This window comes from Maniola hyperantus, chromosome 10 (assembly GCF_902806685.2).
Source record: "Maniola hyperantus chromosome 10, iAphHyp1.2, whole genome shotgun sequence".
NCBI lineage: Eukaryota > Metazoa > Arthropoda > Insecta > Lepidoptera > Nymphalidae > Maniola > Maniola hyperantus.
The window spans coordinates 12,900,381-12,972,469 of NC_048545.1; the positions used below are offsets into that span (position 1 = coordinate 12,900,381).

The 72,089-nt window shown below is 37.5% G+C and overlaps 5 protein-coding genes across 8 annotated transcripts in view; 3 read left to right on the plus strand and 2 right to left on the minus strand.

Annotated features, from left to right (window-relative positions):
* The first annotated feature begins 862 nt into the window (after positions 1 to 862).
* LOC117985969 (soluble guanylate cyclase 89Db-like) lies at positions 863 to 14,247 on the plus strand. Its single transcript, XM_034972770.2, has 15 exons — positions 863 to 974; positions 1,244 to 1,330; positions 3,364 to 3,441; positions 4,573 to 5,315; positions 5,616 to 5,809; positions 6,550 to 6,674; positions 7,957 to 8,088; positions 8,940 to 9,041; positions 9,391 to 9,557; positions 9,764 to 10,046; positions 10,650 to 10,793; positions 11,874 to 11,997; positions 12,354 to 12,463; positions 12,772 to 12,861; positions 13,387 to 14,247. Exons 2-15 carry the CDS (start codon positions 1,289 to 1,291, stop codon positions 13,486 to 13,488), a joined length of 2,436 nt encoding a protein of 811 aa, XP_034828661.1. The 5' UTR covers positions 863 to 974; positions 1,244 to 1,288; the 3' UTR covers positions 13,489 to 14,247.
* A 562-nt stretch (positions 14,248 to 14,809) lies between these two features.
* Positions 14,810 to 43,554, minus strand: LOC117985971 (glucose transporter type 1-like). 4 transcript variants are annotated; one of them, XM_034972773.2, is made up of 2 exons: positions 43,266 to 43,554; positions 14,810 to 17,348 (listed from the first exon to the last, which is right to left on the minus strand). In XM_034972773.2, the coding sequence occupies exon 2, from the start codon at positions 17,326 to 17,328 to the stop codon at positions 15,946 to 15,948; it is 1,383 nt and encodes a 460-aa protein (XP_034828664.1). In that variant the 5' UTR covers positions 17,329 to 17,348; positions 43,266 to 43,554; the 3' UTR covers positions 14,810 to 15,945. The 4 variants fall into 4 exon arrangements, with proteins under 4 accessions (XP_034828664.1, XP_034828662.1, XP_034828663.1 ...); XM_034972771.2 differs by lacking the exon at positions 43,266 to 43,554 and adding an exon at positions 41,306 to 41,382; XM_034972772.2 differs by lacking the exon at positions 43,266 to 43,554 and adding an exon at positions 24,379 to 24,526.
* A 410-nt stretch (positions 43,555 to 43,964) lies between these two features.
* On the plus strand, positions 43,965 to 46,617 carry LOC117985976 (HCLS1-associated protein X-1-like). Its single transcript, XM_034972781.2, has 2 exons — positions 43,965 to 44,283; positions 44,821 to 46,617. The coding sequence occupies exons 1-2, from the start codon at positions 44,092 to 44,094 to the stop codon at positions 45,331 to 45,333; spliced, it is 705 nt and encodes a 234-aa protein (XP_034828672.1). The 5' UTR covers positions 43,965 to 44,091; the 3' UTR covers positions 45,334 to 46,617.
* A 580-nt stretch (positions 46,618 to 47,197) lies between these two features.
* Positions 47,198 to 56,174, minus strand: LOC117985974 (trypsin-1-like). The gene is made up of 7 exons (XM_034972779.2): positions 55,909 to 56,174; positions 52,026 to 52,209; positions 51,178 to 51,340; positions 50,188 to 50,350; positions 49,542 to 49,721; positions 48,497 to 48,671; positions 47,198 to 47,699 (listed from the first exon to the last, which is right to left on the minus strand). Exons 2-7 carry the CDS (start codon positions 52,201 to 52,203, stop codon positions 47,581 to 47,583), a joined length of 978 nt encoding a protein of 325 aa, XP_034828670.1. The 5' UTR covers positions 52,204 to 52,209; positions 55,909 to 56,174; the 3' UTR covers positions 47,198 to 47,580.
* Positions 56,175 to 65,394: 9,220 nt separating this feature from the next.
* The window catches only part of LOC117985975 (trypsin-1-like), a 19,430-nt gene continuing 12,735 nt past the window's right edge, over positions 65,395 to 72,089 (plus strand). The window contains exon 1 of the mRNA XM_034972780.2: positions 65,395 to 65,585. Coding sequence (XP_034828671.1) covers positions 65,522 to 65,585 — 64 coding nt within the window. The 5' untranslated portion in view covers positions 65,395 to 65,521. The remainder of the gene's footprint in view (positions 65,586 to 72,089) is intronic.

Sequence of the window (72,089 nt, forward strand, 5' to 3'; positions counted from 1 at the left end):
AAAATTGAAATTTGATCGTGGATGACATTAACCCAAATATAAAGTGGCCTGTCCTTCGAAGGGCATCAATTGCCTCGGATGCCAGTGAACTAATTCAGCTACTTGCAGCGACCAGGCGATTGATATGTGCATGACATCATTGTGCGGTCATCTGATTTGAACTGTCTCCTGAAATTGTGATGATATTGATACAGTTACTGATAATGCTTACAAAATAGCACGGTGTAGCCTGTAGCTGTATATAATGGCTCTCTCATTACGTTGTATTGCTCATGAATGTTAAAATGCCTACAAGAGACCAGTGTTATCAGGAGTAACATTTTTGTTCTGTTTGCCATGGAGACACTTGGTACCACGGAGTTTTACAGCTAAAATAACTTTTTTTTATTGAATCACAGTGTGGTCTGGAGTCTGGGCAGGAAAAAATCCAAGCAATTGAATATCGATAGGGTTTCAGGACGATGCAACGTAAAAAAACATTAAGATTGGTTGCAATTCGCAATCAAGACGAGCGGACAATCGCTCGCATGAGCATTTCTTCCCGATGCCCGATGCAGCTGAATCGTGCTGCCGATTTAACATGCATACTAGCGGCTCAACGCGTGTTTAAGATCACCTAAGTTATAAAAAATTCGATCAAATGTTTACTTCTTGCGAAGCGACGCGACGTTTAATAGCGCCTAGAAACTTTTCCATAAGGATCTCTAAAAATGGTTGACTTATTCATACACACTTGTATGTTGCAAATCACCTGCTATTACACGTTCTAAAAGGAATACAATAGGCTTCGCTTGTGGAATATAAAGAAGCTACGTACAGAACATCCCTTGTCCGCTCAGGGCTCAGTATCACACATCAGTACTAGCGCGAAAGCCTTTCGGGAAAGTTGTTCTCAAGAGCTTTAAGAAAAACCTCGTTACTTTTCATATAAAAAGATACAGTCTAATAGATGAAAGGTCATCAGCAAAGCTTAGGTATATTGTTTAATAAATTACATCTATCCTACATCACGAATAGAATTTATTGTATTGTAAATTATATATATGCATACGACTGAGTATATAAATTCACTTAAAATCCTAAGTAGGATTATTAATTATTGTCCGTTAATTCTTATATCAAACCAAATTAAATTATTGAGACCTTTTATTGTATTAAAAAAATGATAATTTTATTATTAGCGGGTAGTATAATTAACAAGGTAGGTATGCTATTTTTATTCATGGATTAATTTTTATTTTAGTTGACGTTGTTTTCGTTTTACGGTGAACTAAATTAAGAAGCCAAAATGTATGGGATGTTATTAGAGAGTGTTCAGCATTTCATAATGGTAAGATTTTTAAAATATTTTAGCTTCATATTCGTGCCTTTTGGATTTGAGACCTTGGGGCTGTGGGGCCCGGGGCTTGAGCTCTTTTTGAGTAAACTTGGAAAAGGGTTATCGAGTCAACCGGGGACCCGAGAGCTCGCAGCTACCTTGGTCAAAGAATTAGTTTGGCCATCCAAAGGGGTAATGCTGCCAGCATCTTGGGTACAATGCCTCGCTGCGGTGGTCTTAGGTTTTAGATTTAATTTAATTCATATTAGTTTTAATTGAATGTTTTTTTTTTTATTTGTTTTTTTTTTTTTTTAATACAATAAAACTTAAAGCTAGCCTTATCTAATTACTATATAAATCATGACCGCGTGGAATGGTGCCAAGAATACTGGCTGCATTTCCGCGCTGGACAGCCAGGCTGATCCGCTGCGCAAAAAATGAGCCAGCCCTTCTGTCACCAGTTGAGGCTATTAATCGCGGTGAAATGTCTCGTAAAAATTTTTTAGCACTAAGACTCCATGGCCCCAGGGTCTCCACGGCAAACGGCACAAAAATGTAACTCTCTATAAGAGAGGCATACTTGCGCCGCTTGCCGATTTCAGCTGTTTCTGCTGCGGCTCCCTGTCTCTCAAAGATTGAATGTTGTTTTAATTTTACTTTTAATTTAGTTTTAGCTAGGTACTAAGTATATTCATATTTTCTTCTCTAATTTAGATTGACTGACCTGTTATCTCGATAAATACTTACCTACCACAATACGCAACGGGCATTCGAACTTACAACAGTTTGAGTTTTAAACTGCTTTAATTGAGACTAGCAACCCGCTCCGACTTCACACGGGTAGCTTATTACAATTTCGCAGGGACCTCTAATTTTTTTTAAATAAGATATAGGCTATGTTACTCAGAAATAATATAGCTTTCTACAGGTGAAAGAATTTTCAAAATCGATTCAGTAGTTCCAGAGATCACTTCCTAGTCCTACAAACAAACTTAAATCTTTATAATATTAGTATAGGTTTGAGAGATTGATAAGCAACATAGTTACCTACACGTGTCTAAGGAACTGCTGAGTTTCTTTGCCGGCTCTTTTCAGAAAAATCTATTCTTCGAAGCAGTGGTAAGTAGTACAGCCTTTATAAGAAAAAGCCTTTATGATATAAAAATACCTGCTTATTTTGATTTTGAATAATCAGCCCTCTAAATAGAAAATAACAAACTTTTAAATTAAAAGTTTGAAGTAATTACTATTCCGCGAAGAAGCAAACTAATCGTTTTTGCGTGGTGTTAACTAATTAAACAGACGTGACGTTGAATAATTAAAATAATGCTGAATTATTCTATTTACTAAGCTTTATCTTTCAGTAAACTGAGCCGCATCTTTTCCTACCTACCCTTAACTTTTCATACCTACTTCTAAATGAACTTTTTCTAAATTTCTTTTTATTTTTTTCTTATAATATGAATCTTATTAAATATATGAATGTTAGTAGCTAGGTAGTTAGGTACCTACTTAATATTTTCGTTGAGTTTCCATATTCATCTACCTATAAGCTGTCCTTATAGGCGTGATAGCCTAGTGGTTACGACGTCAGCCTACAATTCGGGAGGTCGGGGGTTCAATCCCGGACACGAATCTCTAACTTTTTGGAGTTATGTTCGTTTTAAGAAATTAAAATATCACTCGGTTAGAACATCATGGGAAACCTGCATGACAGAGTTCTCTATAATGTTCTCAAAAGTATGTGAAGTCTGCCAATCCACACTTGGCCAACGTGATGGACCGGACTATGGCCAAACCCTTCTCATACTGAGAGGAGACACGTGCGTCGTGCGTGCTCTGTAGTGAGCCGGCAGAGAGTTGATCATGATGATAATGAATCTGTCGTTAAGTTAGAGTAACGTTGTCATTTGTCAAATAAAATATACCATAATAATATTATGTATCGTTGCCATACAATTTCTAACAAACACCGACACATTTGAAACAGCAGTAAACACACTGACCATTTATTCTGTTCCTTCGATGATGATATAATATTTCAGATGGAATGCGGGGAAGAAATTTGGGAGACGATCGAGCGAGAAGCGGGTGCCAGAAACACCGTATTTATGACCAGACAGGTGAATCAATCTTCAAAGTTCCTTAGAACTTTTATTACCTAAGGTGTTTATCTCACGAGATGTCAAATCACAACGTTTTTCCGTCGTTGCACGTCCATACGATTTTTACGCGTCCACGCACACGTACAGTTTATTTTTATTTATTTATTTCGAAAAAGGTAGCCCATGACAAATGCTACCCACCGGAACGTACCCGAGACCGTCCACTTACAAGATCACAGCGCTTATCACTGTGCCTGGGAGGTCAGAGAGGAGTTGAAGACTCAAAAGTCTCGGGTCAATTCGATTGTAATTTCAGTCGGAATCTTATGACGTTTACTTCAGTTTATCGCAAAATATGGCGTAGAAAGTTCGCTAAATAATAAATCTGCACAAATTTTAAATTAAGTACAAGTACTCAAGTATAATAGAGACATAAATATTCGGGTTGAAGCTATTTATTTTATCTGATTGTGATCGTTCTTTTGTTTGGCTGATGTTTACAACATAATTAAGTAGAATTGTCTATTTTCTACGATGAATCCAAAGGGGTAATGCTGCCAGCATCTTGGGTACAATGCCTCGCTGCGGTGGTCTCGATGAGGTTTTAGATTTAATTTAATTTATTTTAGTTTTAATTTAATGTTGTTTTTTTTTAGATTTAAGTTTATTAATAGTTTATTTAAATAATTTAAATACAAATAATTTTATAATTCAAAAAAATACAAAGAATTACTTAATCAAAAAACTTATTATTTTACGAGAAGTTCTCTTACAGTAAGAAGTAGGTATATTATTATTATTTTTTTCCGACATGTTATAGTTTCATATTTGTGCCTTTTGGGGTGGAGACCATGGGTTCGTGGGGCGAGGATGCTAGATCCTTTTTTAAGGACCTTTCATCCCGTCTCGCGGAATCCACGGGGGACCGGAGGGCTGGCAGTTACCTCGGTCAGCATATTAGTCTGGCCATTCAACGTGGTAACGCTGCCAGCGTTCTGGGCACCCTGCCTCGTTGCGGTGGTTTAGATGATATTTTCGATCTGTAATTTTTATGTTCTAGAATAAGTTTGGTATTTTTGTTTATTATAATTTCTTATTAAATCTATAACATGGTATATTATATTGAGTTATATTGTTATTATTTACTAGCAATATCCAGATACGCTGATGTTCCGACTGGCATCCGCATTGACCCGTTTGCTCGCGATGGATTCAACAAATGCAACTGTCTCCATACCAAGCAGCCCCGTCCCAAGGAAACCTTCTATAAAGTCCAAACCAACATGGCGGAGCTCTTCAGTCCACGGCGACAACAGAAGTCAGAACTTCAAGTGTCCCTTTACAGCCACTAACGCTTTAACAGCAGTTACGAAGAAGGAGATTGATGCCTACACCTCCTCAGAAGAAATACGATCACCAACGCTTAGTACTGTTTCCATTGAAAAAATTAAAGAAGATGAATTGACTGCAACATGCCCTAGAGATAGAAGAAGTTTGGGGATACATATGGAGCGTATAAAAGATAGGAAAATGTCTGCGGATGATATTATACCAGAAACAGATAACGTGGAAAGTATTGATAAATCTGACAGTGCTAACGAAGCTAAATGTGCTAAAGAACCTGAATGTCCGATTACATCACTACTTTCAGAAACTTCAACTCAAAGAAGGAGTTCTTTAAAGCCTGCTCTACGAAAAACGAGCTGCACAGTTGCCTTGGAAGTGTACCAGCGTCGAGGATCTGGTAATATCCGGCCGAGGTTAAACAGTCTTAATACGCTTAACACGGTGAATGCAGAGAAGCTAAGTGCGTTGAGAGAAAAATTCAGCACGCCTGAAAAGGTCATGCATTTTTTTGGAAGATGTTTTGTCAAGTTTTTTTCTAATTACGGGTAAGATTAACCTTAAAACTTAAGTTATAAAAGCAAATTGCGAATTTCAGAAAATGACTTTGCAAATAATTTTGCATTTTACATGACATTAAATATGACTTTGAAACAGTGATAGGCAATAGAATAGAATACTGACATACTTAATATACTTAAGTATAACTTTTTTTAATCAAAAACTTTAATTTGCAAATTGTAAATGCCAGATCACATGGACTTTTTCCCCCGTGGATTAGTTTTCTTTAGTTCTTTTTTCTCTCCATTTCTTCTAGAGTTTTTGATCTGATTGTATTTCTTTATCAGCTATGACACAATGATCCGTGCAACAGGCAGATATTTCTGCACGTTCCTGCAATCAGTTGACAGCATACACCAGCGTATGCGTTTTACATTCCCACGTATGCGCTCGCCCAGCATGCAGTTGACTCGCGCGCACATTCATGGCGCAGAGCTAGTGTATAGCAGTGGAAGGACAGGCTTCACTCATTATCTGATGGGTAAGATTTGTACGTGAAGATCGCGGGGCTATGGAGTTAGTGCAAAAAAAGTCACAAGATTTAGATAGGAACCGTGCATGGAACCACTTTTGCTTGCATCTTCTGGTGACAAAAAGGTTGATTTTGCGCACAGAAGGCTGTGTGCAGTTTTGTTGGTATAAATCCCGCAAATTGCTATCGCGCTGGAACCATGTCTCATTAACATCGAAATGACGTAAATTTGACATCAGCCGAAATAAAAATATACCTACCATCAGCTCGAAACTTCAGTCTAGTGCTGACGTCACTAAAATGGCGGCCACGCGCATTAGCAATGTGCGGGACTTATACCATTCCACACGGGCATGCCTTGTTGCTTATTTTGCATGCATTTTAATATCTGTTGCATGCCTTATTTCTATACAGTTTTTAGTATAATGGTATACCTACTGTCCTCCTGGAATAAAGTAACTTCATGGAGTTTTCATTGAAATAAGTCGAAATGGGAAAAATGAATGAAAACTTAAGTGAGCTAAGGATAGGACTCTATGTTAGAGATAACGATTTCACGCGATTAGAAGATGAATATTTAAACATGGATATTCACTAAGTATGTACATAGGATCAACAAAAAATAACGGATGTGACGCTAAAAATGCATAAGTACCTAAATCAAATGACACGGAAGCAAAAAAATTTTCAGGGAACTCTTTGGCAATAAACTGTAAGATATTTAAGATATTTTTCTGATCTTTCTACAGGTCAGTTGTACGAGATAGCGGAAGACATCTTCTCATTAAAACTAAAAGTGACCATAGTCAAGGAAAGCATGGAGGGTGCCTACTATGTCGCCGTATTGAGACTGGAATTTGATAATGGCGATTATGTAAGTAGAATACTGAAACATCATTAAAGCTCTCAACCCTTACCTTTGTAGACCCTTCTAAACCTATGTTTTTAAACATAAGACGTACAAAAATATAAAACCTTTTTATATTGTAATGTTAAAATAAAGATATTTTCCTTTGCGGAGGTAAATTCTGTACATGTAAATATACACAAAGTACAACTTGATTTTTTTTAATTCTGTATCCAACGACCTCTGTAGTAAGTAGGTACAACGCACTTTGTTATAGTTAAAGGATTTTAATTAATCAAATGCAATAAAAGTATTTTGAATCCAGGTCATAATTATTTTATTGTAGCCTTCATCATACCCCTAGGAAATGGGAGCGTGGGCGTTCGGGTTGTTTGATATCAATTTTAATCGCCCCTTTGCCCATATTTTGTTCCAGCGTAATGGCTTAGCTTTTCCTATCATCCCCTCTTTTGAATGACTTTCATTGCTAAAACTTTCCGAGATGTTATCTTTATTTCATACTAGACCATGGCCGCGACTTCACCCGCGTGGATTTAGGTTTTTAAAAACCCGTGGAAATGCTCTCTTTTCTGATGCGCAGAGAAACTTTCAGCTTTTATAAAATAACGAAGGTCTAGCTCTCACGGGCTCTTAGTCCACAGGTATGCAAGTTTCCTCGCGATGTTTTCTTTCATTGCTAAGCAAGTAAAACTTTGCCGCACATAACTCCGAATAGTTAGAGAAACATTTAACTCCACTTAAGTCTCTTAAGTGACTTAAGTCTTAAGGACTCCATTTAAGTCAAATATAATTTCAGAATAAATAAATATGCATTTCATTCATTCATTCATAATATACCTACTTACATACTTTTAACTACTAAGTACAGTAAACCTCAGTACCTAAGATTTCTTTATGGATTGAAATAACCCATTTTCCTCGTCGTTCCACCGAGATGAAATATTGTTATTCTTATAAGGCGTAACCATAAAAACTGTAACCTTGCGCCGACAGTATTGTTTGAATTTATCGATGTCACCGAGAAGGGTTTAGAGTCGTTACGATCAATAATATTGAAAGACCACACAGCAAACTAACCTAAGTCAAATTTAAAAAAACTTTAAAAGTCTAAGATTTGTTTAATATTGTACCTACTTACTTACAAGATTGAAATTTACTCATGAAAGCAAAGTCTCAGGTAACCGCTCCTAATATCAATGGTAGATGCATCTGACGAAATACTTGTAAAAGTTTAATTGAATAAAAAACCTTTTTATTTTATTTTATTTATTTTACTGAATGTCTCCAGGTGCAATCCCTGATGGCTCGCAAGTCACTGCCCTGCCTTTTGCCCGCAGTGCCAGCTTCACTTCTCTTACAACTATTCCCGTTTGGTGTTCTACTTGACAGAAAAATGAGAGTTCTGATGGCTGGCGATAAGGTAACACAACTCGCTCCTACTACGGCTTCACTAGTGGACGAGAAACCACACGATGCGTTGCATTGGTGGTGCGGCGCCTGAGCGGTGCCGCTGCGTCATCCTAAGTACATAGAAAGCACTGTACCATGTTGCACGATGCGTTACGATGTCAGACGGCACCATACCGCACGCGCAACGGACTTTGGACCAGAGAGACGAGGCGGGGAAGGATGGTGTGTTGCAACACCATACTTTTTGCCGGACCGTAGTGGTGTGGCACCCACACTAATTCACAGCATTGCAGGCTGCAGCGCCGCAATGCACCGGAAACGCATCGCGTGGTCTCAGTCTAAGGGTCCGTTCAGATAGACTGGCGCGGAGAGCAGGGCAACTCCAAACGTGTTCAAGATGTTGACCGGCCCTGTTTGTATGGTCTTCAGAGCGAATAAAATGCTCTCCGATGCCCTCCGAGCTGGCATAATATTTAAACGGACTCTTATACTGCCTGGTTGTTCTAGTGGTTGGTTTATTTGGTTGCAGTTCGTAAGGTCTCGGGTTCGAGTCCCGTATCAGGAGATAAAAGATATTGGGTTTATCCTGTTAATAAATACTGTGTAGTGTACCTATCAGAGTTGGAAAGTTGGCGGTATTACCTGAGTGTCTCGAAGAGCTCGTAAAGTTATTGGTATTGCACCTGAACTTTTCTGTCGGATTACCGTCCTAACAGACTATGAGCTTGAGGGAAAAGAAAGTTCACCTGCGTATTTGACAAGTTTCAGCGTTCATTAAGATTGGCTTCTTCGACTGAAATTCTACGTTTAATTGTTTGTTCAGAAATACTTCTAACATAACTTACTTTATGCTCTTTCCAGCTGATGGAAGCATGGGGTGGACCTTACAACCGGATCGTAAAATCATCGATCACTGATATTCTCCGATTGAGGAAACCCAAAGTATCTTTAACTTGGGATAAGGTAACACCCAGAGATGCTCTAGCTCGACATATTTTGTACTAATTCTCTTTGACTCGATACTTAGGACTACTGTGTACATTTTTATTTGGTTTTACGATAACTTTTGGTAGGACTAAGATAATAATTATCTGAAGGAGGTGATGATAACTACTATTTTTTTTTCGTCAGCTTAAAACTAAAGATACGAGGATTTTAAACAGCCTAGTTAGAGAAGACGCCTTCAATAAATTCTGCCGAGCGCAGAGCTCGGTATCATATTATTATCGCATTCGTTAGAAAAGTTATTGTGTTGCGCAAACCTTGTGATTTCTTAAGCTTTAAACATTACTGCTCATCGTTTGGTTTCTAGGTGGTATGCATGCAGACAGTGGCGTTTGAGTTGGAGCTGATGCGGTGGCGCGCGCGCGTTGTGGGCGAGTCGCGGCGAGGCTCCCAAGGAGCCAGGGCTATCCTACTTAAAGGACCTATCTACTTCCTCGAGGAGATTGATGCTCTCGCCTTTTTGTGTAGCCCTATGTAAGTATTAATTTGTGATGATATGAGATTGAGCAGCCACGGGCAGCTTACGAATTTGATCGTTAACAACGAATATATGGACCGCCTAAGCATCAGTCGATGTCAATTACTGAACTGATCGAGAAATGTCGTAGTACAGCGGTCCTCTAAAGAAGCCTTTATCTTGACTATGAATTCCGGTGTTAGTATGCTCCACCTCTTTGCAGCTTTAACGACCTCGATGAACTTCGTCAAGCTGGCTTGTACTTAGCTGATATGAACGGGCATGGTCTTTCCAAGGAGATGCTGCTGCAAGGCTGGCAGCATCTCTCACGTTTGGAACTGCTGTTCGACAAAGCAGAAACTAGGAGTCTTTCACTGGAAAAATCGTGCAGACTCTTGGATGAGTGGAAGAAGAAGGGCGATCAGCTCTTATACTCCATGATACCAAGAGAAATTGCTACCCAGTTGCGTGCAGGAAAAAGCACGACGGCAGAATGTTGGCAACAGGTAGGTAACGCGACAGGTCGAGCTGGAAATCGGGTTATGAGGCGGGGGGACGCCCCGCACACGCGCACGTCACCCGCGCTATCCCGCATCGGGGGCTCTGTGCGGGTATGCGGGGCATCCCCACCCTGATTGTCATCTCGACCCGTCGCGTACTATAACTATAAATATTTTGTCTAGGCATTGATTAAACTTTGAGTATGCTCCTAGGACATGAAAAATTGATAGACGAAGCTTTCACCATCATCGTCGTCGTCGTCAACAGATAGATGTCCACTGCTGGGCATAGGTCTCTCATAGAGTTCCACACACCACGGTCTTGCGCCGCCTGAATCCAGCAGCTACCTGCGACTCGTTTGAGTTGTCTGTCCACCTAGTGGCGGGTCTACCAGTAGTGCGCCTTCCGAGATCGCCATTCCAGAACCTTAGGACCCCAATGTGTACCTATCGGTTCGAACTTTCTGCCCTTCCCATTCCGTAGCCAAACGAAGCATTGACCAAAGCAAAATAGAGAGATGGCGAAGAAAGTTGGTAGGTACTTGGTTGGTGTTGGATGGACCTTTCGATAATAGAACTGCTTAGTACCAACTTTTTCAATACTTTCAGAAATTCGACTGCGTGACCATCATGTTCTGTGGCATCCCACTGATGGAGACAGCGACCCGCGCCGACGTGATGCAGACTGTGAGCTACATGAACGACGTGTACTCCAGGATCGACCGACTGCTCGACAGCCATCGCGTTTATAAGGTCGACTACATAATGGACGGATGGACATACGTTGCTATGGATATTATCCTTTCCTATACCCAACCAAATTTCTGTTAGGTTGCTTAGGTTTCAACTCCCTGGAGGTCAGACGCATTTGCGACCAACTCAAAATTATGTGTCAAATTTTGCGAGGAGATGTTAATGCTCCAGAACTTCATAACCAACTGTGTCGCATACGTGTCCCTGAATCCAACAGTAATCTTCGTCCACGAAAAAATAAACTTTTCGTGGTCCCACATCATCGCACTATTGCTAGATCTATGTCACCTATACCCCGTTCATTAGCATCATTCAACGCGCTTTTGGACAATAATGCTCAATGGGACCCATTTAATGATGGGTCTATAATACTGGTTCGGGAGTTACTGAAGTACGCTGAGAGCATTGCATGAATATGTCATTCAATGTTCTCAGCGTACATATTCAAAATTCTTTGATCTTTTATCGTTTTGTATTTTATGTCTTTTTTCTTGTACCTTTATTTGTATTTAAATTTATTATTAATCATCTAGTTAGTGTAAGTGGCACTGCCGTTCTAATTAGATATAAAATAAATAAAATAAATAAAATAAATAAATAATACTGTCAGAACATGTCTATCAGACAAAATTCTGAAGTGCGCCTGAAGGCATAATATTATTGAACATACATTTTGTACTAAATAGATCTTGCAGCCTATCAGAATTTTGCCAGATCAGGCAACTTAATATGCTTCTTATTATGTTCGCAGTGTGAATGCAACAGACAGACAGTATTATTTAGATAATATCCGGCCAGCCTAAGGGGGCTTTACGATATCTGACTATTATAGGTCCCTATATCTAATCTAGTCCTAGGTAGAGCTTAGATAGTAAAATACCAGGCTACCTATTAGTATAACTACTTATTATCAGGTAGGATAGCTGTAAAACGTAAACCTGGATTCTTTCATCTTACTTCTTAAAAATAATAAAGTCACTAGGAAATATAGTCACCTACTTAAAAAGTAATAGCAATTAAAGTATACTTATTAGTTATTTATAGTTTTTAAGAAATTCTTTGATTCTCTTATGGTTACAGGTGGAGACAGTAGGCACAGTGTACATGGTGGTGTCTGGTGCTCCAGAGAAGACGCGCGCTCACGGCAGGGAGGTGGCCAGCGCGGCGCTCGCGGTGTCGTGCGCTCTCCCCATGCTTACCATCGGTATGACCACAACGGCAATACATACACTGAAATATGGCAATCGGGGAGGGAATGCTCCGCACACCCGCACAGACCCTACGCTAACCCGGTGCGGGCGAGCGCGGACCCAGTCATATCACAGCTTTTAAAGAGCCATCTCTTTAAAAGCTGTGATATGACTAAGGGTGTTTCATTATAAGTAGGTACTTAAGTAGCCAATTCGCATTGAGCCAACGTGGCAGGCTGGTCTAAACTCTTCTCACACTGAGAGGATCCCGCGTGCTCAGCAGTGGGCCGATAATGGGTTGATCATGATGATTATGACTTAATTTATACCTACTTATGTGCCAAATCATTATTCAAATTTTTTTCTTTAGGAGTCCACTCGGGCCCCTGCCAAGCCGCCGTGCTGGGTTTCCGACAACCCCGCTACTGCCTAGTTGGGGACACCGTCAACACAGCAAGCAGAATGCAGACTACGAGCGAGGTATATAGTCCGTTTTTCCTTATCTTGAAGAAAAGGTAAATAAGTAGCTTCTCGCAGAAATGCGCAAGAGATGCACTCGGCAGTATATGCGGCCCATACAACTTTGTCCGCGACAAAGACGTGACTGAAACACCTAGATCTAGAAGGTCTAAAGCACCGGGCAAAACGCGTCGCTTACATGTTTCTCCGACAACGTTTCTGCGATTTATTTATCTTGGAAAAAGCAACTAGTTAATATCATTCGCCGCATCTTCGGAGCGCACTAGAAGTTTGGTACCACTTATAGTAACTTCATCTTAAATTTTCAGCCTGGCCGTATCCAGATCTCAGCTCAGACGAAATCTGAACTACCACAAGGAAAATTCAGGCTCAGACGAAGAGGTCTCATCAAAGTTAAGGTAAGTTTAATCTCACCTGCCCGACGATGAGTCCCTATTTATGCACAATGCACCCCCTGAAATTTTATAGACAGCGCAAAACGTAAATCGAGCAGGGCAAGGATGCTTTGTACCTACTCACTACCTACTCTACCGTTTTTAACTAAAAAGCCGTTGACTGCAAAAAAAGAATTTGAGTGATCGCCAAAAACGTTGGAATTTTCAAAAACGAATGTTTCTAAAAGAAAATTTCTAGGTTTTTGGGCGAAATTTTAGGTAATTAAGGAGCGCAAAAGTATTAGGCGTAATTATCTTCCTATACCCTTAGGCTGCGGGCGCGGGAAAGGGAGTGTTGCTTCTTTACAATTTATTATTAGTCGGTACCTTTTCTTTGTCGCAAATTTGATTCCCCGCAGAGGCAGTTTGAGAAGTTATAATTTTTAAATTACACTGGTCTAGGGAAAGGCTCCGTCGGGGCTAGTTTCCACCGAATCAATTGCCGCTAAGCGTTTCATTAAACGAAATTAGTTTCTTCTTTGGTTTCAGGGCAAAGGCATGATGGAGACGTTTTGGCTGGAAGGTGAAATTGAAGAGGACGATCCTGAGGAAGCCTTGCAGTTGTTCTCTACGCTGTGTGGTGATAATTAGGAAATTACTTCGGCGATGAATTTTTTGATTTTTACATCAACTGTCACCCTTCCGCTATCGGTGCCATACCTACCTCACGAGCCGTCTTAGTGAAACGGTATACCTACATAATATACATACACAGCTTTAGCAAAAATACCCTGTTATAGTCAATTCCTCAAATAAGACTGTCGCATTGTGATAATGCTGCCGTGCTAGCCCTGCAGTAAGATTTGAACATGAGGCGAGTATCGTCGAGAAATTCAAAATAATTTGACTTTTTAAAAGCACCTACCTATGTAATGTCTGCAAATAATTTTATTTACACCTAACACTACTGTTGATTCTTTGAACCTGCGTCAAATTTTGATTTTAATTACTTACAGAACGCGGCCGAAAATAATGTACATCGACCTTTACAAGGAGATAGAGACAACGCTCTACTAAGGAGATTTGGAGAGCCTTGTCTCTGCCGTTGTGACCGACAAAACGTCACATAGGTATGAGTGACAGAGACAACGCTCTACAAAGCCGAAATGTCATTCTGAAGGCCGATGTACATTACTTTCTGCCGCATACTTATTTATTTCGTAAAGTGAGAAGTTTTATGCCTACCTATACCCTATCCGCAGACTGAAGTATAGCGCGCTCTCTACCTAATCCCATACAAAAACAGAGAGAGCGCTATACTAACTTCATTCCGTGTGTGTTATGTTAGTATAGCGTTCTCTCTCTTGCGTACCCATACAAATGATAGAATAAAACCACTTAAATATAATACCAAATAATAATAATTTAATATCAACAAGCGAATTAAATTCGTATTTTATTTTTAATATAACTGTATCTTTATTTACAATAATAATTATATTTTATATCATAATATTATAAAATATTCACATTTTGACCCTATAACGATATAAATAAATCTTGAATAGTGCGAAATAATCCTAAAACTGATTTTTGGTAAACTTATTTGAAAAATATTATAATGAAGATAGGTAGGTAGGTACTTATCGAGAAAAATGTTGCACTCTAAAAATTAATATAAAAGTATAAACCTATGAAATGAACAGTTGATAGGTATATTCTATTTTTATATTTTATATTTAGCGTGCAACATTTAGTAACAATAAAAGTTAGGTATAATATTTTTAAGAAAAAAAAATTAAGTATATTATATAGGTAGTATAATATAGTATTTCTGTGCTCAATAAAAATATATCTTCCGAAAAAATATATAATTGTCTTCGCCTAATCTATTGAAATTGCATAAAAAAGGAAATATGCTAAGTGCGTTTAAACTTTACAGATAAACATATTGTATTAGGTAGTATATGTGAGCATACAGTGAATACTGTTTTTTTTTTCGATCAAAAGGGTCTTTAGGAAATACCTAAGTCATGTTTAATTTTCCTGGTACTTAGGTAGATGTTGCATAAGTTCATATATAAACATTAGACGGGTATTTTAACTCAAACATTTTACGTTCAGGATTAAAGACGAATTCCTAAAAACCCCTTCGTTGCGAGTTAGTATAAAAATTGTGCAATATTCTACAGGTCTTACTTTAAATATAACATTTTCCATTAAGTTTAACAGTTTTATTTTCCATCATATAAGTAGGTGTTCTTGGCACTAAAATAGAAAATACACTAGGACGGTGAACTACAGAGTTTAAAAATTCAACTACATATTTATAAAATAAACTACAGATTAATAGATGCAACAGTTACCTATTATTTTAGACGAACAATTCGATAATGTAATATCATGATTGGTAATAAAGGGTACAAAGTCCAAGGCTGAAATCCATAGAGCATACCTACTTTGACTTTGCTCAGACTTTACACGATTAAAACAAGACAGCGTTATACGTTATATCTCAGCCGCTCAAACGCTAAGGCACTGTAAAACTTTTAAGAAAATATCAAAACGAATGAGCGTCAAAATAAAATGCTTCAAAATTAACTTAAAACAATAAACAAAATATCCCTTAAACACTACTCTGGAACAATGTGATTAAAACTAAAATCTTGGTCCTCAAAACGATAAATTATAGCAAAAATATCACACGAAAATCATGAAAATACGTTACGAAGATCGACGTTAAAATACTAAAGGCAAGATATTATGTACTATACGTGTTTTATAATTCTTTATATGATAAAATCGCCCTTAAATATTACGTTTAATTTATTATTCCAAGGTAATAAGTACATCGTTAGAGTAATAAAATAGATTTAACGTACGTAAGGTTTTCAGTCTTCCTAGCTTGAATTGCTCTCCGAAATCGAAGACGAACGATTTCGATGAGTAAATAATGAGGTCCTACAAAGTTGTCTCAAGTGTTTATATAATATAACGAGATAATACAGTAACTATCACAATTTGTAGTGATCGCTTATTGCGTTATTAGGTAGATTTACTTACATCTAAGGAATGTACCTAGCTTAAGTCTAACTATTCGAGCCAAAACTATTTTTTGAACAGAGCCGTCACTTCCTCGATTGTCCTGTTTTTGGTTTCAGGCAATTTGAAATAAGTAAATGCGAAAAATATAATCAAAAGTATCGTAAATGGTAAGAACACAAAGTTGCCTAGTAAAGTTGACAAAGGAATGAACGAAAGACCAACAATAAAGTTGGCGAACCAGTTGATGAGAGCTCCGACACTGACAGCGGCACTTCGAGCGCCCTGACCGAACAACTCTGATAGGATCATCCAAGGAATGGAGCTGGGGCCGACGCCGAAGAATCCCACGTACATTAATGTAAATATAACAGCAAACACGCTCATTGTCGTATTATTTTCGTATGTGAAGAATGCTATTGTCATCAGTACAGAAAACAGCGTCATGCCACCGAGGCCACACAACTGCAGCGTTCTTCTGCCGAGGCGATCCATCAACGGTATCGAAACTAGAGCCATTATAAACAACATGCTTCCGACACCAATGGAAGCTAATCGCGCATCTCTTTCAATCAGTCCAGTGTTGATGAAGATTGTTGACGAGTAGTATAGGACGGCATTAATTCCTCCGAGCTGCTGCGAAAGGTGCATAACGATGCCAATGATTAGCGGTGTACGCAGTGACTTAATGCGGATTAAGTCTAAAATGGTAAATTTCTCCTCCTGTTTCTCTGCTCGATCCTCATCGTGCATATCCTTGATTTCGTCATCGATTTCAGATGTTCCTCTAATTTTCGTTAAAACGCTTCGCGCTTGTTCTTCATCACGCTGTACGAGTAAAAGGTATCGGGGAGATTCTGGCGCAAACGGTATCATCACGCATTGAACTGCCGATGGTATAACGGCCAAGCCGAGCAGCCAGGGCCAACCATCGTTACTTCCCAGTACGACATCGATGCCTAAAATCTGCCCTCCGACTAATCCGAAAGCTACAGCCAACTGGTTAACCGTTCCGAACGCACCGCGTAACCTCACAGGTGCTACTTCTGACACGTATGTGGGAGAAGCGGTTGTAGCAAAACCGCAGTTGATTCCGATTAGAAATCTGCCGATAATCAACATCGCGAGTGACGATGAAACTTTGCTAAAGCCCATGAAAACTGCTCCGACCACGCCAAACGCAGCGTTCGCGAGTAAAGCGAATTTACGACCTCGTTTGTCTGCGATCCAACTCGCCAGCGGGCATCCAATCATTCCTCCGATGGCGAATATGCTGACAATAACACCGAATACGGTACCGGAGTTGACTTCGTAATTTTCTTTGATAAAATTTTCTATGAATTTCCTCGGTGCGTTAATGACTCCCGTATTGAATCCAAACTGGAGCATTCCGAGTACGGCCGCAAAGACGGCGTACAGCAAGGGTCCGGTGGCTCCTCCGCTCGACATCTTGCGGCGTGTTACCGACTCTGAAATGAGAGAAAAAAACATTTTACACAGGAGAATGATACAAAAATGGAATAAGATAGGTACATTATCGATGCTTCGGCAAATCATCTGAATAAGATGTCAAGATAACTTATGCAACAACAACCGGTATTTTGTTATGCAATCATTATTATCTAGACATAAAAAATCTTGTGAAGATACCTAAGAGCTAGCTATATTACAATGGTTTGATTTTCCTCCTAAATGATTGTTATTCAAATAACATAATAATCTATACATATAAACGACGTGTCCTGACTGACTGATCTATCAACGCACAGCCAAACCGTTGGGGTCATAAACTTAAAATTTTGTCAGTAGGTTCCTTTTTTATGACGTATGGGGCAAGCGCCCACTTAGAAAAGATACTTGGAAATTCAATCCCTAAGGGGGTTAAAAAGGGTATGAAAGTTTGTATGAAAATCTGTTATTTTTCAAGTTATTTCTATGATTTTTTTTTGGTATTTGGGCCTTTGGTTAAAAATGAAATAAGACGTATTTCATGATTTTTAGACGTTCTACCCCCAAGAGAGTTGTTCTTCTTCTTTCTTCCTGGGTTGCATTTCCGCACTAAGGCGTCCCCAAGGGTGTTAAGGTTAGGGGGTTCAGGTTTATAAGTCCGTCATGTTCAAGTTTTGTCTATGAAATTTGTAAGGGTTGTTGTGCAAAAGCGAACGTACCTACGTCTTTTAGAATTATAGGAAATTCTACCCCTTACCTGATTTTCAAAAATTTCACTCAAGCGAAGCCGGGACGAGGGAGATAGTATGTTATATGATTACACAAAGTATTGCAAATTCTGGTTTGATGAAGAATGATTGATTTTGGTAGATTCGCCCAAGAAATAACTAACTTATAGACAACTTATAGCATTCAGTCATTGTAAAATTACTTTGTCCATTATTTTAGAGAAGCCATAAAAACACTTGCAATATCGCTTGGCACTAAGTAAACTCGGAATGGGAACGAACTCAATTAACCACGCTGATTGCATTCTGTATGACTGAATCGCCTACATTTAAACTCTAGTGCTTATTACTGTCAGTTATTACTGTAAGTATACAATATTATGATGGTTTATTATGGTGGTTCACTGACTATTTATTATTTTAAAAATTGTCACTCAAAAATATTTGCACACTATTAATTTAGTAGAATGTTATGGCCTCTGATTATAGTGTAATTTCCATCTTTCTTGTACAAACATTCTTGCATATAAATCATTATGATTATTTATTTATTTATTTACCTATCTCTGTAGATACTGAATCTCTTTTACCATACCCACGTAAGTATTATGAAAATTTTCAATGGGAAATTTAGAAGAGTGATATTTGATTTAGAACATCGCTAACTAAAATTACTTATATTAATGTTATGCAAGTTGAGTTGTTTACTTGTAAGACCGGTTTTAAAATATTTCAAGCGGATCTTATTCACAAAGTACTTTATACAAAAACTTGAAGGTGACAAAACTCTTCAAATATTATTCACTGTGCATAAAGAACAAACAAGTAATAATTTGTATAGACAATGCGTCGAAGTAAATGATTGTAGGTATACCAAGTTAGAGGAAAAAACCTCGAACATTTTCTGAATTGGTTCTTTTTAGGGTTCCGTACCTCAAAAGGAAAAACGGAACCCTTATAGGATCACTTTGTTGTCTGTCTGTCTGTCTGTCAAGAAACCTACAAGGTACTTCCCGTTGACCTAGAATCATGAAATTTGGCAGGTAGGTAGGTCTTATAGCTGACATTCGGGAAAAATTCTGAAAACCGTGAGTTTGTGGTTACATCACAAGAAAAAAATTAAAATGTGTTCGTGAACAAATATTGCTATTTTCAACTTTCAAAGTAAGATTATCATACCAAGTGGGGTATCATATGAAAGGGCTTTACTTGTACATTCTACAGACCGACAGACAGACAACAAAGTGATCCTATAAGGGTTCCGTTTTTCCTTTTGAGGTACGGAACCCTAAAAATAAGTAAAAGTGAAACCGTTATCTCCAAATATATTACAACAACGATAACTGTAACAATACAGATAATAATAATTGAACCGATCTATTGCTGATAAGGATAATTCAATAATATACGCAATACTTGATAATAGTGAGGATATTGATTACTTACTAACTATCTTAAATATTAACTTGTGCAAGACTTCAATCTCCATACTGATATTGATATGCCTTTAAGATAATTTAAATATAAATAGTTTTGATCCACGTTTTAATATGTTCGTATTGAGTAATCCACGTACCTACTTATTAATAAAAACTGGCTTATGTTCGCAACTTCGTCCGCGTGGACTGAACAAATTTTAAACCCCTATTTCACCCCCTTAGGGGTTGAATTTTCAAAAATCCTTTCTTAGCCTATGCCTACGTCATAATGACTATATGCATGCCAAATTTCGCGTTGATCAGTCAGTCAGTCAATCAGTCAGTCAGTCACCTTTTCCTTTTATATATTTAGATTTGAATTAGGTAGAGTAGGTAGGTACTTAGTTTTGTTTTTCAAATTGTGAAATCTACAGAGAGAAAAGTTACAACTTTTAAAAACTTGGATTTTTTTCTTTCCAGTGGTAGGTATTACCTACCTAAGTACCTAATTGTAAAAGTTTAATTGAATAAAAAATATATTGATTTTGATTTTAAAAACATACGAAGTGAAAATTGCTGCCGCCGCTATCTATAACAACAAATAATAAAAATTACAAAACGGCCACCATGAAATTAAAAAATTAAAGTGTTTTTTCTTGTACGATGGTACGGAATCCTTAGTGTGCGAGTCCAACTCGCACTTGGCCGATATTCATTTTATATTACATCAGTTGAGGAGACTGCCAAATGGTAGCCTAATCACGTTTTTTAAATGTTTGATAAGACAAGATCTACCGTGTCAAATGGTACTTACAAATTACAATACAATGTCTTACTTTAGGTAGATAACTGAGAATATGACTTTGTGTCTATGTTTATCTCTATATCTGCTCTAATATACCTATAGTACGCGACAAGTCGAAATGGCAATCGGTGTAAGCCCGCACTTGGTCAGCGTGGTGGCCAAAACCTTTGTCACTCTAAGAGGAGACCGGTGGCCCTACCGCGGTTGTTTGACAGCTACAATGTCACGATCGCAATCATCTCTGATTGGTTAATGCTCGCTCACTATTGGCCACAATGCATTGTTGCAAGAAGAATCGCAAAAATTCAGAACAATTGAGATTGTAATAATGATTGATGCAGGTTTTAGACAATCGCCCTACTGTGCCCAATAGTGGGCCTGCGTTGGGTTGATATGATAATGATGATGATACTAACATCCGGCAGTTTACTTTACAAATAAGTTGTTTTTTTCTTTCGGAGCACAGATAACGCAAGGCGAGACGAGAGAGTAGTTGACCTTAACAATAATAATTTGGACTGACCCTTACATCAACGATAACAATACTCAATTTAAAACTGCAATTTTATTTCAATATAGTTAAAATAGATAACCAACTGATAACTACAAGGAATTTACAGTTAAGGATAAGTCAATCGATGAGTTTTATTTTTAATTAGGGTTCCGTACCTCAAAAGGAAAACGTACTGTCGTAGCTGCACTGTCGTAGCCATAGGCCATAATAATTATGACAGACGTCCCTCAAAATAAATAGATATCTATCTACCTATAAAATATACAATTTGACAGGTAGGTTTAAAATGAAAATCTACCTTGGAAGGTTTCACAGGTTTAGTCACACGTAGACTCGTACATTAACATTGTATAAACACTCAGTTAAAATGCCTTAATAAAATGAGTTTAAACAATCAACAATTGCAAATAAAGTCGTTGTCCCCGTGCGACTAACGTAAAACAAGGGCTGAGGTCACCATTGCGAACTGAGGTCACGAGTCACGAGCGACAAACAAAGGTATTGGAAACGTGAAGTGGAAACGATTAGCAATTAGGTGTTAATTCGGTTGTACATAATCTCTAAATGCTAAAAATATACATAACTAGCCGGCCCGGCGAACTTCGTACCGCCTAACAGTCGATTCTTTTTCAGGATTTTTTTAATATTTTTCTCTCCGTAAGAACCATCCTCATAGGTATTTCAAGGAATATTATGAAAAAAGAATTAGCGAAATCGGTTCTGCTGTTCTCGAGATTTGCGATCAGCAACACATTTAGCGATTAATTTTTATATAGAGAAAAGATGATATTCTATTCACGATGCTCTCTGTGGAAAAGAATACTTTGTCTACAAACGGCAAGAAAGTAAATAGTAAATACCTAAAATATAATAATTTAGGTAGAATAGAAATAGTTGTTGATCCAACACATATTGAACACAATAAACATCTACAAAAATCATGCCTTAAAATCAAAACCATGGATTAATAATTATTGGTTTCGCTACGCTCTACATCAAAACTAACAAACAGTGTCAAAAATGTGCCGTTGTACTACGTAGTAGTACTTGCAAATTCTTTGGCCGTGCCAACGAAAAGGCCGATTCGATATTTGAAGCCTACGACTAAAATATTTTTTTAAATCACTACACACCACTACACACACTACCAGCCTGTTACAGCCCGCTGACAGACACGGACGGACAGCGGAGGCTTTCCCGTTGGCTACCTTCAGGTACGGAACCCTAAAAAGATGTACACAAAACTCAATGAAAAAATGGCATCGTATTATATTATTTAAATGCCACCCACAGCATCAAAAAAATAATGAAAAATATGAAACTACGTGAATGAATTCGTGGGCATAATATTTATCTAATGGTTGAAATTAATGTCAAATTGATGTCTCCGATTTATCTGCTTATTTCATGACATAAAAAGGTAGATGCATATTATATAATGATAATATTATTATTATTATTCATGTAGGTACATCCGGTTTTACCTAAAACTGGTCTAACTAGAAAACTCTATTTTGCACTAGCTGCCCTGCGAACTTCGTACCGCCAACAGTCGATTCTTTTTCAGGCAATTTTTTAAATTTTCCTCTCCGTAAGAACCATCCTCGCACTTCAAGGAATATTATAAAAAAAGAAATAGCGAAATCGGTTCAGCTGTTCTCGAGATTTGCGATCAGCAACACATTCAGCGACTCATATTTATATATAGAAGAAGATTAGTTGCAGCTATTAAATAAATGTTAATTTAGAAGAAACGCATTGAAAATAATAGGAAAAACCAAACATTAGCACACATTAGTGATTAACTATAATTGCACAGGTGGTTAAAGATTCTATTGTGATGTTCGTTTCGAATGAATAAATTACAAAAAAAACATGCGAACGCCTTGCCATGCCTAATTAGAACGACTCATACTTTTATCGTCTACAAGAATTTTAATGACTGCTTAAGTAGGTAGGTATGTACCAAAATAGAATAATAATTGTCATCAAAACAGTCTTTGAAGACCTCCCAGGCGCCGACACGGACGTGCAAACCTTCTGGGTATAAATAATATTATGTCCCTTACTTCTAGGTCTATTTGGGACTCTTAGGACCTTATCTACCTTATGTACCTATTATAAAATGAGAAGTCCTGATTCACTCACTGACTGATTCATCAACACCAAACTTTAGACCTAACATGCTTAAATTTTGAACAAAGGTTTCCTTTATATATTTTTTAAATAGAGATAGCGAGCAAACGACAAAGGCGGGTCCACCTGATGTTAAGTGATTACCGCCGCCCATGAACATTTGCAGCACCAGAGGAACCGCCGATGCGTTGCATGCCTTTTAGGAATTTGTTGGTCCGCCCCTTGAATAATCCCATGTTGTAATCTAAAGGGAACACCGCCGAAGGGAGTAGACAAGGAATAAAATTCCTACGGTATACGAATTAAATGCGAGCTAAATTGCGGGTGGTCGCTAGTTTACAACAGGGATGATGCCGACCACAGAGCTAGATTCCTCCGACACTTGTTGCCAAGGTAATCAAATCAGCAACTCTCAAACGTCAAAAGGCACGCTTTGGGAACCTAACTAGGGTCTAGCGACTAGTGGGCTTGCATGATTGGGAACTAGGGACTTGGAAGCATGTGTGAAATAACGAAATGCGACGTCATAAACATTTGACGTGTTTTTCAGGCTTCTGTACCCGAAGGGTTCCAACCTATTACTAAGCCGCCGCTGTCCGTCCTTCTGTTTGATTGTCAGCAGGCTGTCTCATGAACCGTAATATATAGAGTAGAAATTATCACAGGGTGTGTATTTACATTGCCGCTATAACAACAAATAGTTAATGAAAAATTCTAGTTTCCGACCGGTTTTTTTTTTAAATCAAGTATAATACAAAGTTTTTAGCAACTAGCATGGCTACCTTACAAGTCTTCTGACACAAACTTGACCGATTTTTTTAAGAATCAATAGCCTTATCAGTTATCATGCCAAGGTTGTAGGTATTAAATTCTCTTGAGGAAGGAAAATATAACATTTTATACGATATTTGTACTTATCTAATAAGTAAAGTAAGATAATTTACAACAAGCTAAAAGATTTCATTTCAAGATTTTTCTTATACTGACCAAAAAAGCGTAAAGTGGCGGCACTACTTGTAAACACGTCTCTAAGAGATAAGATATTTTCACAATCGACATTGTGGCTAATTCCGTTGTACACAATCTCTAAACTAAACTAAAATGGCACGTCTAAACCTATTGCTATCCCTATCATAATGTTGCTTGCGGAAAAGGAAAGCACTAGATTTAGACCTTCTAATTTAGTTTAGTTTAGAGATTGTGTACAAGAGAATCGGCCCCAATGGAAAGTTAAATTAACAAAAAACTTAACAGTCTTTAGTAAGAACTAATTATTATGAAAAGTTTTGAATACAACAACAAAGATCCTAAATAAAAAACACTATAAAACACGGGATTTTTAATATAATTTTATATTCATGATTTTCATTTCATGAAATAAAATACCTTAAAGTTATTTTTGGACTTCTGTCGTAAGAAAATAAAGGCAAAATTATACGGATCACTTACACAGTCTATATGACAATGATCAAAACGTTTTGAACACTTGTTTGAACAACACTGCACTAAAAGTTGAACATCTTCGAGAATTCTGAACGGGTGGAAAACTGCGACGTAGGCAACGGAGCAAAACAGACTGGTTACTGCTGTACTTGCATAAGGCCGACAGCATTTGTAGGGTTGTCAACTATGACAATATTACAACAGCCATAGTTTATTTATCGACAATATTTTTTATTGATGTGCCAGCTAAATAAATCAAAGCGAGTAATGTTTAGGCTCGCAGGAGGTGGATGGAAGAAAACTAGTCGGCGATAATATCCTTATAATAATTATATTCAAAGTTACATTTAAATGAAAAGACTAAAAACTAGTGCTTATCTCTACGGATGAGAATATTCTAACTTAATATTACGATTCCCACATCGCGCGGGTTCTGGTATTACGCCGCGTCAGCTATACGGGTCGTATTCGTACGTGGGAATGGGAATGCATGTTGCGCTGGCTCACTATGTATCAGCCGCTGGCTTCGCCTGCGTAACACCTCCCCCATCAGATCGGCGCATATGGAACACCTTGGCTGTGAATTGCGCCGGAAGGTCATCGGATGAAGAACTCTGAATTTTGGTTATGTTTCTTAACTGCAAGTTCTTCGTGCGATGTATTTTCTGATAAACTGTAATGATCATATTCAGTCTGCAGGTTCCAATTAATATGGCGTATGGTAATGATTGTGTGATAAATAACTCCATGGTCCGTACTTGGAGGTAGAGTGATAGGCGTTTGAGATGAAACCTTTGCACTTGCATCATGTAGGTGATCCAGTTTTGTGGACTTCAATTATTCATAATGGATGGTCTTGAGTCAAAGGATTCTTCTTTAGGTAAAACTATAACTTGGATGGCTATGTCTTCTTCTATTCTGGGTAAGTGTAAATCTATAAGCTTCGTATATCGGCATATTATAATATAGATAACCTTTGCTGGTCTTCGAGCATTCAGCCTCTATGTACCTGTATTCGTTCAAGCAAGGAATGGATAATAAGTGACAAGGATATCATGATGCGTATGTGGTAATGGGAAATTAATACATAATATACTTAGGTTAAACTAACAGGAAATTTTTAAACTATGAAAAACAAAATGATATCATTTCTTACATAATACTAACCTAACACTATAATATCCTAACACTATAATATCCTAACTCTATCATGTTGGATCATTACCACTGGCTGCAGAAGTAGATTGATTATAAAGAGGATCCTGCAACAATTGGGCAGTGTTAGGAACTCTCTTTAGTCTTGACTTCGCGATTGGGCCTCGTTTTCTTCTAGTGTAGATGTGGATTGGGAGATTTGCCACAACTACATCCTGAGTATAGCGGGGAGCTGCCTTTTGACGAGAGGCAACAGGGTTTCTAACAAAAACTTGTTGTTCTGGGGAATAATTTGCTTCGGGCTCTCTAGTTCTATTACGACTATTAGTTAAATCTCTGCGTAGACTACTACAGGATTCGTGGATAAGGTTATATGTAATTTTCATTCTATTTTTATGATCCTGTATGTACTGCTGTAAGACATGTGTCGTGAGGTCTATGTCGAGTGGGTCGCGTGGGTCAAAATGTCCAGTTACTATTTCGATTGGTCTGCATTTTGTGAAACTATGAATACTGCTATTGTAGGCTAGAAGAGCATAAGGTATCAGGTTCCTTACTGATTCATCCTTTTGACTGATTCTAAAGATACGAAGGTGTTCTAAGAGTGTTAAGTGAAATCTTTCAACGATACCATTTTCGTTAGGAGTATGTGGTGCGACCTTATGATGCTGGATTTTATGAAGTTTGAAGAACTCAGATATAAGTTGATTGTTAAATTCCGGACCGTTGTCAGTAACTACAGTTAAAGGATTTCCATGATGCGTACTAAATTTAAGTAATGCTTGAACTACACTGACTGCCGTGCTGTCTCCTAAGAAATATGCTTGAGCATATTTGGAGAAAGAGTCGACTATTGTCAGAAACTTACAGCTTTCTACACTTAAGAGGTCTAAGTGCACAAGCTCAAAAGGTTTACTGGGTGGTGGAACTACTTGAAATTGCTGTCGGATTGGATTACGGTCATACTTAGCCTGTCCGCATACTGCACAGTCGTTAATAAATTTTGAAATATGCTCTCGCATTTTAGGCCAGTAAAATTTTCGAGATAAAGCAAGAAAGCATTCATTGATACCGCGGTGGTTTGTCTTGCCATCATGGTACTTGTCTATAATTTGTTGCTGCCTTAAATATTCTCGAACATTTTCTACTTCTGTTTTAACTAAATTGAGTATCATTGACGAATTTTTAAAGGTTTTCTGTATTATTGGAATTATCTTATACATAGCCAATGGTGGATTGATTAATAAACCAGTTTTAATTTTAGGTTGAACAAATTCTTTAATAGCATTGATGACATCTATTTCTAAATTTGATTCAGATAATTGAACAGTCGTACGCTTATGGTTTTCAAAGGGGTTTGTAGTGACTGGTTTGGTTTTAATATCACCTACAACGTTAAAAACGATTTGCCTAGTAAATTTATTCAACGGATGTTCTGTAATCGGGATTTCCAAGATGGGGCTTTCGTCATCAGTATGGACAGTTGCTGTTCTAGAACCATCTTCAGCCTCCGGAGCTGAGAGAGTTCCAGAGTCATCTAAAGAGGGAGCTCCGTCCGATAGATTCACAGCAACCGAACTTAGCTCTTCCACATGAACTTCAATGCGCGATAACGCGTCCGCGTTGGTATTAGACTTTCCTTGCTTATACAACACCGTAAAATCGAACTCGCTGAGTTTTAAACGCCATCTTGTAAGTCTCGAATTAGGTTCCTTAAGACTCATTACCCACTGCAGGGGCTTATGATCTGTAATAATTTTAAATTTACGTCCAAAAAGGTAAGGCCTGAAATACTTGGTGGCCCAGACGATTGCTAAGAGTTCTTTTTCTATCGTACTATAGTTCAATTCGCTAGAATTAAGAGTTCTAGATGCATATGCGATCGGTTTATCAGACCCTACTGGGCCCTGTGATAAAACGGCACCTACTGCGACATTAGAAGCATCAGTTGTTAGCAAAAATTCTTTAGTAAAATCCGGATACTGTAAAATGGGATCATTGGTAAGCAGTTGCTTACAGTGCTCGAAACACCTTATGTATTCGTCATCGAGTATTATTTTAGAATTTTTCTTCAGGCATTGAGTAAGGGGCTTTGTTAGACGTGCAAAATCAGGGATGAATTTTCTGTAATATCCTAGCAATCCGAGAAAACGTTTGATCTGTGTCGTAGTCTTTGGTAATGGATATTTACTTATGGCTGCTATTTTATTGGGGTTTGGTTTTACACCATCTTTAGAAATTATGTGACCTAAAAATTCGGTTTCTAAATTCAAGAATTCAGACTTATCCATCTGTATCTTGAAGTTTGACTCACGCAATCTCTGAAATATCTTTTCCAAATTAACTATGTGCTCTTGAAGACTTGTGCTAAAGCAAATTATGTCATCAAGATATACTAGACAAACTTTGTTCTGTAGATCTTTGAGAACATTATCCATGACTCGCTGAAAAGTCGATGGAGCATTTTTCAACCCCATGGGCATCCTTAAAAACTCATAGTGCCCATTCTCTACATTAAATGCAGTCTTGTGAATATCAGCGGGGTCCATTTCAACCTGGTAAAAGCCACTAGCTAAATCTAAGGTAGTGAAGTAATGACACTTCCCTAATTTGTCTAGCACATCGGTGATGTTGGGAATAGGGTACTTATCATCAATCGTTATCTCGTTTACTTTTCTGAAGTCCACGACAAGACGCCATTTACGACGACCAGAAGCATCTGCCTTTTTGGGAACCACCCAAATAGGAGAGCTCCAGGCGGAGTCAGAAGGTCTTATAATATTTTGTTCAAGCATTTTACTGATCTGATCTCTGATTTCTTGTCGGTGGACATAAGGATATCTGTAACTTTTTGTATGTACAGGAATTTCATCGCTGGTCTTAATTTTATGTTTAATCTTATTATTGAACGTTAAAGGTTCACCTTCAAGATAGAACACGTCGGCATACTTTGCACACAGTGCTTTCAAATTAGCTGCTTCTTCTGGATTTAAATGTTCAGTGCGAAGACGAGAAAAAACTTCTTTAGCACGATTCGAAGAAACATTGGTTTGCTCACATTCAAAATTATAAAGTTCTGCTGATATGGGTTTGTCTATGGAAAAAACTATATCATTCGGGGAATCATTAGTAATTTCAACATATCCTTTCTTATTTTTAACGCGTGTTATACAATCGGAAATAATACAGCTGCATATAGTTTGAGATGGAATCAAGACATCACCGTCCTGCGAATTAATAGGCAATGCAAATAGCTTTGAAGAATGAGCAGGAATAATTTCTTCGAACAAATTAACGTTACGCGAATCATACATTTTTATTGGAATCTCAGCGTTACGCGTTACTAATTTTCTGTCTTTAAGATTAATAGTGGACTCCAATTTTTCAAGTAAATCTAGGCCTAAAAGACCGTCAAAGTATTCGTGAAAATTATATACGTAAAAAGTAATATCACCATCTTCGTTAAATTCGGAAAACCAAGGTAATGTAATGGAATAGTCATTTTTAGTTGTTGCGTGCACGTTGGTTACTTCAAAGGGTTCATAGTTAAGTGGCATATTACTAAAATACATTTGTACTGCTTTAGGACTGATAAAAGATTGATTCGCCCCGGTATCGATAAGAAATCTGAGAGGTGGATTACTAATCTGTACATAACCAAGTTGCCGCTGGACATAAAAATTTACATCTATCCTGGTTTTTCGGATTCGCTGACTATCTGAAAATTTTCTTTCTTAGAACTGACTTCCTGTTTCTGATCAACTTCTTCTATTATTGGACTTGGTTCAACGTTCGAGGAGCTTTCCTCATAGTAATTATAGCATTCATCCGTAAATTGTTCGTAATTGTCATAGTCATAATCGTAGTCATAGTCATAATCATAATCATAGTCATAGTTAAGTTCATTAAAATTGACGTCGCGTGATTTCATATAGTTAGTTGGTGGTGGATTACCAAATTTACGCCAATCATGTCCCGATGGTGGTAAATGTCTAGGGGTGAAATGACTCACACCGCTCATGGGACGTGGGAAATTAGAATTGTTAGGCGATTGGTGTCGATTTGGAAATTTGAAAACGTTGCTCTTCGGGTTATAATTCGGTGGAGGACCGCGAAACATTAATTGGGTACGACTAGGACCACGCGGATGCATTTGAGGGTTAGGTTTCCAACCAGGTCTAAAATGCATAGGTTGCTGACTCTGAGGTGGTCTAAAATGTATAGGCTGCTGCCAAGATGGCCCAGGCATAGCGAAACCTTGTGACCTTGAAGGACCTGTGTAATTTGATACGGAAAATTTATGTCCAGAATTTTTCTGAGAAAACCCGCCTTCATTTCGTTGTTGTATATATAGGGTGTTAAGTTCCTCTTGTACAAATTCGAGGGCTTTTTCCATTGACACTGGCCGCATGCACCGTATCCTCGAGCCTAGCGGGTCTTTTAGACCACGTAAATAACACTGCAGGGTTAACTTTTGGTAAAGTTGCCGTTTAGCCTCTATTGTGGTAGGTACGGATTCATGTAGAGAAATGTAGGTCATAATTGTGCTAAACAGGTTTTGGCACTTTTCGTAAAATTCTTGCGGGGTGCTAGAGCCTTGTGTCTGTAGAGACAAATCATTGTATAAAGCGGTCTCATCGCGATGGTCTGCGAAATTATTAATAAGGGCATTTCGTATGCCATTCCAACTATCTGGGATACCGTTTGCATTAATTAACCTAGCCGCGGAACCTGTCACTTTATTTAATATTCCACTAATTAATGCCGAATTTTGTAACTCATGTCCCGGACTAACGTCAAAATGGGCAATCACCAATTGGTCACACAAATTTATAAACCGTGTTAACACATGAGGATTTCCGTCAAATTCGGGTAAAAATCGAATAGATTTATAGATAGTATCTAAATCGTTTGATGCCATGTCTTCTAAGTTCCTAGATTCGTCTACGGCTCTTGACCTATTAACCGAACCTACGAAACTACGTCCTGACCTTGGATGAAAAATCTTGACGAATAAAAATTAAACTAACACACACAAAAAGACACTCAAAAAAAACTTTTATTACAAAAAAGCACTCAATAAAAAAAATTAATTCCCTAAAGTTCACGTAAAATTATATTAAATAGGTCTATAGATTTTGTATAAACCTAGATTATAAAATTTTAGGAATAAGGACGATATATAAATGAGGATTCAATAAACGTACGATTTAAAAAAAATCAATTAAAAAAAATTAAACACAATACCTCTTTTTCTTGTTAGTCGGAAAAGGATAGGTAAAAGGAACTTGAACGATTCAAGTACTTACCGCATCGCCATTCTATTTCTTTCCACGAATCGAAGTTTAGATTCTCCACTACACTGCGGCCTCCGAATAGTAGGTTCTCAGGATAAGTTGTTCTCCGTCACAGTTGTCCGATACAGCTACAGGTACAGCTTATCCTACCCCGTCACTGCGCCAGTAATGTTTAGGCTCGCAGGAGGTGGATGGAAGAAAACTAGTCGGCGATAATATCCTTATAATAATTATATTCAAAGTTACATTTAAATGAAAAGACTAAAAACTAGTGCTTATCTCTACGGATGAGAATATTCTAACTTAATATTACGATTCCCACATCGCGCGGGTTCTGGTATTACGCCGCGTCAGCTATACGGGTCGTATTCGTACGTGGGAATGGGAATGCATGTTGCGCTGGCTCACTATGTATCAGCCGCTGGCTTCGCCTGCGTAACAAGCGCGCCGTCGTCGTTGGTAGATAACATAATATTTATTATTATCACTGTTTACAGTGATAAATGTCAAATTTACCACAGCGCAGGTATATTTTGGATACTTCATGCATATCTATCATTAAAAATGATTTCCTACAAATGATTATGCAAGGATTAAGCAATTTTTCGTAGAAAACCTTTAATAGTTTAAAGATAAATGTTAATAGAGCTCGTTGGCTACCATTCAGTGTAAAGACACTGGAGTTAGAGAATCACTCCGCTGATCATTATTGATATTTCCCTAAAGACAGGAAGTCCTGATTTTAAACTAGAAAACTGACCAAAACTAAATACAAAATATAGATAACCGCAATGGTCAATCAAAACTTAAACACAATTTATCACAACGCCACAAAACAGAGAAAACTAAAACGAAATTAAATAGCAAAGAGAAATTCAGTGAAAGTAACTTCCAGTAACAGACGCTACGTGGTAGAGCGTTTCAATTATTACAATAGTACAATAGTCAATAAGTAATCGTTGGCCTTATTGCCAGTTGACATGAAACACGAATAGTTGGAAAACTTAGTAACTAAAAAGTTAATGACTACGTATTTTTTTTAATATAAAAGTTTTAGTACGAAAAATGAAAGTTTTTAGTACGAAGCTGATTTTCTAAGCGCAGTAAATAAAATAATGACCAAATTGAATTTCTTCATAAACTAATCCATTAGATTTAGTTAATTTTGCCATGCTGAGTGTTCTATTTTCCACTATTTTCAAAAGAACAATATCCTAAAATAAAAAAATGTCAAATAATATTACAACACCTTACAATATTATTGCAGCAGCCCAAAAAAGTCGGTATCCCAAAAGATATTTTTTTAAAGACTTCAGTTTTTAATTCAGTCACTGAAATTTTCATGACACGATTAGATTAATTATTTTCGACTTTTGTCAGCTCATTCTACTTATTTCTTGTAAGTTGTAACTACTCCATAGATTATCGCCAGATATGTTAATTCTTCGCAAACATATTTAAACACCGCTCGCTTTAATATTAACCTATCCCTTTAGCAGTCACCAACTTATTTTGTTTTCAGCACGATTTATCCCATCCCAAAAGAAATTAAAAGTCCATAGTGTGTACGATGGTACGGGACCAATCGTGTGTGAGGCCAACTCGCACTTGACTGGTTTTATTGCGACTATTTCTAATCCTACTGATTGGACATAACTTTAACTTTAGGGTTATTTAACCGAATACAAACTGAATGTCAATTATTAAGGTTTTTTTAGAATTGTTTAGTGTTGATAACCCTAGACACGGGTACCTTCAAAGCAAGTCTAACAGAAGAGAACGCGTTCGGGAATATAACGTAAGCTGATTGCAAATTATATGCTTTACTTACATCTCGTCAAATAATTTATTTACTAGGAAATATCTAACTTAGTTGGTAGATACCCAGTTGAAATTTATATTACAAACAAAGCTAGAGAGAAGAGAAGAGAGACTAACGTGATTGTAAAGCTTCGATTAGACACCTATTCTAGCAATATTTAGAACTAGCTTATCCTCGCGACTTCGGCCGCGTGGACTACACAAACAAATCCTTATTTCACCCCCTTAGGAGTTGAGTTTTCAAAAATCCTTTTTTAGCGGATGCCTACTTCATATTATTAATATCTATCTGCATGCCTTTAAGCCCGAGCCGTCCATTAGTTTGAGCTGTACGTTGATAGATCACTAAGTCAGTCATTCAGTCAACAGTCACCTTTTCCTTTTATATAGTTAGACTAGCTTATGCTCGCGAACTCGTCCGCGTGGACTACACAAATTTAAAACCCCTATTTCACCCCGTTAGGGGTTGAATTTTCAAAAATCCTTTTTTTAGCGAATGCCTACGTCACAATAGCTATCTGCATGCCAAATTTCAGCCCGATTCGTACCTACAGTAGTTTGAGCTGTGCGTTGATAGATCAGTCAGTCAGTCAGTCACCTTTTCCTTTTATATATATATATATATATATATATATATATATATATATATATATATATAAGATTAAGGGGGTGGAGTTCTAGGAAATTGACTCTTGAATAATTGCCTAATTAGTTATAGTTAGTTTGGCAACTAGGTAGGGCAGGTTAAGTTACCGAGTTAGTTATGTTTTAGTTGAAGTTTTAATTTTTTTCTTTTAATATTATTTAGATTACATTTAGCTAGGTCATTACCTCTAGTCAGGGCACAAGATTTAAAAGGAATCAGTACTTAATTATAACAAAAATGTAGATTGCAGGTTGTATAAATCGACTGCTACTAACGTTTGCTAAACCTACCTAACCTATTAAAGTTTCTTATGGGAAAACTAGGCACATTATGAGATTTACTCATGGGTTTTTGACCTTTGTATATAAAGACTGTTACGACTCTAGTTATGCTAATTAAATACGTACATGCAGCAAAGAAAATCAATGTCAGACGTAGAATCATGCTTTGAGTAGCTAAGCGACCCCCTCTGGTTTTTCCTGTAATTATTCATGCTGGGGTTGATACACATAACAATCACATATTATATTAATACTAGATGATGCCCACGACTTCGTCTGCGTGGATTTAGGTTTTAAAAAATCCCGTACAAACTCTTCGATTTTCCGGGATAAAAAGTAGCCTATGTCCTTCCCCGGGATGCAAGCTATCTCTGTACCAAATTTCGTCAAAATCGTTTGAACGGATGGTCGGTGAAAGGCTAGCAGATAGACAGACACACTTTCGCATTTATAATATTAAGTAATTTTCGCATTTATAATAAATTATTAATATTACTTCCATAAAGTATGGATGTGATAGTTATTTGTTTCGTAAATAACTATCACGTACCTTACACTATCTTAAGTTTTTCTTATATAAAAAAATTCTAAACTATAAACTTTATGATAAAATCGAGGAGACGTCGCGAAAGATCTAGTTTCAAGTGGTGTCAAGGCAGTTACGGTAAACATAGCTCAACTTAAAAAGATGTAATTGAGAGCCTTTTTAGTTACCTTTTTACCTGAAGGTACGGAACTGGTCAGTCTGTCTGTCAGTGGAATCTGATGAACCGCAATAGGCAAAGAGTTGGAATGTGTATTTCTATTGTCGCTATAACAACAGATAATAAAAATTTCAAAATGGCCGCCATGAAAATTAATAAAAAAATTAAAAGTGTTAATAATTGACGACCTCCCTGGCGCAGTGGTGAGCGCTGTGGTCTTATTAGTGGGAGGTCCCGGGCTTCGGCCGTGGCTAGTTACCACCCTACCGGCAAAAGCCGTGCCGCCAAGCGATTTAGCGTTCCGGTACGATGCCGTGTAGAAACCAAAGGGGTATGGGTTTAATGAAAACTGCCATACCCCTTCCAGCCCGCTATCATCTTAGACTGCATCATCACTTACCACCAGGTGAGATTGCAGTCAAGGGCTAACTTGTATCTGAATAAAAAAAATAAAAAATAAAAATTAAGTAAGTATTTTACGATGGTACGGAATGGAACACCTCGTGTGCAAGTCCGACTCGCACTTGACCGATTTCTTTGTAGGTGTTCACACAATATCCAGTTCCGGTATCTTCGCATGTTGAAATCTACGATAGAAAAATACAAAATCGTTTTGGGATTATTATTAAAACTATAGAACTACTTGAAAGAAGTGAATAAGTGTGAGTTAGACCACTCTCGCACTAAGAATGAAATATGATCACTTCACAGTCTATGCGTTGCCACAGCATTATTTGATAAGGCATTGTTATTACTTCTTGATAGGTAGGTAAGTACTAATAAGTAGGCCTAGAAGTAATTAAAAACAAAAACATTACAATGCATATAAGGCGCCAAAAAAACGTGATTCAGTCCGATAAAAACATCGTTAAACGATTCCTTCTAAATATGGATAACAATACGATAGCTCAGTCGTACCTACCTAGTGAAAGCTATAGAATGCAAGGCCACCTAGCGACGATTAATTGGACAAACACGTGTGAAAATAGCGACTTTTCAAACAACTTGTCTAGAAACTTTTTTATCGAATCGCTTTTTAGGGTTACGTACCCGAAGGGTGCCTACGGGACCCATTAATGGGTCTCCGCTGTCCATCCGTCTGTCTGTCAGCGGGCTGTATCTCGTGAGCTGAAATTTTCACAGAATGTGTATTTCTATTGCCGCTATAACAACAAATAATAAAAATTTCAAAGTGGCCGCCATGAAAATTTTAAAAAATCAACTCTAAAAAATTCATCGAGTCGAATAATTAAACTGCGATGCTGTAAAAACCAGCTATGTTATTAAATAAGTAGGCGTTAGATATACAGAACACGCGGGGGCGTCCTGTCGTCATACGAGTACCAAATATCATTTAATACCGACCTACACGTCTATGCTAAGGACTTGGGAACAAATCTGGATAAAAAGGCGCCTCTCTGGCGTCAGAAATGTGAGACCTACCTATCTCGGGTCGGGATAAATAGTCAAGTTACTAAGACCAAGTCATGAAATATGATGTAAGCATCTACGTACTAAGTTGTTCGATAGAATATCAAATAGTGTGTAGGATGTTAGGCGAATAATTGGAAATAGTTGACCTAGAGTAGGCAAGAGTTGAACTAGACTTGAGCAACAATAATTAGCAACAATAGTTTTACTAAAGCTTAGTTATAGTAGATAAGACTCGAACTAGAGTCACTGAACAAGAGTGACCTACAGTAGAAATTGAGTTGAACACGAATAGAAATCGATTTGAACTCGAGTTAAACAATATTTAAATATGAATTGAAATCACGAGCGAAAAAATTCCCATATACATACTTAGAGAACATAGTACAGCAATATGCATAATATGCTAGCAAGTAATTCGAAAATTAAATGATCCACAGATTCGAATTTACTTGAATGAACATCAGTAGAGACCTAACTGTAAATAGTAACATAAGAATTACTTATTACTTACTATGGGATATATCTAGTATTGGACAAAACGGGAGGAAGACAATTAAACAACAACAAACCTACATAAACGCGTACAGAGCCGATCTCTCCACGGTCCTACAGTCTAAGTCCAGTCATAACAGCTATTGCCTATTGTAACATTAATTAGATAACTACAGTCTATTCAGAGTTTTAATCAACCATCATCAACAACCAGTTCTCCTACAATTAAGCAATTTAGCGTTCCCACTTCCCGTACTAGATATGGGTAGGCCTATATTGCGCATAGAAATGCTAAAAAAAATTGGCCTGTAGGGTTCCTACCTTCCGCTAAGAAAGGATTTTTGGAAATACAATCCCTAAGGGGGTTAAATACGGATTTGAAATTTGTATAGTCCACGAGGACGATGTCGCGAAGATATTCATCAATGGAAGAGAAACACGATGAGATCCAATTTCTTCGATATAAAAATAATAATCCGAAAACTGCTCCAAATATCAAACTTTTTAGTTTTAATCAGAAATGGTAATTAATGTTTCTGTATTTTATTATGTGGATGATTACTATTTCCAAAAAGTCATGAAAAAAAAAATTGTTTTATGCATAAAGAACATAGACTTATTTTCAGTATTAGGTAAGTATCTATTTGTTTTTTTCCCTCGGCCACCATTGCACTCTGTAACGAGGCCGAGGTATACTCTTCGGTACGTTATCTACACTAGATACTATGAGTGAATAAATCTATTCTTCTCACATTTTTGTTTCGTTATGGTCTCTTATCCGTTTCCGCCTACATATTTTCTCGTACGATTCAACAACAATAAAGTCTTTATTATTTTCATTGGAAGAATCTAAATATATAAAAGGAAAAGGTGACTGACTGACTGACTGACTGACTGACTGACTGACTGATCTATCAACGCACAGCTCAACCTACTGGACGGATCGGGCTGAAATTTGACATGCAGGTAGCTATTATGACGTAGGCATCCGCTAAGAAAGGATTTTTGAAAATTCAACCCCTAAGGTGGTGAAATAGGGGTTTGAAATTTGTGTAGTCCACGTGGACGAAGTCGCGAGCATAAGCTAGTTTATTAATATGCACGGCGCGGCGAGATTCTCGGCGTAGGCTGCGTAGGTATTGGTATGCATTTAATGTTATTGGAATTTCAAGCTTTTCTAGTTATTATAAAATAATTAAGTAAGTAATATAGCGCCCTTTATACTTCGAAGGCTATGCTCGGAGTTTTTTCTATAGAAATTAAGAGATTCGTAGAAGAATAAGAGTAACCTGCATAGCTCAAAGGGTAGCGAATCTGAAGTGGCAATGAATGGTAGCACAGTTCGAAGAAGGTGGTTGGGGTTCTAAGGTTTTGCAGGGATAGCAGCCTCACACCGGAAAGACATTGGTAGACCTTCCACTATAGGTGGGCAGATGACATCAAAGGAGTCGCAGGGAGCACTTATTTCTGATTCTATGGAGCCGCTGAATTCAGGAAACGCACGACCACGGCGTGTGGAAGAGTCCCTACAAGAAACCTATGTATGTCCAGCAGTGGACGTTTACTGGTTGACGACGACGACGATCGCAGAAGGTAGATTCTAGATTTCTTAACAACTTCCTTTTTAAAGTTAGTTAGGTATTTAATATTTTATAAATTAGTGTTGACGTTGATTAGTGACACATGCTTCGAGAGAAGTCAAAGAAGTGGACCAAAGCTATAACAGAATGGGAAGTTAGGGAGGGCTCAAAGCGGAAAAGGGGTAGACAAAGGAAGAAAATGAAAATGAAAATGAAAATGAAAATCTTTTTTATTCGTATAAACTTTTACAAGTGCTTACGAATAGTCGGATGCATCTACCACTGGTTCGGAATGCCTTTCCTGCCGAGAAGAACCAGCAAGAAACTCGGCGGTTGCTCTTTTCAAATATTTGATATAGGTACAAGATTATGCCATGTATAAAATAGTATTTGTAGTCTTGTGCGTTGCTGGAACGAGCTGCAGGTCAAATCCACGCTCTTTTATCATTTAGATAATCTTCAATTGTGTAATATGCTTTTTCAGGAGCATATTTTTAATAGATTTTTTAAACTTGTGCAAAGGTAAGTCCAAAATAGTTTGCGGGATTTTATTATAAAAGGTAATACCCATACCCACAAATGACTTTTGGACTTTCCTGAGGCGGAAGGCAGGAGCTGCAAGTTTGTCTCTGTTTCTAGTTAGCCTATTGTGTAGATCACCAATTTTCTTGTAACTAAGAATATTTTGTCTTACAAAAATTATGTTATTATAAATATATTGAGAGGCTACAGTAAGGATATCTTTTTCCTTAAATTTCTCTCGAAGGGAATCGCGTGGTCTTAAGTTATAAATTGCGCGTATTGCCCTTTTTTGTAATACAAAAATTCTCCCAATATCTGCCGCTTTACCCCATATTAAGATTCCATAAGACATAATACTATGGAAGTAAGCAAAATATACTATCTTTGCGGTTTCCACGTCAGTTAACTGCCGAATCTTTCTAACAGCGTAAGCGGCAGAGCTTAATTTGCTAGCAAGAGTTGATATATGTGTATTGAAGCGCTGGGTAGACGATATAAATCAGACAGCGGGGTCACTCTAGACAAGAGAAGCACAAAACAGACTCATATGGAAAAACCTGGAGGAGGCCTATGCGTCAGAAGACGCGCTGATCGGAAAGGAACTAAAGTGCGAGATTTAAATTATGTAATTGTTAAGTGTAAATTCAACAATAAAGGCTTTATTTATTTTATTTAAATTAGTGTTAAATAGTCTTCCAGGTAAACACATTTGTAACACAATGATCGTAAAGTGTAGAATTCATATATCAATACCTCAATAGCTCAACCGGTAAAGGAGTGGACTGAAAACCGAAAGGTCGACGGTTCAAACCCCGCCCGTTGCACTATTGTCGTACCTACTCCTAGCACAAGCCTGACGCTTAGTTGGAGAGGAGAGGGGAATATTGGTCAATTAACATGGCTAATATTCTTTAAAAAAAAATATATATCAAAAAAAAATATATATATATATATAAATTCTCAGCATTCTTTATTTGAAACAATGTAAGGAAGTATTAAAATCTGACAAGTGACAATCACTAACATGAATAATTACGCAGTTTGTCTTAATTATTATCGCACGCGTATTGTTATTTTATGATTTGCAATATATAAATGGTAATCTTTATCTACTTCCTATGTAAATAAAGAGACGGATCCAGTGGCAATCTATAAGTTAATATTTGTATTACAAAGAGGTTAGTTTTTTTGTAGGAAGTAATCTCAGGAACTACTGAACTGATTTTGAAATTTATTTCAACATTAGAAAGCTACATTAATCCTGAGCGCCATAGGCGATATTTTATTTTCAAAAAAATTAGAGATCTGTACGAAAATTGTAATGAAACTATAAAAATTGTATGCGAAACTCCGCTAGTATACTTAGGTAGGTTGGTATAACTTATTTAACCTTTTAGATATGACAAACAAGAATTTAGATGTCTGATCTTTTTAAAGTTCCGTACCTTCAGAGGAACCCTTAGGATCACTTCGTCAGTCTGTCTGTCGTGTCTGTCAAGACCCGTCAAGGAAATCAAAATGTTAGAATTATGATTACTTGTAAAATCCGAAAACCCTGATTTTGTGACTACATCGCAAAAAATTAAAAAGCATTATTTCCTATTCTACAATACCTACCTATCAAACGAAATTAATTTAATTTCAAATTCAATCTTACTCATCACCTATTATAAATAAAAATGAATCGCCAAAATGCATGTAGGTACGCGCATAACTTCCTAACGACTGCACCAAATTGGTTAATTCTTTTTATAATAATTGTCAGGACCAGGTTCGTAATGAAAGAATTTTTTTTTTTAAATCCACGGGAAAAGACAGTGACCGCGGGACGTATAAATAAAAAGGAATCGCCGAAATGTATGCCGGTATGTACGAGCATAACTTTCGAAGACTGCACAAAATTCGTTAATTCTTTTTTGTTAAAAAGTTTTGTTGATAAAAGATTTTTTTGGAAAATCCGCGGGAAAAAACAGTTCCCACGAGACGCAGACGAAGTGCGGGCAACAGCTAGTTTATAATATTTTCAAACATAACTACTTGGCACAATTTTTGCCCTGTCATCGCCACTAAATGCGACTGTATGTCGTGACGATTTACCGCCATAATAGCATGCTAACCCATTGTATAATCCGAGTTCCGACATACTTATTACTTACCTTTACAAGAAAAAATAGGCAGTTACCTAACTAGTACCTATCATCACCATCATTAAACCATCGCTGGGTCACTATTGAGACCATACGGGACTCCTCTCAGAATGAGAAGGGTTGGTCAGTCTTTTCACGCCAGGCCAAGTGCGGATTTATTTCTAACTCTATAGGACTGGCAGACTTCACACACTTTGAGAACGTCATTTTGGAGAACTCTCACACGTGAGGAAACTCTCACGGTGTCCTTCACCGTGATATTTGTTTAAAACGCACCTAACTCCAAAAAGTTAATGGTGTGTCTGAGACCGAACCCCGGATCTCCTGAATTGGAGACCAAAGTCTCAACTACTAGGATATCACCACTCACAAGTTTTGAATAGACTAAAATTTGTCGCCACAAGATAAATAATTTTATTCGTCCTTTTACTTTTGGCTATATACAATAACTAGCTTATGCTCGCGACTTCGTCCGCGTGGACTACACAAATTTAAAACCCCTATTTCACCCCTTAGGAGTAGAATTTTCAAAAATCCTTTCTTAGCGGATGCCTACGTCGTAATAGCTATCTGCATGCCAAATTTCAGCCCGATCCGTCCAGTAGTTTGAGCTGTGCGTTGATAGATCAGTCAGTCAATCAGTCAGTCAGTCAGTCAGTCAGTCAGTCACCTTTTCCTTTTATATTTAGATTATTATAATATCCAATGATCGAGCGCGAAGATTTATTTCATATCATAATTACATTTTCTAACCACCATAATCGTTCGTTTGTTAATACATTAATAATAAGTAGGTATAGGTACCTATGTATTTTTTGCTTATATCTTGTAAAAATAAAAATAAAACAACAAACCTTGCGGTTGGAGCAACGAAAATGTGTTTTCACTGGCCATTTTATAACAGTCTGAATTTAACTTCAAGATTTTACAGAGTGGCAAAGTGAGTGAAAAAAAACACTTGTGCAAGTTAGGGTTGCCAACTGCTACAAATTATTGTAAAAACGACATGATGTTTCTATGTAAGTACCTATGTGTAAATATTGATAATAATAATTATAGAATAAGATTTGTATGGTTTATTGATTTAAATTCAAAGAATGCAATACCTATTAAGTATGTAGTACCTACCTACTCTTCTACTTATTAAAATTACTTAATTAGTTAATACTAGAATGAAAAGAAACGATATTATTTTAGCGTTTTATAACCGACTTCAAAAAAAGGAGGAGGTTTTTAATTCGCCGGAATCTTTTTTTTAATGTTTTATGTATGTTCCTCGATTACTCGAAGACGCCTGGACCGATTTTGAAAATTCTTTTTTGCTAGAAAGGGTATACTTCAAAGTTGGTCCCATTTGGTGAAGATCTGATGAACATCTTCGAAGATAGATAATAGAACTCCTCAATGGATAAGAGTAAATTGCTCGCGATCAGTGTTATAGCTTAGTAAACAGTAGTTTTTTACCCAGGCATAGCATATTTTAATACCATGGGGCCACTAAAAATTGTGAAATAAAAAAAATTTACAAAAAAAATAAAAACCGACTTCAATACCTAGCCACAAAAATAATTTAATTTATTACCGAATTTATTAAGTAACAAGATTTAACATAGTTCCATGATAATATTTTTTGGGGTCAGTGCCAATAAGGTGCCATTGTGGAGTCTCATAAAAATATGAAGTCTAGACGATTCGCGCAGCTGAAGCCAATTGGCACCGGCACCAAAAAGTATTATCATGGAACTATATTAACTCTTGTTACATAATATATTTGGTAATAAATTAAATTACTTTATAATTTTTAGTATTTTTGGCTAGGTATTGAAGTCGGTTTTAATTTTTTTTGTAAAACTTTTTTAACTATCACTATTCACATTTATTATAAATAAATATAGTTACTTATTAGTAAATCAATGACTTATTAGGTACCTACATCTAAATCTAAAACATACTTTTTTTAGTGTGCAAAATGAAGAAAAAGTGAGTTTGAGTCAGTTTTATACATTAAATAAATAGGGTAAATTTTATAAATAAACAGAAATGAAGTGTGAAAGCAATATTTATTATTTATATTTAGTCTAGTAGCAGCCCTATCACATTTAATATGTACCTAAAGTAAATAGTAAATTATTAAATAAACAGGCATATCGAATCAATCAACAATCATCGCGGTACGACGACGCTGCGCAACGCGAATAATGAACCTTGCTCTAGGCTTATTAATTTTTAATATTATATCGACACCAAATCAACACAAACAGCAAACAAGAAAGAATGGGTCTACTCTACCTAGGTCTTAGATGTTAATTGAAGAGTACACAATAACCAGTAGGATTTTTTAACATTTGTAGGTATACTTTTATATTATTTACATACGCGACAGGTCGAGAAGTCAATAGGGAAGGAAATACCCCGCACAGCCCCCGCGCCTACACGGTGCGGGCGAGCGCGGGTGACGTGCGGATGTGCGAGGCATCCCTTCGCCTCATACCCCAATTGCCATCTCAACCTTAACTTACACTAGGAAATAGTTACAGTGATTTTGAAACTTGATCTTGGATAAGGACGAAATAAATAGGTAGGTATCGATATATTTTGTGAGTTGGTAAATAAAATATGTACTTACCTACCTAATAATATTTTATCATTGTGTGCTAACTAATGGTCCAATTATAGTGGTCCATATTAAAGAGACAGAATGGACCTCTACCTATTGTATATCATGGATCTTCTAAATATTAGGTATGAAAGCACTATGAAAGTAAATGTAGGTCAGGGCATAATAATTAATGAACTAATTATTTGTAAACATACCTCGGTAATACAAATAAAGATGTAAGATCTAATCAAGGTAACGCTATCTCCGACATCACTGGCTTTGAGTTTTGCTTCCTTTAGATTACCACCAGTTCTTTTCCTTCCATTATGGACAGAATCTTGCAGTTTTATGGTTTTATCAATAGGTACTACATGGGTACTACATACTAAAGTGCCGGTCACAGTGTGCCAATCAAAGAGTATATAATCACTGGCACAGACCAATAACATATATGATCACTGGTGTCTGGTGCCAATGTGGTCACTGGTCAGCACGTCAGCACCTTTTATTCAGCACCGACCTGATAAAAGTCAGCCGAGGCCCGAGCCGTATGTAAAAAGTAGATACTCTGTGGTGGTCACAGAAGTTCATTGATTACACAACACACGAGGCCGACGAGGTCGCTGGCCCCAGCTGGCCGAGTAGAATTAATGAAATCGACGAAGTGAAGTCGAGCCGACATTATTTAGGCGTCAAGCATCGATCCAACTGAATGATAGATTAGGATTAGGAAGTTTTCTTTGGTTTTCTTCATGAAATAATTGACGCTTTTTTATTTATTAAATTATTTTTGAAAGTTAAAAATTTATTTTGAGATCAATGTTTGTACATTTCCTTGGACGATATTTCAGAACGTCATAAAGTCGTCAAAATCTGTTGACATTGACAACGACTGACTGATGGCGTAAATAAATAATTATTATTTGTTGCGCAATAGCAAAAAAAAAGTCAATACAAATTACAAAGTTAACCGACAAACTAACATCTAGAATCTAAAACTCGTGTTGAAATCCAATCCAAAATCCTCGAGTGTTCTTCACGATGTCCAGCACGGCGTTCATGGACCGTTTCCGATCGTTTTTCGGACTACGACCGGAGCCGCCTAAGAATGATTTTCGCAATCCGATCTGGGGCTCCGACGATGACGATGACGGTGACGAGTTGTACTCCAGACAGCAGATAGATGCGTTCGACCCGCTGGAAATGCAGCGGGAATTTATGAATCACATGCAGGTACAATTTTGTCCTCTTCATTGGGTCTTTCTAGCTTTTCACGGCCCATCCGTTTACCCTTTTTTGTCAAAATTTGGTACAGAGATAGCTTGCATCCCGGGGAAGGACATAGGCTACGTTTTATCCCGGAAAATCAAAAATTCCTACAGGATTTTAAAAACCGAAACTCACGCGGACGAAGTCGCAGGCATCATCTAGTACTATATAAACATAATGTTGCTGTAATAGTATAGTGGTTAAGATTTCAGCATGCACCCCTATATTTTCAGTTAAGTATATGTGCACTTTAAGCAATTAAGTCAATATCGCTGACTTTAACAGTAAAGGAAAACATTGTGTCGAAACTTGCATGCCTGAGAGTTCAGCATATTGTTCTCAAAGGTGTGTGGATTCTGCCATAAGCACTTGGTCAGTGTGGTGGACTGTAGCTTAAACTCTTCATTATGAGAGGAGATCTGTGCTCAGTAGTGGCAGGGCTGTGACGATAGTGACAATGATGATACATTATTTACTTATCACAAATTTCTTTAACTACAGGACATGTTCAAGACCTTTGGTAGTATGTTTGGTGACATGAAAGCGTTTATTGGACATAGTGACATGGGTACCATAACAGACTTCCCAACCACAGAACAAGAACCGGATGATTTTGATAGCAACAGTATTAGAGATTACTATTTAAAGCCTGGCTATCATGAACATAAGTATGAACACCAGAGGGAGGACATTGATTTAGACGGTAAGATCTCTTCGAATGAAATTTCTGGCTTACTGCAACAGAAGGATGGACATCTAGTCCCTCAGAAACCGTTTGACAGCAACTTAGTTCCTGGAAGGTCATTCTGTAAGACAATTATCACAACAAGCATAACAAAACCTGACGGCACAATTGAAACTCGCAGGATCATAAAAAATGGGAATGAAGTGATCGAGGAGACAACCACAATGGAACCTGATTCAAGGAACCCAAACCATCCTGGTTTGAATCCTATTGCAACTACTAATATGATGTTATCCCAGTTATCATCTCTTCTTAGGAATTTTTATTAAACCTTTACTTAGTAAACCAGATTAAAGTAAAGAGGTAAATAGATTACCCAAAACAATTTCTGCTATTTGAACACTATCCAGAAAATTTTAATCTTGAATTTTTAATTATCTCTGGACTGGAGTGTGTCTCTTCCATCTCAATTAGTGTCATTTGCATAGTGACTTGTACCAAGAAGAGTGAATTGGCACTATCTAGGCGTCTTGGTCCAACTTAAGTGGCATCATCAGCCACACTATTATTGGTGTGATTGCACTAAACTGCATGCCTATACAGTTAAAAAGAAGTTGGTACAGCTGAAAGGTCTACACCTTTACATAGTCGAAATCCCATGGATACGTACAAAGCTATTTGCCTCCTCATTTTTAATCTGAACCGCTATGATTTGAAAAACCCTTCCAGCATCAGTTTTCCTTTCCAATTATAATATGGATACCTTCGAGTTGAGAGTGAATAGGCAACTTCTAGGCAAGCGTGCTCCATCTTAGGCTGCATCATCACTTGCCACCAGGTCTGATTGCAGCCAAGCACTTAGTCTATATAGGGCCAAGCACTTAGTCTATATAGGTATTTAAAAAAAGATATAAAACCAAAAATTGCATTGACAAAGCTGATGTGCTTGCATGATATAGCATTATTTTGTTGTCAAATGTACAGCAGTTTAGTTTAATTTACAATCTCTTTTCTTCAATCTGTGCTCATTAATCAGACATAAATATTGGGTTTCTAAGACTGTTTAATAATTTATTTTTGATGTGATAGTTAGTTTTAAAGTAAACTAAACATTTTTTTCCCTATGTAGCAATAGTACCTAGTATTTTTGCGCCTAAATTTCTTGTAATATTTTTGGATATTTTTGAAAACATATCACAATCAGGTACTAAATTTTTTCCTAATTGTTTTCTAATTAACATAGATATTCTTAAAGTAGTGATTAAGATGTAATGATAACTATTGTTGGTTGTTTTTTATTTTGTTTTGTTACAGTCCTCAACATTTTTTCATACAGTTATTTTAAGACTATTGCAAGTGATTTGATTCTTTTCATAATTTTATATTCCATTTTACAGAGATTTAAGAGAGATAAATTCCATCTTATCATAAATTAATTATTATACTATGATCAAAATTAAATTAAATATCAACATTTATTAATAGAAAAATAATAAATTAGCTGTAATTATAATCAATGGATTAAATAATTTTCTATCTTAGTTACTGAGTCTAATTAGAAATTGTAATATTAGATAACTATTTTAATTTTACTTAATAAAACACTCATTGCAGACACTATTTTTATTTAAATACCTCCTTAATATGATTTAATAAACTAATTAATAACCTTAAAACATATGGAAAGAAAATAGGAAAAAAGAATTTTCTTCTTAAAAAATATTTTATTAAAATATTGATCAAGGTGAGTAATCTTGACAAATATTAGTTTAAAAACTTTAATAAAATAAATATGCTTAACTAAATTATTAAATGCTAGAATAAATACATTAATTTGTTCTTAACAATAATATTATGTTGGTGAAAATTTGGTTATCCACAATTAAAACTAAATTGACAAATCTTAAGTTCTATTACTTTCACATCTTTCCTTGTAGGAAAGAATAGCACTACTTTTAGACATGTCAATTATAATTTATTAAACAAAAGAAACACAGTTGAACAGCAGAACAACAGTTGTGTGCACCACAGTATCTTATTGGGTGATCTCGCGGATTTATGGTCAATTACACTAAAACTATTACACAATACAATGCATAATTAGGTTTTCTATGTTACATGTTTATAGGCAATTTTTTTCAGAACTACAAGTCTAGTATATGTACTAGACTTGTAGTTCTGAAAAAAATCTAATCTGAAATAAAAAATGTAGTCTAATTTTTCTATGATCGCATCAAAGTTACGTTTTGTCCAGCGGGATGATTCTCTAACTAAGTGACCAACACTGAATGATAGCCACCTAATAACTCATGTGACATTTATTTTTAATTCATTGAAAGTTTTCTACAAAAAATTAATACGCTCAGTGAAGCAGTAGTAGAACTAACCAATTTCAAATGAGCTTGGTGGCTATCTATAAATTAAACTAGTTGATGATTCAAAAGCACTTGTAAAAGTTTATTTGAATAAAAATATATTCTATTATATTATATTCTATCCTTCAATGTTGATCACTGAGTTAGCGAATACACCGCAGTTGTTGTGTTTAGATAAGTTAGTCAAAACTCAAACAGCAGTTAGTCGCAATAGCAGGCGTCTCTGGTGTTACTCTTGATCCAGGTCAAGTATCGGTTGACTCTGCTGTACACGCCGGGCTTGTCCGGCCTCGCGCAACCTTCGCCCCACGAGACCACACCTAGAACAATAACGGGTGAGTCAACCAATCATCTTAACCCATCGCCGGCCACTACGAGTACGAACGAGTTTATTGAATACGAATCTCCTCTGAGAATAAGAATTCTTAAGGTTATCCAACACACTGACCAAGTCACTTCACACACCTTTGACAACATTGTGAAGAACTCTTAAGTATGCAAGTTTCCCACGATGTTTTCCATAGCCTTCGCACTTAGCAGGTACAAGATTAACGGTTTTTTTTTGTTTTTTAAAAAGAATATTAGTCAATGATGACTAATATTCCACTTCCCCTCAAATTAAGCGTTAAGCTTGTGCTAGAAGTAGGTACAAGATTAACGGTTTTTTTTTGTTTTTTAAAAAGAATATTAGTCAATGATGACTAATATTCCACTTCCCCTCAAATTAAGCGTTAAGCTTGTGCTAGAAGTAGGTACGACAATAGTGCAACGGGTGGGGTTTGAACCGGCGACCATTCGGATTTCAGTCCACTCCTTTAACCGTTGAGCTATTGAGGCTCTTTAAATGTGATATTATCTGCCTTGTCATTGAATAAAAAGCTCTGTATAATTTTTTTGTTGAAATTCGTGAATTACAATTATTTCAGGTTTAGAGATCCCCTAAACTCGAGGCCAGGGTTGGTCCGCCCTCGCCTCGCCACTTTCTTCTTTTTCTTCATTCTGGGCTGGTTTCCGCACTTAAACGTTTCCGTCTATTGTGCGTGCATCGCCCCTCCCCGCCGAAGTAACTTGCCACTTTCGTAGCCTTATTTTTAGGATCTGAAATGTCTGGTCTCACCAACGATGTGATGCTTCTCAGTGTTGGCATCGCGAACATGCAGCGGCCCGCCCGAGTCGCCCTGGCACGCGTCGTGGCCTCCTTGCTTCTCCCCCGCGCACAACATGTTTTCCGTTATGCGGTTCTTGTACGAGGTTTGACGGCATTCCATGTTGGTCATGATGGGCACTTGAACCTGAAAAATAAAAATAAACGGTCAAGTGCGAGTCGTACCGTACCATCGTACAAAAACACTTTTTCTGTGATGTTACCACAAATTCACGGTTTTCGGAATTTTCTTTTTGCTTTTACTATAGGACATTGCTTTCTAGGTCAACGGGAAGAACCCTATAGGTTTTGACTTCCTTGGCGGGTTTTGATAGACACGACGTACACGAAGTGATCCTATAAGGGTTGCTGTTTTTTAGTGGAGATACGGAACCTTAAAAAAGAATAGCTACCTGACTTCTTTCTCCTTCACTGTTTTGCCATTGAATCACATGGTTTCGTTAAGGATTGCTCTTACAGTACGCGGCAGAAAGTAATGTACATCGATCTTTAGAAGGAGATAGCAGATTTGTAGAGCATTGTCTCCGTCGTTGAGACAGAGACAACGCTCCACAAAGCCGAAATGTCATTCTAATGACCGACTTACATTACTATCTGCCGCGTACTGTAGTTTAGTTGATTTTTTCTATCATTAAAGCAAAAGTAAATGGCTTAAGTGCGCTCCTTCTTAGGCTAAGTAAATTTTTAGTTTCCACTAGGCGTGATTAAGCGTGATCTACTTCTGAAATAGATATTTTGCAAGGATTTGCACAGATCAAGACCTTGAGGCGTGTAGTCTGAGATCTTCCGTCTATTGGGAATGGGAGGAATCTAATAGAAGGTCTTCCAACGCTGCGTCTTCCGTGCAGAGTCGTTATCCTAGCACCGGACTCCAACTCCCCGTCCATTGCTGTTTCACCGTCGATCACAGGAATATTCCGAGCTTGGCGTTCGCTAAGCGACTCTGAGCTTTCTTATCTAACCCATAAAAATGTAAATAAATAACACGTCCATTTACCTCTTGTAAAGTGTTAGAAACACTGCCGCCCTCCTCAGTTGTCCCCCAGCCCGCAACAACAGCAGTTTCATTGGCATAGTTAAGGCCGGGTTTTGGCAGACACACGGGGCGAAGTCCTATATCGTTGTCTTCGTCTACCTCGTCGACTCGGACACGCTTTAAGGCTGTACTGAGATCCACCTGCAATTTTAGATTTTTTTTATCAATAGCCATATGAATTCAGATGTGGTTGGAGTATTCACCGTTGATTCGGGAAAAGGTCAATTTATCTGAAAATAAAACTATAATGTATAAGTGTAAACATGGCGTATACTAACTATACGTAAGTATATAGGTACTATACATGTAAATATAGTAGGTTCTGTCCTTCAGATAATTATACTGATTCTGATCGCAACTTAGGAGTATTAGCATATTTTTCTTACTAATTTAAAAAGAATAATATAAGTTTTTATTAAAACTTTTACAAGTGCTTTTGAACCACTTTGAACCGTCAGAATAATTTACCACTGGCCGGCTAGACTTACAATGCCGTTCCCACCAAGACAAGGGCGAAAAAGGACATTTAGACCTGTCATTTCAGTTAAATTTAGAGATTCTACCAGTAGGTATGTACTACAGAAAATTAGTCGGTTACACAACATACCCTTTCACTTAATTTCAGTATAGCAATGTCATTGTCGTAGGTGCCGGGGTTGTACCGCAAGTGTCGGATGATCTGGGACACTCTCCTGTCGATCGTCTTGGTCTCGTTGTGCATAGAGCGATCATGCTCCAAGAATCGCACTGACATTTTCTCTTTGCGGAATCTGAAACGCATGAATTTGGTATTTTAGAATCACTACCCAGTAGCTGTGGCGGTTGCCACAGTAGAAAATAGATGGCGCTGTTCAGTCGATAACATTTCATGACGTAGTCCCGAACAAATGCACCGCCGACAGTACTCGCACTAACGGAGTGTTCTGAAATCTGGACTATATATAGATAAGTTTCAAGATACAACCGTCGGCCCAGCTGGCGCTCCAAACGCGCGGTGGGAGATCTCCCTTTGGTAAGGTCGAGCCTGCGCACCGCTCCCGTACGTAGCCATATGAAAGTGTTTGTTTTTTAGTTGGTTGTCCTTCAATCACGTCGCAACGGATCGACGTGAATTTTTGCATATGTAGGACGAGGTATAGTTAAAGACCTGGAGAGTGACATAGGCTACTTTTTATACGGGAAAATCAAAATTTCTCCCACGGAATTTTAAAAACCTATATCCACGCGGACGAAGACGCAGCCATCGGCTAGTACCGAAGAGAAATAGAAATATTTTTAATCAAATCAACTTTTACTAGGGAATGATCAACATTGAATGAATTTGAAAGTCGGTTGAATTACGAAATTCATAAACCGATCTAGTATTTGGGTAGGTGGTAAAGCTGGTAAAAGTCAGAAATTATCGAATATCACAGAACGGTTCGGAATTTTACAATCAAGACCTTTTTTGATAAATAAAAGATTTTGCGGTGAATCTTATTTCACTGCTAAATCGTAGGATTTGCCGTTGGTAGTTCGGTCTAGCCTGTAGATTACGGATATCGTTCACAAACTTATTTTTCATGATTCAAATGATCAGTTGATCAAGCATATTTACCCAGATGTGCAATGCGCGGCAGTGAGCACGTACAAGTCGTTGATCAGCGACCCGCCGCAGTAGAACCTGCCGTTGTACATCAACACCGCGATCCATGGTATTTCCTTCTTCTTGGTCTCGTATCCGCCGACGATGCGCCTGCGCGTTCTGGTGAATCCACACTCTGAGAAATGACAAATTGAAAGTTACTGACTCGTGAGACTGATGGTTTGTACTTCTCTACCTCTCGGTCATGGTCATCACTGTGATCACAGATTAGATATTCTGCAGTGCAGTGGCACGCTTGACTAACCGTCTATTCCTCTCCTTCAGTCACCTGCATGTGTTCTTTTTGTACACTTGTGACTTGTGCTTGTAAGGATACCTACTTTAGCCGCGGCTAAAGTATTCTACAAAAACTAACTAAATTCTTTTTACTGAAGACTTCCAGGCGAGGCATTTGCATTGTTGCATCGTTGGCACTACAGTACGCGACAAGTCGAGATGACAATCGGGGTATGAGCCTGGGGGACGCTGCGCACACCCGCACATCACTCGCGGTATCCCGTACTGAGTTAGCGCGGGGGTTATGTGGGTGTGCGGGGCGGGTGAAAGCAGACTTCACTCACCTTCGAGAACATTATGAAGAACTCTCAAGCATGCAGGTTTCCTCATGATGTTTTCCTTCATCGTTAAAGAAGGTATAGTCCGCGACAGGTCGAGATGGCTATGGAGCGGGGCACCCCCCGCACACCCCCGATCGCCCGTACCGGGTTAGCGCGGGGGCTGTGTGGGTGTGCGGGGCGTTCCCTCTCCGATTGCCATTTCAACCTGTCGCGTACCATAGATTAAAGCAGGTAGGTACTAACGGCAAGCAGGGCACTCCACCATCGGTGCGCTGGCAGGTGTCTCGGTGGTGCTGGTGGTGGAGCTCAGCCAGCTGTTGATCCACTCCACGATGCCCTTCTCCTGCCCCCCTTCCGCTTTGACGTCTGTGGTGTGGCAGCTTACCACGCCCACCAGGCAGACGAGCAACACCCAGCGCATGGTTACCTGGAAGACAACAAAAGAGAATTCAAAGGTAGGTTAAATACTCGTATCTCTCTGGGAAGTTATTCTATTGAAGTGGTACCCTTGGGCAATCATCATCATCACTAGACTGTGGAAGTCAACTGTTGGACATAGGCCTTCACTAAAGAACGCCATCACAGTCGGTCCTAAGCCTTCCGCATCCAGCCACTTCCCGCCAGCCTCTTTATATCGTCGATTTATCCCCACTCTACGCTTGCTTACACGCGGTCTCCACTCAAGGACTTTTCGGCTCCACTCAAGGCATGACCTGCCCGCTGCCACTTTGGCTTGCTAATAGTTTGGGCTATGTCAGTGACCTTGGTTCTCCTGCGACTCTCCTCATTTCGGATCTTATCCCATGGGCAATCATACCAAACCGTTATTCACCATAATAAGGAATGTCTGGTGACCCACTATACCTGACTGCAGTTATTTACCATGATGACAGTTATGGGACCAGTCACCAGCGGGAAAATAACCTTTTACTGCGTATTTTAAAGGTTCCAAAGTAACAATCAATTGCTGTTAGTAAATTCTTTACATGCGAAAAAATAAAAAATGTTTTTGGTAGATTTAAAAATACACACTCAAAGATTTATGGTAATAATGTCCTCGTGACCGAATTTCGGCCACGGGCGGCCAATCTCAACGGGACTAGCCATCTACTCGAGAGACATTATAGTGCACAAGTGTGTGCACAAACACAGCTGCACTTTATTCCAATACAGTCCGACTAGCTTATTCCCGCGACTTCGCGGGAATAAGCTAGTCCGCGTGGACTCATAATTTCAAACCCCTATTTTGCCCCCTTAGGGGTTGAATTTTCAAAAATCCTTTCGTAGCGGATGCCTACGTTATAATAGCTATCTGCATGCCAAATTTCAGCCCGACCCGTCCAGTGGTTTAAGCTGTGCGTTGATAGATCAGTCAGTCAGTCACTTTTTCCTTTATATATATAGGACGGCAGTTTGACAGGACCGGAGTTAATTCAGGCGCAGGGCCTGAGAATTCTCCATAATGTTCTCAAGGGTGTGTGAAGTCTGCAAATCCGCACTTGTGGTCAGACAATGGCTTTCTCATTTCGAGAGGAGACCCTGATTGATCACGATGGTACGTACGTGCCATGTGAATTTGACTTTACCAGCATGGTATCGATTGATCACGATGGTACGTACGTGCCATGTGAATTTAACTTTACCAGCATGTTACCGATTGATCACGATGGTACGTACGTGCCATGTGAATTTAACTTTACCACTATGGTATCTTTACGAATCAAGGACACTCGCTACTAAAACCGGTAGACTTGTCCGATACCTACATCATCCGAGTACCGTTACACGGATCATTTATCTTATCATTTCCTTTATTAAACATGTTTTTATTGTACACACTAATGATTTACGTGGCGTCTTGATGATAGTGACTTTTTTCTTCGATTAACACCATTTACCTACAGAATTTACCGAAAAAACCAATCAAGTGCAAGGCGGACTCGCGCACCGAGGCAAACATGATTCTAGGTCAATGGAGGAAATAGGGGACAGGGAGAAGTCCGTGAGGCGCATAACATGTCCTTAAAGACATCACTTGGTGATGACCATGACCACTCCACCAAGATCCGATCGATTTGAAACTTTGTACAGTTGTTGTTGGCACTTGCGTGAAAGCTCGTAACATACCATCAATGTACGTGGTGGTTAAAGGTGGCGCGCGAGTACAATTGCAAAATAATATTTGGTTAAACGCAACTGTGTACGTTAGAATTGTTAAAAATAAAGTCGATGCAGTTTTGAATATTAGCACGAACAAAAGACTTCAACGCGCTACCATGTCTCATAAAAGTATATTTTTTATTTCAATTTCTTTAATTTTTATTCTGTTAGGGATTGCCTACCTATACTATTTAAATGAGTTTACAGTATCTAACCTTTCACTATTTGGCATAAAACTGGCCCTGATAGATGGCAGTAAAATCCCTGATTTGATACCTATTATTCTATTGCGTGATCGTCATGAAAAGTATAAAGCTCCTTATACATGGGCCGTCTCTTTCTTTCTGGTAAGATAAGGGTTTTTGATCATGGCAGTACGAATAGTAGAATAGAACTTGTTCTAAAAAATATTTCAAATCTGCGATTAGTATAACCGGATTAATAAGATTGTATTTCATCAATAAAATAAGTTAGAAAAATATGTCGTGAATCGTGTTCTTACTTCAAAAAGCAGAGTCCAATGCAAAATTATATCAGGACTAGCGTTTCTTATGCTACGTCTGGGAGTCTAACCACCGGCCCGGAAAGTAGATCCTAGTGGGAAGAGCCGGCAAGAAACAGCAGTTAATCTTTTCAAATCAGAAAAAGGGTAAATAGCTACAGTAGGTATTATCAAATAACATTTTTTTTCACTTGTATCACATAAGTGAAAACTAATCTTTAGAGTACCTAAAGCGCCGAATAAAACGCTCCGTTTACGCGTTTCTCCAAAAATTTTCAAGTGATTTGTTTAAATTTTAAGTCAGTTATGGCAAAATAGATTACAGCTAGGGAACCAATTTTTTTATTGAGGTTTAAAATAGGCTTTTTTGTGGCTCGTGTATAAGTAGCTTAACGTAACAACAGTCGCTTGGTATGCAGTTTGCATCGATTCCCGCAACTCGTTCTAGTAGAGAGCTGCCCGTTTTCCTGTACCCCTATCAATTATATCATGTACAATAGAAAGTGTATTGAATTTATTATTATCTCGAATACCTTATTATAAACTAGCTTTTTCCCAGGACTTCGTATGAATTTAGATTTTCAAAGACCACGCTACAATTTCTCAAAATTAACATAAATAAACACCTACTTAGGTACATGTAAAATTTCAAGTCTCTAGACCCAGTGGTTTGAGCTATAGATACGTTGATATGTCATTCATTCAGTTTCTTCTTTTACACGAGTACGTACCTATTAACTTATTCGTGCGATTGTAATATGTCTATGTCCGTTTCCGGGATGCAAGCTATCTCTATACCAGATTTCAGCAAAATTGGTTAAACAGATGGGCCGTTAATAGCTAGCAGACAGACAGACTCGCCACTTTGTCCTCTTCTCTTTCCTTTTATATATATACGTACCTACTTGTTATATTTTTTTTTAAAGAATATTAGCCATGTTAATCATGACTAATATTCCCCTTGCTCCTCCAACTAAGCGTAAGTTTGTGCTAGGAGTAGGTTCCTACGGTAGGGTGGGATTTGAACCGACAACCTTTCGGAATTCAGTCCGCTTGTTAACCATTGAGCTATTGAGGCTCTAAATATTAATATATTATATTAATTACTTATATTAATGAATAAGTTAGAATTTAATCATGCTTTGACATGTGAAATTTGCATTTGCCGGCAGTAATTTTTTTGTAAAGAAAAATAAATTTAAATCACAACGAATTTCAATTAAGTAATTAAAAAGGTAATAATAATGTATTAAAACAAAAATAAAAATATTGTTAATAAATGTAAATCACTACCAAACCTGTAGCATTCCTATACACGCAAATAAATAAACTACTTGAGTGTTGAGGGAGGCTCCCGAAAGTGAGTAAGGCAAATGCGAATTGCAAAATAATTACCCTAAGTCCTAATTAAAACTATCACACCACGAAACATTGACACCACCAAAACAGTATTAAAGGACTCACGGCTTTGTCGATTCCGTGTTGACAAGAAGGCAAGTGAGCAGCCAACGGATATGTGCGCAACTTGGTGAAAGAGAAAGAACTATCTCTACTTTCACTCGCGCCTCGTCCTGGCAAATCGGCTCAAATGTGGACGTAGCCTCAGCACATCCAGTTTTATTCCATATGCCATACTCGTATAAATTCCATAACAGTTACAAGGTAATTTCAGCTGAATCATTATCAGTTAATGCTGTAATTATTACCATTTTTCCCTTGTCATGTGGGGCTCTAATCTCGTGGCACGCAAGAGTATGAATTATGATAAATGACTTAACCGTTAGCGATTGATTGGAACCATAGATTGGAACCTTACTGTAGTATGTATCGAGCTGTTCAGTTCTGCAGGCCTATTCTATTTCTTAGTAGACATGTAATTTAGGCAGTAAATTTTGAACGGGTCTGATCATTAACAGCTGTTAATAGGTTATACCCACAATTAACTAGGCAAAACAAGTTTGATTTGATTTAAGTTTTAATTTTGGTGACTAATCTATATTATGAAGTCAAAAGTGATAGAACCGATTGGATGGCAATTGCAAGGCATGAACTGCGAGCGTAGAATGTAGATCTTCAACTACGTAGACTTAACTACATGCAAAATTAGGTAGCTAGCTACAGAATACTTAGGATCTCTACTTGCTTTCTTGATCAAATTGGTCTACTGTCTTGGTTTACGTAGGTAACTGTAAAAGTCAAAAGATAAAATATGCGGTAAAGACTTATGCAAATCTGCATTTTTACATCTTCTCATCATCGCAATTAGCAATCAAACACTAGTTCATGTAATATTTAAAAAACGGTTCTTCTTAACCATTTACGAGGACTCGGCCACGATTTGTCCACCACAAGCGAGATCAATAATTATTAATCTATGGTCCACCAGTTGATAGGGACTTAAATTAAAAGACAGGTTAAAAGTATCATAAGAAAAGATAAGTACAGACTGAACTTTTTGGTAAAGTTATGCTACGGAACTCTAAATATTAGAATATTATTGTTTGTTCGTCAAAGCATAAAAGAGTTATTCCGGTCACCTAGTTATTATTGCAAATCATGAATAAACCTTTTAAATGAACAGTCATTACCTACCTACAAATATTTGTGTGTTACTCGAATAGAAAATGATTATGAATCAATTTGTACTTAAGTATTAAGTATATTCATTTTATTGACAAGTTAATACCTACTTACTTAACGGAGTTTTTTGTAAGAGTAAAATTTTCTTAAGATCTACTATAGATAGTAAAAACATTCGTCGCCATCTAAACTGATGTTGAGCTGAATTTCTCCACAAAACCGGATCTTGTGCCTCTTGTGTACAGCAGCCAGCGGCTCCCAGCTACTTGCTTGAGCTTGCCCGTCCATCTAGTGGTGGTCTTCCTACACTGCTTTTTATTGTGTCAACCTTGGGATTCCTATGTCTATCAGTTTTTCGAGCTATATGTATTGTGCCCCACCTATCGGCACTTCAGTTTCATCACTGTTTCAGCTATATCGGTTATTCTTATTCTCCTTCGGAGCTTCTCATTTCTGGTTAAAGCCCATAGGAATACTTCAAGCATAGCTCTCTCTATCGCTCACTGAGTGACCAGAGTCTGTGCTGAAATAGTGTCATTATCAGCCTTAAGTTTTCAATCCTTTGATGAAAAGTTGAAGTATTTGTTGTTCTTTTCAACAACTAAGTAAAACCAGGTATAACTCGACTACATACTTATTAGACTTTTTAATTAGTGAATACTTTCGTAGATAGGAAAGCTAATAAAAATAAAACAGGAGTTTGCCGTATTTCTTGCTGCAGTATTATTCAGTTACTTTTAGTTAATTGGTTACCACCAATATTATAAGAATATTTTATGTGGTTATTTAGCATAAATGACTAAACGCCATAATATTTTAATATAAAAAAGATTTGTATTTAAAAAACTCCTACATAAATTACGTACAAAAGTTTATTTCTGTTTTGAAACACATTTTCTACAAAAAAATATGCAGGCGCTGAAATTATATTACACTAGTGTTTCGCTCCGAACTTTGCCTCACGTAAATAAATCTAGTACCTAATAGATAAGATGCTTCGCCTTTTTCCAGCTTCTTCGTCACCTTTTCCAGCAGGCTGGAGGTCGTACCTAACGCTTTATTAGGTCACTCTTGAACACGTCTGTCCCTGCTGACATTCGGCTCTGTTCAGAACATGATTTGTATTAACCTACACTTCCAATCTCGGTTTAAAAACTTGTGATTTTGTATGTGGATGTGGAGCTGGCGATGGGTTGATCATGATGATCATGATGAAGCAGATAAAATAGAATGACTCAAAAAACACGCACTGTAGTAGCAGTCAGTTTTATTTTATATTTATATTTTATTTCCATAACAAATATAGGACTTGTCTGGGCGCTGCACATTCCTCTATAGTATAAACATTACATTATTAGGTACTATACGGATGAGACAAATAATGTTATACTTTTATATTTAAAAATCCAAGATATCTATATCTAAGTAATAAGGAAGCATTAAAAACGCCAAATATTATTTTTTAATGTAATAAGTAAATATCTTTACTGAAACAATTTATTTGACCTCTTAACTCAGCAAACTGGAATCGCGTTAAAAGCAGACTTATCAATTTGAATTTTATAGCCTTTTCAACCGTCCATATTGATTGTGTTTAACAGTTACCAGTTTTTAATAAACAAATAAAAAATAAAAGTTACGACCATGGTCAGTTGTTTTCCATAAATATTAAAAATTAAAAATGTACCTACTGTCATAAATAAGAAAATTGAAATCATTAGTTATGTGAGTTATTATTTTACATCCGAAATGACGATTAAATATGAATAATTTAATAACGATAATAATTTAGTATAGGTACCTACATATTTTGTAAGTTTCTTTTAAAACGTTAATTCGATGCAGCGACTCTACAATCTCTATTGTGAATGAGAGAGTTTCATATACTTACAAACACATAAAGCTTTGATCGAATTGATTGTCAGACTCAGAACATCTATTAAGATATAATATAAATTGTATGTTTAATAAATACATAAGTAATCCTAGAGGCCCTAGAGCTAGTAGGTGGACTGATTTAATCTAGGACTTTCCACAAAGAATGATTCACGGAGTATCTTTGCTTGAAATAGGTATCATCATCATGATCAACCCATCGCCGGCTCACTACAGAGCACGGTCTTCTCTCAGAGAGAAGGGTTTTGGCCATAGTCTACCACGCTGGCCATGTTCCGATTAGTAGACTTCACACACCTTTGAGAACATTATGGAGAACTCTTAGACATGCAGGTTTCCTCACGATGTTTTCCTTCACCGTTAAAGCAAGTGATATATTTTTGCGTAGTGTTAAACTACCGTGAGTGATTTTCATTATAAATAATATCTATCCCGGCTGTACTCACGTGTCTAGTCGACGATAGCCCGACTAGTTTCGAACCCATCTGGGGTTTCTTTTTTTACGTGAGTACAGCCGGGATAGATATTATTTATAAGTGATATATTACTTAAAACACACATAACTCCGAAAAGTTAGAGGTGCGTACCCGGGATCGTACCGCTGACCTCCGATTAGAAGGCGGACGTCCTAACCACTAGGCTATCACAGCAGAAATAGGTGTATCTTAGCTCAATTGATCTCGATTCTCGTTTCAACGAGCTAAGAAAATGCAGTGATCCTTTAGTGGGTGGTGTTAGGAAAGACTTTAAATTAGTACGAAAAAATGAGCCAACTCCACACTTTCATCATCCTAGAGCTAGAAGGTAAGCTGATTAATCTAGGACACAGCACATGGTCAAACGAATGCAGGCAACACGTTATCGGATCAGGGGCAACGGTGTCAGAGTTGCATTCTCGATTTGCACAGACACACAAATAAATAAGATTTAATAGGCACAGTCATTTGCATAATGTCCTCAGGTGTGTCGAAAGTTGCCAAACGCTGTGTGCAACCACGGGCTACTTGAGCTGATGAATCTCTCCTCTTTATAAAAAATCGGTCAAGTGCGAGTTGGACTCGCGAGTCGCGACACGACGACGACACGAAGGGTTTCGTTCCACACAAAAACACTTTTTATTTTTTTTATTTTTTTAGAGCCAGCTATTTTGATATTTTTAGCCTTGACACTGGATAAACAATTTTTACCCAGTTGGCACACCTAAAAGCCAATAATTGGGAATTGATATTTTTATTAAGTTTGTTGTTAAAGCGGCAATATAAATAACTCTATCTCTCTCTTAATTACGTTTCATGAGATACAGTCCGCTGACAGACAGACAGACGGATGGACAGCGGAGGTTAGAGTCCTGTTGGCAACCCTTCGGGTACGACACCCTAAAAACAATTCGATTTGCTAGAATTTATTCGATGACAATTTTATGCTAGACTTTGATCTTATTCTTTGAAAGCTATTCGTAATCGCCGCCCAAAGCCGGCTCACCACTGGAGCACGCGCGAATGAGAATGGCCATATTGGCCATAGTCTAACACGCTGGCCAAGTGCGGACTTCACACACCCTTGAGAACATTATGGAGAACTCAGGTATGCAGGTTTCCTCACGATATTTTCCTTCACCGTTATAGCCAGTGATATTTAGTTTCTTAAAACGCCCATAGGTACCTAACTCGGAAAAGTTAGAGGTCTAGCATCGAACCCCCGACCCCCGAATTGGAGGCAAAGTCTAACCACTACGCTATCACCGCTTATTGTTGTTATTGTATTAGTACTTAACTAGCTTAGGAGACTGTTATTTTATTAGTACATTTAAGTATTAACTATTATCGCATACAGAAGGCTGCATCGTTATCGCCATACGGGTGCCCCGTCGCCTTGGCACACATATCACCACTGATTCATTGCTGGCCCACGTTTGCGGCTCTTTCCACCGCGCACACCCACCAAGTCATCGCACCAAGGCCAATGTTGTTTGTCTACACATCTTAGTTCAAACAAATGCATAAAATACACCCTTGACGAACCCTTGGCCCAATAATTTATTTTTTATCGTAACTAGGTTTGTGGGACAGTTTGTTTATGATTATTTATTAGTGTTTTATACGGGCTGGATATCTACCTAAGAGCACCTACTTAATATTAACCTTGAACTTAAAAAGATTCCACCGTGATAATCATAATCATAATCATTTATTTATTTTGCTCAGACATGGTAGATACATGTATATTATTTACATGGGGTCTTAAAAATTAGGTAATCACAAATCTTAAAATATTGTTATGTCATCATAACAATGTATAATTTGTTCACTAAAGATACCTAAGTTTTTTTTTCTTTATTTATTTAGGGGCTTTTATATTTATACACATGTCAGCCCCATTATAATCTAATACATACAATCAAAACAAGAAAATCTTAACCTAACGACATAACACCAATACAAAAAAAAAGTTAAAGAAAAAACAAAATAAAAGTTTTACTGTCTTCAAAAAATAAGGCTTATGAATTCAAACAGACTTATAGCATCCTTAGATGAAAGATAAGTTATAAACTAAAGAATCTACTAATGTACGTAGCATTAGAACTATGTACTTACCTTGTTTCGTTACTGGATCGTTAAAAAAATGAAATTAATAATTAGGTGCTATTTATACTCATTTATTGATCTAATATATAAGTTCTATATAAGTTTCAGAACAAATAAATAAATAAAAATTGTTGATATAAACAAAAAGCAGACTAAAGTATCATTACGAAACACATAGGAACCTAATAAGTATAATATAATAATTTATTAACAGCAGCTCTCACCTTGACAAAATACTTTGTTTTAAAAATCGTTCACACGTTTTCACGTAATATCGGATAGTCGGCCGCACTTAAGTTTTATGGTAGGTCAGTCAAAACAACTGCGCAAAAGACAGCGTAACCGAATATCAAAAATTGCAAAACAGCAAAACTGAGGGCTCACTGTAGTCCTGGAATTACGTAACGACGTTGGGCAAGATTTGTACAAATATAAAAGAATTAAAGCAAACCGCTCGTCCATCCGGCATCGGCAAATTTTGCGCGTTACGCAACTCGCGGAAGATTTTCACGGGATGAGGACTGGCAAATCCCACCAAAGAAGCTGTTGCACTCGTCACCCTATTTAGTAGAAAAATATTTAACTATTTATTACATAGGTACACCACCAAATATCGATAAACGTTGGGTTCTAAGATGCTGGAATAGGGACTTCGCACCTCGTTGGAAGTTGCAACACCATAGGAGCCACTAACTTCAGGCGGCGCAAGACCGTGGCGTGTAGAAATCCCTACAAGAGACGTCCTATGTCCAGCAGTGGACGTCTATTGGTTGATGATGTTCATAATACCACCAAAAGTTTTCCTACGTTTTTCAACATAAACGTGCAAGTCATTAGGCTCGCGCACCGAGGGTTCCGTAGTACAGTCGTATTTTTCAAAATTTTGCACGATAAATCAAAAACTATGATTCATTAAAATCTGTTTTAGAATCCACAGGTGAAGCCCTTTCATATGATACCCCACTTGATATAGTAGGATCTTACTTTGATAATTGAAAATACTAATTATTATTTAGTTCATGACCACAATTGAATTTTTTTTGTGTGATGTAACCACAAATTCACAGTTTTCAGATTTTTCCCATAATGTCTGCTATAAGACTTACCTACCTGCCAAATTTCATGATTCTAGGTCAACGGGAAGTATCCTGTAGGTACTATCTGTCCCGGCTTACTCACGTGTGTAGTCCACGTGTGTAGCGGGCGCGGACGGACTCCCTTGAAAAAGGACCCCGTATGGGTTCGAAACTAGTCGGGCTAACGTCGACTACACACGTGAGTAAGCCGGGACAGATAGTATTTATAATGGAAATCACTCACGGTAGTTTAAACGCTAAAATATCCTGTAGGTTTCTTGATAGACAGACAGCCGGACAGACAGACAGACAACAAAGTGATCCTATAAGGATTCCGTTTTTCCTTTTGAGGTGTACGGAACCCTAAAAATCTTGATTCAGACTTCAGAACATAGCGTGTTGATACAAAAAATATTGCCAAGGTAGAAGAGAAGAAATTCGAAAGTCTCTAATTTAAGGATGAATACGAAACATCAACTACAACCAAATCTAGCCCTAATAACCTCGACATTAGTTGCTCGTACTACTTAATTTGTTTAAAAAAGAGACGTCATCTTGAATCTGAATTTGTATGTTTATTTTTATTTTATTTTATTTTATTTAATAGGAAGCCAACGGTATACAAAGAAGACTAACTATGACGACTTATATAAACTTAGGACTATCAATGTATACTCACTTACAGGCTAACTCAACATGCTTAACTAGGACTTCTAAATAGTAAAACTTAAACTAAGACATTCTTTGCGTACCTAAAATCTATAACAATTAAATTAATTACTAAATAAGTTAAAACTACGATGATTCTTACAACTAACAATAAAAACTACAATTAAGACTAACAATAGTACCTACCCTACAATTTCAAAGTGTATGTTTCATAATTAGGTTTATCATTCAAGAACACGCCTCAAAACATACGTATAGGTACTTTCACCAAATTGCGTCTTTAAAGTTTAAACAGTATTAAAAGTTGTGAGGAAATTATTTGTTTGTTAATTTGCAAAATATTCCACGGTTAAGCAAGTAGCACTACACGCATAAGGTACATGTCTTTTCGATCTTATGATGGCATAATCGATGTGAAAATTTTCCGTCATCAACCAATGCAAAGAACCTACCTTAAATTAATAACTACTTAAATGAAGAAGTAGGTGGGCTCCTCCTTCATCTGAGTAGGTACAGTTTATGGTAGATTCTTTGCTTTGGTTTTTTTAAGTTAAACCAGTTTAATAAGGACAATGTATTCATGAAGCGGCGATAACCTAGTGGTTACAGACTTTAACCTCGGGGAGCTCGAGCGTATAGTACGCGACAGGTTCAGATGGCAATCGGGGACGAAACGTCCCGCACATCCGCACAGCCTCCGCGCTAATCCGGTGCGGGCGAGCGCGGGTGACGCGCGGGTGTGCGGGGCGCCCCTCTGACTCATACCCCAAATGGCATCTCGACCTGTCACGGTATGTATACCTACCTTTAATTTTTCGGAGCTATGTGCGTTTTCAAATATCTTTATTTTTTGCTTTAGCGGTGAAGGAAAACATCGTGAGGAAACCTGTGCGTCGATTCCGGAAAACCTGCATCAATTATTATTACAATCGCAATAGTTTTGATTGGCTAAATTTATGGTATACTTGTTGCAACAATGTATTGTAGCCAAAAATGAGAGAGGCCTTTCAGAGATTAATGTGATCGCAATCAGAGGTGATTGCGATCGTCACACGTGCTGTAGCTGTCATTTTACCGTAATCGAGCTGCGCTAGCTAGCATATCTGAGACTTCGTAATTTTCTCAAAGGTGAGTTCAGATGTCTGTCAATTAGCACTTGGCCAATGTGGTTGACTAAAGCCTAAATCCTTATCATTCTGTGAGGAGACCCGTACCAGTGTGCCAGCTAGGGTTAAGAATTTGAGATGATGATATTATTTAAGATATTATTTCAATATATCCCGGACCCACGAAATCGAACGAGCGCGCAATTTACATATGATAGAGTACGGTCAGAGGTCCTAGAATTGATCCAGGTCACAATACGACGCATTAACACTCACCGAATTTTACGTAATTTTACTATTGCGCCGCAGCCACGACGAAACGTAGATACAAATAACGGTCGTAATTATGCGAAATAATTAATTAGAAGTGATGCAATCTTATCGATCTCATCCCGTGATAATGGTCGATCATTTAGAAAAGGCAGAGTTATTTCGCCTCGCCACGCTACCACGGTCTCCACAACACCCAATTTCCTTTTCGCCGTAACCGAATAAGGTGAATGTGTCAACTACTTAATTATGCCAAATAAGAGGTATCGTAAGGAATCGAGCAAAACTCGTCGCAAAATGTCTCGATTCCGTTACTTCGGAGTTCGGTATATATACTTAATACACGCTTATTACATGGCCATCTCATTGCAATTTTTATTTTTATACAGCACCATAGAGCCGATTCAAGTAACGGCAACTTCATGGATGCCCGATTTGCTGCCCCCATTCGTCATAAAAGAATCTCGAATAAATCAATCGTACAACAAAAGGATTAACACAGCAATAAACGGAGATCGCAATCCGTGAACATGCACCAGTTATCGCACGGAGAATTAACGCTTAGTCATAACGAAACTTTCCAATATCGACCAAATTTCGGCTGACCTAATGACTCGGGCCGTAACTGAACTATTGTATAGACATGAAGGTCACTATCTAATCCTTCCACCGACCCTCCGTGCGGGTGCGGCGCGGCGTGGTCCAAGGTATAACTCGTAAGCAGTGGGGTGACGCGGCGTCTGCAGTGTCACTCGCTCAGTCGCCGCGTATCCGTGAACTTGGCCTGGTCCGATCACCCTGGCCCCGAGGCCTTATCAGAGGCGCCGCCCGCGGCCTATAATAGCTGGGCCGGCGTCTCCCTTTGCCTCCAGATTGGACTGTGACTCCGACAGACATGTTTCGCGCCTTGTGCCTCCTAGTAGCTGTGCTCGCATCGGCCAGCGCCTGCAAGCCCTGCAGTGAGTTCTTCATCTACCCCATTATATTAAGAGTTGGAGTATCTCGCGATACTCGGTGATCGCTTCCTCGTATGTGCACGGGAGTGTTTGATGGTTGATGCAACTTGATGTAGAGCAGGTTGTGTAAAAAATTGTGTTTGTTTACATTGTGTTGTTCCGTTATTAGGTAAGTCGTTAAAATTTTTCAATCTTGTATAGGTTTTTCTACGCTTACTTTATTTTTAAAGTTTTCCCATAACGAGCTAATATTGCTTAATCTTACAAAAATCATTCGAAAAATTCTTACCGACAATGTAATGATAATATACCTATAATAAATATACAATTACCTATTTACTTAACATTTAAATAAATGTTAATGTTGCTGCTACCCCTTGAAACATCAAGATTTCCACTCGACTTAAACCAACCTACCATAATATAAAGTCCATTCGGTTTAGTGACATCGCGTAAATTTTTCAAGTGTAAGCTAAGATCTGAAGAAGTTTTCGAAATGCCTCGCATGTATACTTAATAGTTACCCAGTTATTAATTTTTATTCACTAAAACTCTTGATTTTCTAGAGTTATGTCATGGTAATAGCAGTAAAGTAAACCTCGCAGTGATTTTAGAGAGCTTAATTTACATAAGTACTGTCGTTGTACAAACAATACATCGTAAAGTAAGCAATAAATCCCATAGCTTATTACTACAGACTTGATATCATAATGGAGCGATTAGGGTGCGTTTTGACTGACGCAGGGCTGGACGGAGTGGAGCGGAGCGGACCATGAATTGGCCAATCACAGTGGCTCGAAATCCCTACTCTGCATCAGTGGAAACTGTGTGATTGGTCAATTCACGATCCGCTCCGCTCCATTCCGCCCAGTTCCGCGTCAGTCGAAACGCACCCTTATACGTGGTCGTTAGCCTGTGTTTAGGGGTACCAAAGACGTTGGACACCCAACACGTTCTTTACACTGACAGACTTTTTTTGTTTTTTTTTTTGGGGTTTAGTTAAAGTGACTATATTATGACCCCCGTACTGACAGACATGACCCGAAACCAAAAATTCAGGTCAATGGTAGATTCACTTGACGATTCGAAAACACTTGTAAAAATTTATTTTAATAAAAATCTTTCTGGATATTAAAAAAATCGTAATCCGACGATAAATGACCTGATGTGATTGTGCCACAAAGGACTGTTTACGTTTTAGATTAACAACTATGTAAGTAAAGGTTTTACATAATCGACAGCGAAGGTACCTAAGTACTAAGTAGTAGGTGAGTTGACCCATTTTGGACGTAGATATTCGTCTTACATACCACTTATCTATTTCCTAACACTTGATAGTGCACTCTTATACCTCTTTTCGTAACTCAGTTTCGTAAATAAACTGGGGAACGTAGGTACGTACTTACTATCTGATTACATTACTGATTCCAAACTGTTTATTTAGAACTAGATGATGCCCGCGACTTCGTCCGCGTGGATTTAGTTTATTTTTTTTAATCACGGGCAACATCCACTTAGTCCATACTTCCATACTAATATTATAAATGCGAAAGTGTGTCTGTTTGTCTGTCTGCTAGCTTTTTACGGCCCAACGGTTTAACCGATTTTGATGAAATTTGGTACAGAGGTAGCTTATATATCACGGGGAAGGACACAGGCTACCTACTTTTTATCCCGGAAAATCAAAGATTGCTCAGGGGAATTCATAAAACTTAATTCCACTCAAACGAAGTCATGGGCATCAGCTAGTATATAAAATATTGAAAACAACAAAAAAATAACATTAAAACGTTCCTAATAGCCGTAAATGTAATTATAGCAAATAAATTACGTTTGATTACTTTCTTTAGTGGGTTATTGGATAAGGATAACAGTTGTTCGTCCCAAACTCCGAAACATTATCGAGTGTAGTGGAACGAGCAAGCGAAATAGCCGAAGAGCCAGATGTAAAATTTGAGGCGTTTCACAAACGATTTTGATACTGTGGGTTTCAAGCAAGTGATATTATTTTAATTGCGTATAATTCACATAACATCGAAATGTTAGAGGTGCGTGCCCGAGATCGAACCCCCAACCTCCCGAATAGGAGCGGGGCATCTTAACTACTAGTCTATCACGGCTTCATGCGTAGTAGCTCATGCTATAGAATTTACCTTAGAAACTTTCAGCTTTTATAAAGCGCTTACTTAAAATTAACCACGAGCTCTCGGCGAAAATGAAATTAAGCTATAATTTACAACCATGAAGCAACTATGAATGATTCGTGGATGATTCATCCAAATTTAATATTTTCCGGTTTTTAACTGCCTAGGCTTTCTGGCGGCAGTGATAGCCTGTAGTTAAGAAGTTGGTCTCCTATTCAGAGGGTCTCGAGTTCGATCATCTCTAAGTTTTCGGAGATAGGTATGTGCGTTTTAAACAATTAAATCAAAACATCGTAAGGAAACATGCCTGAGAGTTATCCATAATAATAATTCTCAAAGGTGTGTGTTATGTGGTTAGAAGTGGGCCGGGGCGGCGATGGATTGAGGTGATGATGATGATGAGTCTAGATTGCTGTTGACGAATGACCTTTTTATTTTTCGATGCATTTTTTTATTGTATCCAAAACAAAATTTTGATCGTGGGCCATAGTTTCCTTTTAGAAAAAAAAATTTTCACTTACCAGAAATTATCAAAGACTAATAAGAAAGAAAATACGGAACCCTAGATCGTCAACATTTTCAAGTGTTTATATTTGCATGAATAACCGCTAAAACTGTTTTGGAAGAAAATGTTTGATTCCAAAATATATTTTTTCCATGCGGGCTAAATAGGTAGTTTAAATATTTCAAGGTGATTGAAATTTTTAAACCAATACAAACACCAAGAGGAAAATCCGATTAATTTAAATAAGTACATAATATATCTAATATCTACTTATTACTTTTAAAATAATAACTATGGCACTTTGCTCTGACTTATTGGCTTACAGTCAATAAATCAGAGTCATCTATAAGGAAAAGCTGACTGACTGGCTGACTGACTGACTGACTGACTGACTGACTGACTGACTTTTCTATCAACGCAAGCTCAAACTACTGAACGGATCGGGCTGAAATTTTGCGTACAGATAGTTATTATAACGTAGACGTCCGCTAAGAAAGGATTTTTGAAAATTCAACCCCTAAGGGTGTAATATTTTACCTTAGGGGTTGAATTTGGAGTTTAAAAGTGTAGTTCACGCGGGACAAAGTCGCAGGGATAAGTAGTAATATTATACCTACCTACTACAGTTTTACGTGATGTTACTTTCTTATGTTCAGTCCCAACCCGCATCCTCACTTCTCATCGCGATAAAAACTGTCAAAGAAAAAGAAATCCAAAAAAATCTAAAATATTGCTTTATCCGCTTTGAATTTGCAAATTTTAGCAATATTTTTGACGTATTTGCACAAAATATGAGCAATTTTAAAAATTCATAAATGGCAAATTTATGCCATACACAAACATTTTTCTTCCGGTCATCTGGCTTCAATGTGACTTTAAAACCATATTGCCATCGAAGAACATTGGTAGTATAAAAAAAAAATTTCGCATAAAAAAATTTTTTCGCATATTGTGTCCCAAATATATGTTCACTGTAGTGGTTATATTGTATTCTGCATAAAAATAAGAGTCAAGTAGGAAAGATTGGTATTTGTTTGCCAATTTCTAAAACAAGATCCTCTAAAATACTTTCTCCTTTTAAGAGGTTCAGGGCAGGGTAAAGAAAGGGGCTCTTAGTTTGCTTTTTATTATATGATTTGATGCATCTTTACATGCTTCTTCTTACAAATGTAAATATTAAAAATGTACTTTGAATAAAATATTTAATTCTGATTCTGATGAGTTTTAAAGGATAGGTAAATGTTTAAGAAATTAGGGCAACGTTGGCATCTAACATTTACGGTAGACAAGTAATATACCCTACGATTAAAATTGCGCGTGTATACTTAATTTCGCACAAGCTGCTTACATCTTTCAGCATAATCATTCAACACAAAAAGCTTCTTGTACGTTGTTTAATATCTTTTATCAACATTAATCCACTCATTAGTTTTAAAAGAGTAACAAGCTTCGTACTGAGAAAGACGTAGGTACTAGAAGCAATAATTCCAAATGTCCTTGTATGTTCTCTAAGTACCTATACTTTAAAACGTCTCCATTTTCTTTTTCACTAACCCAGTTTTGTGCAGTAAACAGCAACTTCGTTATTTTTGTCTAGTAAAATCGTTAGTAAGTACTGTGCTGTACTAAAATATTTACTCAAATATTTGCACTAATATGTATCACAGTGGAACAAACATTTACTTTTTATTATCTACAAAATACCACATAATATTGCCCCAAAGTATTCGTACTTATTTTAGTGTTTAAACTACCGTGAGTGATTTCCATTATAAATAACTAGTCGGGCTAACGTCGATTAAACACGTGAGTACAGCCGGGACAGATATTATTTATATTCGTACTGAGTTCGTATAGGTAAAAAACAAGATAATGCAAGCTAATCAAGTTTCACAGGTATGATATTTTTCCATATACAGCTATTGACCTAAGTAGAACCGATTTGTACCTAATCCTAATAGCATTCCTGAACTAAAAAAAAAACCCAGGATCTCTATTTTTACAAGTCAGCAGCAGGCAGTCAAACTATCAAAGGAGTAAATTAATCTTGACTTATTTTCCTATAGTTTTACATTATTGATTTGACTAATTCAAAAGCACTTTTTAAAGTTTACTTAAATAATGTTTTTATTAATTAATAATATACAAGTCAGTCACATATTTCACCGCGATAATAGCCTCATCTGGTGACAGAAGGGCTGGCTCATTTTTTTCGCAACGGATCAGCCTGTCCGTCTAGCGCGGCTTGGCTTAGATAAGCTTGGCTATGATTAGCTAAGCTAAGGCTAGCTTTAGCTTTTATTGTAATATTTGCAAAAAAAGTTACATTTGAATTATATTCGTAAGTTGTAACTTTTAGCGGTATAGTGGGTTCATTAAAGGACATAAACTTTAAAACGATAATCATTGATCAATTTTTCAGTCCAAGGTTCTGGCCCTACAAGTCTTGTCCTACTTTGCTTATTGGAATTGAATTCAATATCTTCTCACGTTACTGGTTCTTACATACATTAATCGACATTCACCAGATACCGTAACACCGTAAGCATTAACAAGTTGTAATTATTCTTGTACGACGCGTCTTTTCGTCCTAAATACTCATGTATAATTTAAAATGTTATTTTTAGGGTTCCGTAGTAAACAAGGAACCCTTATAGTTTCGCCATGTCCGTCCGTCTGTCCGTCCGTCCGTCTCAGAGACTATTAGTACTAGAAATCTGTAATTTGGCATAGGTATAAATTTTAATCACGCCGACAAAGTGGTGAAATAAAATTGTGATAAATATGTTATTTTTTAGGGTAGCTCCCCTACTGAAAAATTAGTGTGTGGTATCGTTGAATAGGTCTTTTAAAAATACTGTAGGTGTGGGAACATCATTTTTCGATTTCTAGATCCGTTTGTAAAATATGATGTTTTAAAATGCTAATTTTTATTAGAGGCAAGTGTCCCTCCCCCCCTTTATTAGCCAATTGGTAGTATATAGGAACGTGAAAAAATTAGAAATTAAAGGAAAACTATCATGGCTAAGTTGTGACTACGGAACCCTACACTGCGCGTAGCCCGCCACGCACTTGGCCGGTTTTTAATTGATATTATGGGCCATCGTCCATTGCTGATTCAATGACGGTAATAATTTACTCGGATAATACTAATTTGAATGTTGTTCGTTGCAAAATCCAAACAATGTCAAGGGAGATGCATCTTCGTTTTAACAAACGACTTTATGGAAAACTGTGTCATTGTCAGCTTCCGTTTATGGTTTTTTATCGAGCGGGTCAAACTGTGGGGTCAAATTTTATGCCTCGCAAATAAGATAAAATATTATAATGCATAAATTTTAAAAAAGGACTCGCCACATTCTCCATATTTTTAGGGTTCCGTATCCCAAAAGGAAAAAAGGAACCCTTATAGAACCACTTTGTTGTCTGTCTGTCTGTTTGTCTGTCTGTCTGTCTGTCTGTATGTCAAGAAATCTATAGGGTACTTGCCGTTGACCTACAAATAAAATTTGGCAGGTAGGTATAGGCCTTAAACACATAAAAGGAAATATCCGAAAACCGTGAATTTGTGGTTACATCACAAAAAAATATCAAATTGTGTTCATGAACAAATAATTAGTATTTTCAACTTTCAAAATAAGAGTAGGTAAGTACTATACTAATTAGGGTATCATATGAAAGGGCTTTACCAGTAAATTCTTAAACACATTTTTGTTTATTTTTATGCATAATAGTTTTTGATTTATCGTGCAAAATGTCTAAAAAACACTGTAGACGGAACCCTCGGTGCGCAAGTCTGACACGCATTTGGCCGGTTTTTTAAATGAAATTATTTTATTGGCGTAAAAATTATAACTG

Excerpts from the sequence above, each read along its gene's own strand:
- LOC117985971 (XM_034972771.2), bottom strand. The coding sequence starts at position 41,345 with ATGGCCAGTGAAAACACATTTTCGTTGCTCCAACCGCAAG. Across the intron at positions 17,349-41,305 it reads TTCGTTGCTCCAACCGCAAG|AGTCGGTAACACGCCGCAAG; the intron begins GTTTGTTGTTTT and ends CTCTCATTTCAG.
- LOC117985976 (XM_034972781.2), top strand. The coding sequence starts at position 44,092 with ATGTCCAGCACGGCGTTCATGGACCGTTTCCGATCGTTTTTCGGACTA. Across the intron at positions 44,284-44,820 it reads AATTTATGAATCACATGCAG|GACATGTTCAAGACCTTTGG; the intron begins GTACAATTTTGT and ends CTTTAACTACAG.
- LOC117985969 (XM_034972770.2), top strand. The coding sequence starts at position 1,289 with ATGTATGGGATGTTATTAGAGAGTGTTCAGCATTTCATAATG. Across the intron at positions 5,316-5,615 it reads AAGTTTTTTTCTAATTACGG|CTATGACACAATGATCCGTG; the intron begins GTAAGATTAACC and ends TTTCTTTATCAG. Across the intron at positions 8,089-8,939 it reads TTCTGATGGCTGGCGATAAG|CTGATGGAAGCATGGGGTGG; the intron begins GTAACACAACTC and ends TGCTCTTTCCAG.
- LOC117985974 (XM_034972779.2), bottom strand. The coding sequence starts at position 52,203 with ATGCGCTGGGTGTTGCTCGTCTGCCTGGTGGGCGTGGTAAGCTGCCAC. Across the intron at positions 51,341-52,025 it reads GGTGGAGTGCCCTGCTTGCC|AGTGTGGATTCACCAGAACG; the intron begins GTTAGTACCTAC and ends GTCATTTCTCAG. Across the intron at positions 49,722-50,187 it reads TACTGAAATTAAGTGAAAGG|GTGGATCTCAGTACAGCCTT; the intron begins GTATGTTGTGTA and ends CTAAAATTGCAG.